Here is a 72,089-nt window from a genome sequence, read left to right as displayed (position 1 = left end):
ATACTCTTGAGAGCTCACACAGTTCCATTGGAGGTTTTCAGCTACTGCAGAGGAGGAGACCAGACTCTTTCCACTGCAGGCTAATCCTCAAGTCCTCAAAGAGAGTGAGAGTGCTTACCTTGGCTCCCTTCTTGTTAGGCTGAGACAAAGCTGACCTGCCCTAGGGCACTAAACCCATGTGACCCTGCTCCCTCTCAGCTCCTGGGAAGGACTGCATCAAGAGAAGAGCTCCTGTCTTACCTGCACCTGTGGCTTGGGCCCTTCATGCTTCATAACAGAGCCCATGGGGACCCTGAAGGGGAAGATGAAGGCCTTTCATCTCATAGCCTCAGGCAGAGCAGCACAAATTGGCAGTCCAGACTTCCTCACCATCCCCAGCACCTGCACAATGGAGTCCCCAACTCCTAAGTGTGTGTACCTTGCTTTCACCTCGTCTCAGGTCCCTCTCACCATGGATCCTGTGGCCCCTGCTTTTTCACATCCTGCAAATCAGTGCATCTACCATCTCTTCCAGCCCAACAGCCAACACATCTTCAGGCTTCATTCCTCAGTCAGTATCATCCCCCATGGAATCTGCACTGTCTTAACAGTCTCTATTTTTGGGGCTTCCTCCTCTTCTGCCCAGGGCCTTCAGATGCCTGCCAGAGTCAGCATAGTGTCAGCAAAGACATCTTCAGCAAGCCTGTGACTTCCTGTAGGTCCAGACACTTCTCTGTCCCTGTTTGAGGCTCCAGTAGGCAGCAGCATGAACTCCCACCTTTTACAGCTCATTCCTGTTTGGGGATCTGGCAGCTCCAACTTTAGCCCTGACTTCAAATTCTGCTCCAGGGCAGCCAGGCATGCACAGCAAATCACACTCAGCTTGGGGACTCCTTACACACAAATTCCACCTTGGGTACCACCCATGCCAGCACTCAGCCACCCTTCACTGCCACACCAACTGTGTCCCCCTGGTACCTCTGCTGCCGCTGGCATTACAGCTCCCGCATACACTACGATCCAAGCTCTGACCAATATTTGGACATATTAGCCCAGTCCTCCTGAGGTTCCATAGCACCCCTGAGTTTCCAGTTTGTTTCATCAGGACTCAGGGGCTTCATGTAGAGAGAGGCTGACCCTGATCTAGCTTTACCTTTGGATCCCTGAGCATCACAGCAGACAGGAGAGCAGCCCTGGACACCATACAATGCTCTGAGGGAATCTTAGGCCTCAACCCTTGGAGGCCCCATAGCCTGAGATCTTCCATGGTGCCCAGGGGACCCAACACTCTGAATAACCCTGTTTTCAGCTATGATTGCTTCTACTTTTACCCCATCTCTGGGGTCAAAACAGGCAGAAAACCCAAATTTCAGCACCCAGTTTCACTGCAGCAAGGGTGCCTCCAGGGCACATCTGCTGAATCAATAGGAGATTCCATGGGATGAGTGAGCTGGTCTATTTCATATTTACTTGCACAGGAGTATTACATATGTTCTTTGTGCCACTCTGAGTACAAGACAAGAAGGAGGAAAAATACAGCAGTTCCTCCCTTTACCACAGCTTTGCTTTCATTGGCTTCAGTTACCTGTGATCAGCAGATATCCAAAGATATTACTTATCTTGCTCTCAGAGACAAAGACTATATTCATATGAATTTTATTACAGTGCATTGTGATAACTCTTTAATTTCACTATTAGGTATTGTTGTTAATTTCTTCCTGTGCCTGATTTAGAAATTGAGCTTTATCATAAGTGTGCATTGTGTAGGATAAAGCCATGTATCTAGGACCCAGTACTATTCATGATTTCAGTTGTCCACTGGGGGGTCTGTGAACATGTTCATGCAGAGAAGGGAGTCTTCTGCATGAACACTTGGGGCCCATATATTCTGTATTTGAAATGTTGCTGTGCATGTTTTATCTTGGAGTGGAGTTGATGGGGAAAACAAAACAAAATAAAATAAAAACAGAACCAAGCTGTCCAAAACGTAGTGGCACCTCTTCCTCCACAGGAAATCTTATTTAAGCTTCTTCAGAAATCTTCACCATAATTGATTTTAGGATTATCAGCAAAAGAATCTCTACAATAAGGTTCAATGTAGTTAAATTTCCTATTTCCTGTTGCTCTGTCTTACTCAGCCACTGGCCTGAAAGAGATCAGCACTCCAAGTGTGGAATGCCCCTTTACCAGTTTTTCACGAACATTTATCCCGGATAGTACTTTCTAGAAGTGTATTTGCAAATGCAAAGTGTGATTAAAAAAAAAAAAGATCCTTTAACAAGGCCTCTGGCCTTGAGCCAGAGCTTCACAGAGATGTTTACATTTCAAAGAGAAGAGAAGATGTTACTAATGGGACTCCAAGGTAATAGCAGGCAGAAGAAAGGGGAGGAGAAGTTCTCCCCTTCTCAGGAGCTCTCCTTGAAGGGTTAATTTGCCTAGTGAAAGAAAAAGCTGCAAATCAAAACCACCCTAAGATACCATCTCACTCCAGTAAGATTGGGAGCCATTATGAAATCAAACAACAACAAGTGCTGGCGAGGATGTGGGGAAAAGGGTACTCTTGTACATTGCTGGTGGGACTGCAAACTGGTGCAGCCAATTTGGAAAGCAGTATGGAGATTCCTGGGAAAGCTGGGAATGGAACCACCATTTGACCCAGAAAGCTGGGAATGGAACCACCATTTGACCCAGCTATTGCCCTTCTCGGACTATTCCCTGAAGACCTTAAAAGAGCGTACTACAGGGATACTGCCACATCCATGTTCAGAGCAGCACAATTCACAATTGCTAGACTGTGGAACCAACCCAGATGCCCTTCAATAGATGAATGGATAAAAAAATGTGGCATTTGTACACCATGGAGTATTACGCAGCACTAAAAAATGACAAAATCATGGAATTTGCAGGGAAATGGATGGCACTAGAGCAGATTATGCTTAGTGAAGCTAGCCAATCCCTAAAAATCAAATACCAAATGTCTTCGTTGATATAATGAGAGCAACTAAGAACAGAGCAGGGAGGAAGAGCAGGAAGAAAAGATTAACATTAAACAGATACATGAGGTGGGAGGGAAAGGGAGAGAAAACGGAAATTGCATGGTAATGGAGGGAGACCCTCATTGTTATACAAAATTACATATAAGAGGTTGTGAGGGGAATGGGAAAATAAACAAGGAGAGAAATGAATTACAGTAGATGGGGTAGAGAGAGAAGATGGGAGGGGAGGGGAGGGAGGATAGTAGAGGATAGGAAAGGTAGCAGAATACAACAGTTACTAATAGGGCATTATGTAAAAATGTGGATGTGTAACCGATGTGATTCTGCAATCTGTATTTGGGGTAAAATTGGGAGTTCATAACCAACTTGAATCTAATCTATGAAATATGATATGTCAAGAGCTTTGTAATGTTTTGAACAACCAATAAAAAAAATTTTTAGACAAAAAAAAAAAAAGAAAAAGCTGCTTTTGTGTGAACTTCTGCAAGCTCTGAACTTCTGAGCCCCTCCCCTTACATGCTGGGTATAAAGTTCTGCAACTGTCTGAACTCGGGGTTCAGGGGGATTAATTGATTATAGTGAAAGCTGTGTCCTTTGAACCTGTCTGCAGCCAAATAAAACTGTTTCCTGCTGTCTTCAGTGTCCTGCCTCATCTGTCCCCTACAACAAAAATAGCATCCCTCAGCCTCAAGTGGATTTTGTCACCGGCAGTGAGGCTTATCTGTACTTTGAGTTTAAAATACATATTGGATGTAGAAGACATAGTTAGAAAAAAATATCTCATTAATAGCCTGAAAATTGGTGTGCATGTTAAGATTCTCTGGATATTAGGATTAATTTGCTTTGTTTATTTTACATTCTTCATTGTGGCTAATATAATATATATGTACATATGTGAGTCATTTTTCTTTTAATATAGAAAAAAGCTGGTGAATGCTCAGGGACTCCTTGGCTCCACAGTGGGTCCAACCTGACTGTGACACAGATTCAGAGCAGCAGCTGCCAGGTGGAGTGAATCAGCAATGTTCCACAGTTGCTCAGGTTGGGACCTGACGGAGAGGAGAGAGACCACCATTTTTCCATCTGGCTATTGAGAATGTCCTGTTCACAGCTCCTAGAGAAGGGGACCCAGTGTCCCTCTGTGCACATGCTCTGCCTGATAGGAAGGTGGCCCCAGACACCACTTGCTGTTTTCATCAGTTCTATTCAATACAATTCAATTCCTGAGGCCAGACTCTCTCCTAATTTCTAGAAAACACAAGAGCAAGACACAAATAATGTAAACTTGGAAACACATCCGCAAGAGTCTTGTCTTACCTCCACCTGATTCTGAAGTTGGTCAGATGTGGAGTGAGATCTTCCTACAGGATTTCTTTTTTTTTTTTTTTTGCATAGAAGTTCTTTCTTCTTCCCTCATTCACATCCTGCCCCTTCACTTTCATTCATTTTGTGATAGATTTATTACTGGAATAAAGGAGCTGTTTAGTGTTTCTGAAAATATATAAAAGTACATCATGCAAAGAAAAGCAATCTATCCTGAAGGTGTGTATTTTCTTTAAATTCAGACAACACTCCTTCCTCTGAATTAACTCCTAAGTATTATGTCTGTGTATGATAAAACTTGGAATTTGAAGATTTTAAATTTTAAAGCAAATCATTAGATTTCTATTTCTATTCTTTCATTTTTAATAGATTCAATCCTCAGCACTACATAAAATTAAATAAATACCTTTATTTAATTTTATGTGGTGCTGAGGGTTGAATCCAGAGCCTCACATATTCTAGGCAAGAGCACTACCACTGAGGTATAACCCCAGCCTTCTCTTGTTATTCTTTTTTTTAAATATTTTTTTTAGTTGTCAATGGACCTTTAATTAATTAATTAATTAATATGCAGTGCTGAGGATCGAACCCAGGGCCTCACACACGCCAGGCAAGTGCTCTACCACTGATCCACAGCCCCAGACCCCCTTTTATTATTCTTGATGAAAACTGTTAAACCATGATGCAAAGAAAAGACCACCAACTCCAACTGAAATCAAATTAGACGGCCGGGGCTGTCTCTTCCGAAAACTACAGGAATAGAAGATAGCCCCGCAGTGCTCTAGAAGCACAGCTTTATAGCACCGAAGTTACAAAAAGAGGGGGTGTCTTGATGACAGATAACAGAATTTTGACAAGTATAACACAAAAGCAGATAGTAAGTTAATGGCCCAGCACTTAGGGAGTAAATAAGATCTCAACATGGAATTTATGAGGTGCCACTAGAGTTTCAAAGTGGGTCATTATCTGGCCAGGGAAAGCCAGAATTTATGAGGTGCCACTAACATTTCAGAGAGGGTTGTTATCTGGTCAGGTAAAGCCAGGCACGAGTTTGTTATACCAGATTCGTGGGACCCCAACAGAATCTTGTGTGACTGCATCGGATTCGTGGGAGCCGAATCCGATGCAATCACACAAGAGTCTTTATTGCAAGCTCCAGCCTGGACTCATAACCGATCCCGAGGCAGTGGTCCTAGGGAGTGAGTCCTGGTCCTTTGTTCAGTGAGAGTTTATAGGTTTTGGGGGGATACTCTATGCATCACAACATCACACAGCAAATCATTCCATACCGAGGGAAAGTCAAACAACAACTCTTAACATCGATTAGCACATTCAATGGTGGGAACAAGTTGGGTAGGGGTGATTGGTTAGTACAAGAGGGGGATTCCTTTGAATTGATTGGTTTAGGCCATGAGGGGTCTAAACTACATGGTTTCCCAACATGTTGTCAACCACCATAAACTACTTGGGGGTCATCTGGCATTCCAGGTATTTTCCCTGTCTCAGTAGCTAGGGGGGTTGCTATAGGTCCTCACCTAGCCTAACTGAGTCAGAGACACCTGGCACCATAGACCTCTCCTGCTATTTGCAGACAAACAACTCAGTAGGGTGGGTATGTGCTTAGGAGTGCTCTGTGGGTTTTTCCCAGGACAAGGGTCACGCCCCCTTCCTTAGGACAGGCCTTGAGGTAGAAGCTGCTGTTATTTATTTATTTTTAAAGATGGAGTCACATCAGTTTCTCAAGTTCAAGGCACAGGAAGGCATTCCAAGCAACTTTAGAAATCGAAGTAATTTATAGTAAAGCCATAATTAACTTTTCATGCCTTTGTGGCGAGATGGCTCCCAATCTTAAGAGGTAATTAGGCTGGGTTTATCAAAAACAATGAAGTTATTTTTCAAAAAATGTTTTGCCCCTAGCCCCAGGTGAAACCACCTTGAATTTGAGTCAAGGAAGTTAATTAATCCTTATCAGATCCTTCATGAATTTACAGTCTCCAGAGCACAATGATTGTTTTGAAAGTTCTTTTTCTCTGTCATTGGGAAGATCTTGGTTGAAAAGTTTGGAAAACAAATCTGAAATATATTCCAACAATCAGCAATTCAAAGTCATGTGTTTATTTGTTTTTTTTTTCCTTTGTTAGTCACCATGGCCAAAGGAATAGATATTTTTACAATGTTATTATTCCTTTTATTAAACAACTTACATAAAATTAGATCCACTTTTTAAAAGTCTTGAAACTAGTTTACTCATTTCTATACAGAACTCACAGGTGATCAGAATTTGAAGATTTTTTTTTAAAGAAATTCCTTTATTTTTTTTTAAATGGGCCTCTATTTTGTTCATTTATTTATATGTGGCACTGAGAATCAAACCCAGTGCCTCACACATGCCAGGCAAGTGCTCTACCACAGAGCCACAACCCCAGCTCCGCAGAATTTGAAGATTGAAAGTGAAAAATTTATCAGGAGCTGGGCTTGTCTGGGCAGGATTGGATTAGATATTTAAGTTATTAGATATTTGAGTTTTCCTTTGCAAGTCTTTTCCAGTGACATTGGTCATTTCAAATCAAAGCAAAGACACAACCCCAGTTCTCAAATCCTGCTATCTCTTTAGACAAACCCAAAAGTACACACATCCACCTGAACATGGTGAAAAAATACTGGGTTAGCAGTCCTTTCACATTGAGTTTACCTGGAGTTTTAGACCCATGCCCCCAGGGGATTGGGAGACAGTCTGAAGGACAGATCAGGGTATTTCTGCAGGAATATGGATCTCACTGGGTGTGGTGTGAACCCCACCTTCTTCCAGATTTCACTGAAATAGCTCAGTAGTCATTTATTGAAGTCACCATTCTCATAACTGATTTAATCACATGTGGATATCACCTCTCTGAGCACTCATCTATCCCTTTCCAGAGAAGAGGAAGAAGGCAAAATTGAAAGTTCTGTTTCATTTCTTGGAAGGCTAAAATCCCAAGGCTCTAACTAAAAACATCTTCAATCTTCTCATGTGTCAATGTGAAGAAGACAATATCATTAAACTACTGAGAAGCCACAACATTTAGGGGTTGAAATATGATTTGTGTTCTTCCTTATCTTTTACTGACACAATCAGAAATGCGTAGGAGTACCAAAACTTGAGCCTCCACACTTATTCCTCTTTATAGAGTATTCTGGACCACTGTGTCTCAATAGAAACTGATGTTTCAAGAGAATGAGTTAATTCATTAATGAATTATTATTTTTTTCCTATATCATGTGCCTCATTTTGTTCTTTCAATGCAAAAATGTCCAGTGTCAGAAGTCACACTCTGGGGTGGGTGTCTTGGGCACATCAGGATGATGGGAGGGTCCTGTGTTTCTGACAGAAGAGCAGGTGTGGACAAATGCCCACCCAGAGTTGTTCTGCCAAAATGCATGAGGAGGAAAGCTCCAGGGTTCTGACTCAGTTGAGGCTGCAGAGCTGAGCAGGGAGGGAATTTGAGGGCCCCTGTCTCAGGTAATTGGGTCTGTCAACCAGCAGATGGCACTAGACATCCAGGACCTCCTGGGTTTGGAGTATTTGGGATTGAACACCCATGCTCCTGCTTCTGGACTCTGTCCACATTATCAATGAAGACACTTTCCAGGTTGAGAAACTTGAGAAACTCCCACTCTCAGCACATCCTAGCATTAGTTCTAATCCACTTCTATGGACCAGTGTCTCCCAAGTTCAGGAAGTAGGGTTTTCTGTCAAAAAATCAGCCTTAGACGCCCACAGATTCTCCTGTAAACATATGCACTGTACTTGCCTCCCTCCCACCTGCACACAAGCACATACTTCATAACTTGGTATTTATTAAGGTGTAACTGACAAATAAACATTGCATATATCTAATTGTGTACACTTGATGTTTTATATATGGATACGTTGTGAAATGATTGCCAGAAATGTAGTTATCATGTCCAGCACCTCATAAAATTTTCTAGAGGGTCAGAATTAAGACACTTAAGATCTTTGCTCTGTGCACATTTTAAGAATATAATGCAGACATGTTGCCCAGGGTCACTGTGCTGCACACTAGATATCTAGAACTTATTCAACTTGTAGAACTGAAACTCCACACCCATTGAAAATTATACCTCGATTTGCCCCTGGTGAACACCATTCTACTATGTTTCTAAGACTTCACTATTTCAAATCCCACACATAAGTGAGATCATGCAGTATTTGTTTTCTCATATGTCTGGCTCATTTCCTCTAATATGTCTTCCAGTCCATCAATATTGTGATGCATATTGCAAATGGCAGGACTGCCTTCCTTTGAAGGTTGGGTCAGAAGACATTGGGTACAGATATTACATTTCTTTATCCATTCCTTTGTGGAGGGATACTCAAGCCATTTCTATAACTGGGTTATGGGAATGCAGATGTTTCCTTTACATATAGATTTTGTTTTCTTTGCACATATAACTAGAAGACAGGTTTTTGAATTATATACTAGTTGTACTTTTAATTTTTTGAGGAACTCCCTTCTGGTTTCCATAATGAGTATATCAAATTACATTCCCACTTGGGACCAATCAGCAATATCTACAGTACTTGAATGGTCATTAATGCAGATGAGCACTCATCTAGGAAAATATGAGCTACACTGAGTATTGTGAGTGAAAATTGTGTGTTGGGGTTTGGATGGCATATGGGCATTTATCTGGTTCTCTGTATGTTCACACACACACACAACACACACACACAGACACACACATACACAATTGCTAGTGGATATAAGCTATTGCACCCCTATTTTTTTTTTAGAAAATCATGTTTCATTTGGTCAACTCCAATTGATTTCATTCATAACTTGCATAACATAAACTGAATGTGAAGAAATAAATAGTAAATTTGCATAATGATCTAAAAATAGGGATATTTCTCCAGCATACAAAAAATATAAAGATTTTAGATGAGTTTGATGGTGACAATAATCAATATGTAGCCCTATTTGTACTCTTGTGAATTTAATTAGGTGAACTGTATTCACAAAGTGTTCCATATTTCTCACCTATGATTTGTACCATTCACAATGTGCCTAGATGTGAGGACCAAGTCATCTTCTGTCCATGTTTCTTTGCTGTGGAGGCTTATCTTGCTTGCCCATGAGGGCTAGAAAACTGGACACACCCAGATTCATTAGGGGACAAATACTCAGGACACCCTGGTTACCATTTGGTGGAATTGAAGGAGCAAAAAAATGAGCACAGTGATCCTTCAGCTAAAACTCCCATGAATGTAAAGGGATGGGATTCATTTTCCACATGGAAAAAGGAAATGTTTCCCAGGCCCGTAACCAGGACAATGCTCACATGGCACAGCTTGGGGTCCACAGTGAGGGGTGTCTGTGGCATAGTGCTGGCAGAGAAGCAGCCATCAGCTCTCAAGTTTATGGTCCAGAATCCAAGATCTGTGGTTAGTTGAATCCATCCTCCTTGGTGAACAGATTCCCTGCACTTGCCCAAGTCCCACTCTGTGCTTGTTCCAACAACCACATACCAGTAATGGCGATTGGAGGTGAATCTAGAGGAGCCCAGGACACACAGGGCTAAGGCAAGTCTCTCATGCTGCAGTGGCTGGTGCTGTTTGATTTTCCCACATCCGACACTTCTGTGGTCATCCGAAAAGACCAGGAGGTTGTTGGCCCTGTCAACATCCAAGGTCATATCCATTGTGAAGGGAAAACACAAAGCTCAGCACATGGGCAGGATCGATCTCCATTCTAAACTTCCAGTACAAAGTCCCAAATCAGACCTTTTCATGAAGCAAATTCCTGGTCACACTGGCAAGTTCTAATTATTACAGGTACTGGGAGATTTTCACATTAGGTTCATGGGTATCTAGCACAAAGAAGCTCAGATTCAGTGGCTCTGGTTTGCTTCCTAAGAGTGGTCCCCAAGTCTGCAGTATGCTGGCTGAACTCACCCAGTTTAGGCTCTGCTTCCTACCAACCACTCCAGGCAATCACAGCACACTAAATGTGGAGAACCCTTGCCTAAGCCACTACAAAGACATCGGCATTGATGTTCAAGATCACAAGGTGATTCTACATGTTATTATGACTGAGAAACATCAATGCCACAGTGACATCACAATTTCAGGAGACAGACCTTGCCTAGTCACCATATGCAATGCAGAGCCAACTACACAGGTGAATTTTCCTGGCCGGGTAGTGGGGAGGAAGCAGAGTATGTGATGCATTTAATGTGCAACTTCCACATTCTTGGGTTCACCAGTAGAGCAGTTTGCAGCTGGGGCTCCAGTTCCTTGGTAGTGGAAACCAGCTTTCTCAGCTCCTGATTGGGCTTGATGTCCTTTTTTTTTTCTTTTTTATAGAACATGGAGCATACAAGACACCAGAAAGTCTCCCCTGTCAGGCTCTTTCTCCAGGGAATCCAAGCAGTTGAGGCAGTAGATGCATCCACACTTTGGGCATATGGTTTTTTTCATGATAGGCCAGGCAGAAGGGACATCTGTACGCTCTTGAAAGAGTTTAGCCATGTGCCTGTTCAGGGCCAAATGCACATTGGGGGGAATTTTGATGAGTTCATTAACTCTTAGTTTCAAAAACCAAGGACTTTTATGTGTGTAAAGTTGTATTACAGCTTTTTCATTGCTAGTACAACACCATAATAGTATCTCCCTGTCTTCATAGATTCCAAGTTCTATTTGGAAAGAAAGTCACTGATATGCTTTGAGCAGAGGTGGAAGAAGGGCCTCTGCTCCTGGGTTCCCTCAACCTGTGTTAATAGATGTGCCCCGATATATGAACTGGTGACATCTATGTCAGAAGTGAGGGTTTTTTCATTTCACGTGCCAATGGACCCTTAGCAACTATCGTGGATGCAAGTAAGAGATACATCCTTCTGTATCCATTTAACTGAAAGCACCACTCCCTGCCTGTCACTCCTAGAGTGTGTGATCCAGAGTGACACACATGTAGGAAGCAGCCTGATAGCACTTCTTGTTTTGAGTACTCTCCAAACTTCCTCTCATCCCCCTGGGGCATAACTGCTATCGACATCTGAGAAGTGAAAACCAGATACACAGCAGTGGAGTCACCTGCTGTGATGGGAGCTCCAGTGCCCTTGCTGCTTCCAGGTTAGCTCAGGTGTCTTCCAGAGTAGCTCACGGTGGCTCAGAGTAGCTCAGGTGTTGTGTCTGGAGCACACCAAGGCCTCTTATTTGGGAGATCTTCCTCTTCCTCTGGCCTTGCCCTCCCCTGCCTCTATACTCTAATCAGATTTTGATTGAAATATAGCCAGGAAGGATATTTTTATTTTGATATGTCACAAGTTGACAACACCTTTAATAAAAGTCATAATCCTGTTAGAACATTTTCTCTAATATGAAGATAAAAATGCCATTACCTTATATTAGGTTAGACTTATACACCAACTTTATAAGTTCATTTTAGAGATTTTTCTCATCCTTTCTGAGTAGGGATGGTTCTGATATATATTATACACATAAAGCATTGCTTACTAATCCTAATAGAGATTATTCAAGATGATTGTCAATATTATCAAATGGCATAAATTCATACCTTTCAAGATCAAAGGCAATGGGGCATGCATCGCATGGAGGAAATTGTAGGTAATATTTTAATCTTCACTTGCTTTTCCTGTGCTGAAAATTTTTGAGAATTCAGAATTTAAATTGGGCATTGTAATTGGGTAGATCAACCATTAATGTCCTACCAGGTTCCAGGCCCTTCACAGAGTGTGGGGAAATGAGCTGGGTCTGGGAGCAGAGCTTTGGCTGGGAGTGCACATTCTCAAACTCCTCTGTTCCAGGGAGGGAAATGGCACTCTTTTTTCCTACCAACCCTCAGTCTTTTTCTGTTAATCCCCTTCTGTGTGTTGGGATCTTTACAGCTTTTTCTAAATTTCAAATCATTTGGATCTTACTGTTTTCCTTACCTCATAATTGGTCTCATGTTAAATGAATCTTGTTTAAAAAATATATATATATATAAAAGTTGTAGTTGGACACGGTACCTTTATTTTATTTATTTTTATGTGGTGCTGAAGATTGAACCCAGCACCTTGCATGTGCTAAGTGAGCGCTCTACTGCTGAGCCACAACCCCAGCTGGAATCTCGTTTTTTTGAATACTTTTAAAAAAAGCAACCTAGTTTTGGTTGTGTTCAAATAGGACTCCTCCTGGGATGAGATGATGTAGAGAGACCTTGACTAATGAATCAGCAGATTGATTCAACTAATCACATTAAGTTCTAGTTCCTTCAAGAAATATCATTTTTCTATCAAATTTCAATGAGTGAGCCAGGTGTGGTGGCACATGCTTGTAATCCCAGTGGCTTGGGAGGCTGAGGCAGGAGGATTATGAGTTCAAAACTAGTCTCAGCAATTTAGTGAGGCCCCAAGCAACTCATGTGACACTGCTCCCTCTCAGTTCCTGGGAAGGACTGCATCAAGAGAAGAGCTCCTGTCTTACCTGCACCTGTGGCTTGGGCCCTTCATGCTTCATAACAGAGCCCATGGGGACCCTGAAGGGGAAGATGAAGGCCTTTCATCTCATAGCCTCAGGCAGAGCAGCACAAATTGGCAGTCCAGACTTCCTCACCACCCCCAGCACCTGCACAATGGAGTCCCCAACTCCTAAGTGTGTGTACCTTGCTTTCACCTCGTCTCAGGTCCCTCTCTCTCAGGGCTCGGGATGTGGCTCAGTGGTTAAGGGCCCCTGGGTTCAATTCCCAGTATCAAAACAAACAATCAAAACAAAACCCCCAAAATTTCAGTGAATGCAATGTCATCTTTCTCTTTCCCCCATTTGAAAACAGGTCACATTAATGATATTTATATATATTTATTTTGCACATATTTTTAGGAGGCCTAAATTTGTTCCTATTCAAATGAAATTTGTTTAGTTTAGCCAGGTTAATGGAAAGTTGTTGGATACCTGGTGTTTCATTTCTCAAGTGATCCTTTGGCATATCCTTTTTGCTGGATTCCCTGGTCACTCTATATTCAAATGAAGAGAGTCTCCATGGGACTTTTTTCATTGTTGTTATTGTCTTTTATTTTCTGTTTTGGGGAGCTTTAGCTGTTGTTATTCATGTTGTTCTTGTTCTTTTTTTGGGAGGGGGGAAGGAGACATATTTTTTTTAAATATTGTTTTTTAGATGTTGATGGACCTTTATTTTATTCATTTATTTGTGGTGCTGAGGATTGAACCCAGGGCCTCACACATGCTAGGCAAGTGCTCTACCACTGAGCCACAACCCCAGCCCCTAGATATATTCTTTTTTATTTTTAATTAATTAATTTTATTTTTAATTAATTTTTAAAATGGTACTAGGGGGTTAAATTCACTGGATCTTTCCACTGAGATGCATATCGTTTCTTTCTTTCTTTTTTGAGACAGTATCTTGCAAAATTTCCAGGCCTGGCCTTAAACTTGAAATACTCCTGCTTCTGTCTCCACAGTAGCTGGGGTTACATGCATGTACCAACCTGCTCACCACAATTTTTTACTTTTTCAGAACTGAGAATTGAACCTGGGACACTTTACCAATGATCTATATCCCTGGCCCTTTTAATTAATTATTTGGAGACATGATATTTCTAAATTGTCTGCAGCTGGCCTCACTGGAGGTGTGCCTTTGGGGATTTCATTTTGTCCCTGGCTTCCTTCTTACTCACTCTCTCTTCTCGTACTCTCCTTCCTGTTGTGATCTGAGCAGCATTCCTCTGCCACACATTTCTGCCATGGTATTCTGCCTTATCTCAGGCCCAGAGAAAAGAAGTTGGCTGAGCATGGACTGAACATCTGAAATTGTGTGACTCAAGTAAACGTTTCTCCCTCTAAGATGGTCTTGACAGGTATTTTGGGGAAATCAGGGTCTGGATTCTAGAGGCCATGCTTGGCAATGCCTGAGTGCAGATACTTCTCAGCCTAGGAGGCCCTGTCTACACACATGGACATCATCCTCCTGAGTGTTCTGCCCAGCTACGTGGGGAGTGGGCACAGACCCTTGGCAACCTCCCAGACTGTGTGCATGGTGACCAGCTTCCCCAGCCCTTCCACAAGGATCCTTGAGGTATTTCTCATCATCAGGACGTGTTGTAAACATCCTAATTCCCTAGACATATTCTGAACCTTAAGAGAAACACTTGCTATGGTGCCCCTGAGTATCCCCAGGTACAGGCTGGGCCTTGTGTTGTGAAGAAACTGGTCTCTGGCTTAGGCCCCCAGAACTCTGTGCTGCCCCTCAGAATAGGAGATAACAGATGGCACCTGTCCTCTCAGGCTGGAGCAGACACCCTCCCAGAGAGACATATAGACAAAAGAGGGACTGAGGATGAGGAAGTGCTAGAGGCTCATAAGGCACCACCTCAGGACCTAGGAGGAGTCAGGACACCGGGAAGGTTTGGTCCTCCTCTAGCTTTGTCCTCCTGTCTCCTTCCTGCTCCAGCCAGTCTGTGTTTGTGTGTAATTTCTCTCGGTCTCCTTTCTCCCCCTTCTCTCCATCCTTTCTTCATTCTTTACTTTCTCTGTCTTTCCGTCTCCTGCTCCTTTCCTCACACTCGTGCATTCACTTTCCTCTCACTCTGTTTGTCTCCCTGTCTCCCTCCTGTCCTCCCTTAATTTTTCACTCATGCACTGATATACTCTCCCATCTCTACTTCCCACGCTTTTTGTTCCCAACCACTATCCCCATCACACAGAGTGCAACATGACCAACATAACCCCACACAGCTCTCAGCATACACATCCTTCACCCAATAGTCCTGCCAGAGATGGACCAGTACCAATAAAATCCCAAGTCCTCATCTTTGAGAGTGTGTAGACGGTGGGCCAGAGTGAGTTAGGGATCCACCTCAGGTCCTCTGGACCACACCACATGCATGGCTGTCCCCTTGCCTCAAGGAGAATCCTCTCTTCCTCCTTGACACTCCCGTAAGCCCCATGATCTACACAGATGAAGCAGGTTTGGAACAGTTCTTCCCAAGCTCAATGTGGTTTGACTCTGTTTTAGTCAGCTTTTTTTTGCTGCTTCCATGTCCACCTCCTTCAGTTATCACTTAATTAATCCCATTAGGGACTAATTCACTGATTGGATTAAGGCTCTCGCAGCCCAATCATTTCTTCTCTGAACTTTCTTGCATTATCTTACAGGTGAGCTTTTGGGGGACACCTCATTTCCAAACCCTAACAGGCTCCAACTCAGAGCTTGAAGTCTTGATCCAGAGAACCTAGGTTATACCCTTCTTCAGTAACCCAGTAATGCTAACTTGGATCAAAGACTTTATCCAATGTGTGCCTCAGTCCCCCCATCTGCTAAACAGGAGTCATAACAGGACCTGCTTCCCACAATTAATGTAAGGACAAAACTTAGGTTGGTAATCTTTCAAGGCTCAGAATACAATCAGCCCTGAAAACATGTTACTTAATCATTCTTATCATTATATGAAAGAAAGGGTAGGACCCAGGAGATTCCTCCAAAGAGCCCAGTCCCTTTTCTTCAGCCCGAGACAGCCAGAGGTACATCTGTGGTTGGACAAGCTGTGCTCATTGCTCATTCTACCCAAGAAGAATGAGCACCTTGGTGATCATGGGGGGTCTCTATGAGAGTGGGTGTGGAAGAAGCTGCTCTGCACTTGGTCCATAGTCTCGTGATTTGGGTGTTAGTCTGAGGAAGCTCCAGGTTGCATGTTGTTTGAAGCCAGGAAATTTCTCTGAATGTTCACCTTCATTCCCTAAGGTTTGGGGGACACAGGGAAGAGCAAATATAGGGCAACAGTTGGTAAAGAAGGAGCCTTCACCTGTGTCCACCACAGATGTTTGCACTTAGCAGACTGGAGGGAAACTGAATTCTTAAAGCATCAGGGTCTAAGAGTGAGTCTTCATTACTTCAGGATACATCACAAAACACTATGGACTTGGTACCTCATAGAACAGGAATTATTTCTGGCTTTCTTGAATACTGCAAAGGCCAAGGTCAAGATTCCCCCAGATTTAGGTTCTCCTGCTGAGGCCTTCTCTTGACAGGGAGACTGCCACCTTCTTTCTGTGTTCTCATGTAGAGGAGGAAAACCTTTGTGTCCCTTCTTCTGAAGGCAAGAATGCCAACGTTGGTGTTACACTCACATGACCTCATCCACATCCAATCACCTCTCAAAGACTCCCCTCCCCAAATGCCACCTTGTTAGTAATTAGGGCTTAGTGGTGGTAACTGTCATTCAGTTTGTGACACCAAGCTTATCCAATGCTGATGTTCTCTGATGTTGTTCATGCTACTTCAGGATAGCCACATGACCAATTTTTGTTTCTCATTTTGGTACTTTTTGATATAACTCTAGGCCATGTTCAAGTTAGATATGCCAAACAATTCCCCAGCCCTGACCAATCTTTGATCATCAGTCCCATTCCTGAATGATAGCCATGACTTCTCTTTCTCAGGCTTCTTCATTCACACATATTCAACCATCAACCATTTAGTCAGCACCTCTTGGAGCCTGGCCCTGCCGGAGCACACTGAGGAGACAGGTGCAATAAGGCAAATGTGCCCCCATGTGTGTCCCTGCCTAGAAAGGAAGGGGGATAGTAATTCTGTTAACCAACAGAATTATTAAGGTATGTGCTGCTGTCTAGAAGCCAATGAAGATCCCTAAAGAGGGAACAGCCACAAGGAGTGGGAAAGGTATTTCCCAGGGAGCAGGAGGCAGAGTGCAGCCCAGACATACCCAACTGAAGAGGGATGATTTGGAGATGGAGCTCCAGAGCTAGGATGAACTAGTACTCTAGGACAAGTCAACCATGTAGAGATGAAACAGGGTAAGCATGTGATCATTTTCAGGACAAACCACACCATGCAAATTTAGTCCTTAAAATATGATCCAGGGTATATTTTTTGTATGGTCATTCATACATCTATAATAAATTTAAATAGCCATTGAATGAAGGGCATGTCCAATTAAAAATATATTATCCATGTGAGTATTTGGGCTAGAAGGACAGAGGAGGTTGGAAAATCACTGTTAAAGTATTAAAAGGAGGAACCAGGATGCAACCTGCAGCACAGTGTCCTGAAGGGATGGAGGAAAACAAAACCAGTGCCCAGGCTGGTAAGGAAACTAGGACCAAGTGAACTGCAGACCCCACACAGAGACATCACAGAGGTGAATGGAAATGATCAGGCGATTTTGAGATATTGAAATGGGAAGTTTGTCTTCAGGAATAAAAGAGCAACTAAAATGGTAATTTTCTGAGCAAAGGTGATAGCCATATTTTCAGGATTTTATATACATCACTGGGAAAAGGCAGCCATGGATGCAAATAGATGAGGGAAAGGGAATTCCTGTAACTAGCACAATATACCCTAGCCAGGTCCAAAACCAAGAAAAATGGCCCAGAGCTTTGATCAGCCAGTGTAGCAGCCAAGCCAGGGGGCGTCCCCCTGAGTGTCCACAAAGTTCTCCTTTGTGCTCCACACTGGTTTGCCTTAGGTCCATCTTGGTTGAAAGTGGGCTCCAGACTTGGACCTGGAGCCTGGGGTGGGTATGCCAAACCCAAAGTTCCCTCCACTCCTAGGAGCCCCAAGTACCAAGAATGCCACTTGACCAGGAGTGGTGTGAGCAAAGTGCTGCCCCTGGTGCTTTTCATCCTGCTGGTAAGTCCCAATCAGACCTGTGGTTACACCTGTGTGTAGCACTGGGGATCTTGGGAAAGACTGGCAGGTTGTGGAGTGGTGTGCAAAATGGGGTTCGTGTTCATGTGATACCTACAGTCCTGGCTGCTTTGTGTTGCCACTTAGTGGTTCAGCTGTGGAAGAGCTTAAGCCCATAGCAGGGGCTGGGCTTCCCGGGTTGCCCCAAAAGAAAAAGAGTTGTACAGTCAGTCACTGCCCACCAGCAGCCCTACATGTGGGATGATGGTTCCGGCACTACTAGGATGCTGGAGAGTAGAGCTGGGTCCCTGCACCAGCTGTACACACCAACTTGTGGGTAAAGGGTGGGAGTCAATATTGCCACTGGGTGGGAAGTTCCCATAACAAGGGAGCATCAACAAGAGAGTATTGGATGGATTTATTCTGGGAAACAGGAGGGGACTGGAAGATGAAAGCCTTGGACAGAGGGGTGGTATCCATAGCATCATCCATGGCAGGCTGAAGGATGATAGCATAGAGTCTCTGCCATCTAAGAAAGAGGCCACCACATGATCCATAAATGGGAAAACCACGAGCAGAGGGGTGTTATGGAGAGAAGCTCTCCCTGTTGCCCATGAACATTCCAGATATGGTCTGAGGAGTGGTGTGTGGAACAAAGGGATGGTTCCTTAGGAGTTGGGGCAGGAGACCCTAAAAGTAGGTGGGCTGGTAGAGACTGGTTCCTTTCCCACCTACTTGTGATACCTAGGGTTGTGCACCTGGGGGAATAGGGGTAGGAGCTGCTATTGAAATCTCCGGCAGATCAGAAAATCACCACCACAGAAGGGGAAGAACTGTCCATGGCAGTGACCTCAGCTTGACAGCTGGCTGCTGGGCCAGGTGCACAGATGCATTGTCTCTAGTGGTGGGAGAGACCCTTGCCAGAGTTATGGGCTAACTGATGTTAACCAGGTTGCTGGTGGGCTTAAATTAAAGCCAGGACAAGAGGAGGAAAATCCACTTGAGGTTTGAGGATTCCATTTTGCAGGAGGCAGGTTGAAGGGGAAAGGCTCTAGGATATGTGGTGTGGGAAAGTGGGAAATGGGAGGTGCAGCAGCTCTTGCCAAGTGAGTAGGGTGTTGATACTAACAATAATACCCATATTGGGACTGGGCCTCAAGGGAGGAGGAGGGTTAGCAGGAAGAGGTAGAAGAAGACAATTAGGGATTCCATACTCATCACTAATTGGTATGGGGAAAGTTAGAGGGACAGACAGCATCAGGGGCAAGCAGCCTGTTTTGCCAAGGTGGGTGGTAGCAAGAACAGCTGGGATCTGGGAGGTTTCAGTGGGTGGTCGTGGGTAAACAGTCCCTGCAGGGGCTGTAGGTGGGAAGAAAGAAGAGGCAGGCAGAGTGGTGGTGCAGGCTGCTGCATTATCTGTTTTACCCTCCAAGGCCTCCATGTCATCCTCCATGATATGCTTCTTTTTCCAGCAGAACCTCCTGCAGGGTTCCTAAGTCTTCCTTCATAGAAACAAGAGGACCCTTAGGAGGTGTGGCAGCTCACTTCAACGCCACTGGCAGTGTCAATGATAGGTGCAGGGCCAGTGGCATGTGTCTTTCTGTTGCGGGGCCTCTGGCTAGCAGCTATGAGTGGAAGATAACTCTCTGATGAGTTAGTTGAAGACTTTTCCTCCTGCATCCACTCTCCTGACTCCTGGGACCCTAGAGAACTGGGCAGAAAGTCTTCATCCAATGCTTTATCTACTTGCCTGGCAGCATGAAGCAGTCTGGTGCTGCTCAGGGAGCCCTGTTGCCTCTGCATCAGGCTGCATCAAAGTCAGTATATAGGGCTGTGCCACCTGGGGCAGCATGGATGTCGGAGGAGAAGTTCACTGGAGACGCTTGGATCCCTCTCTTGCATGGTGTCTCCCTCTTGAAGCTCAGGAGTGAGGTCACAACAGTGAGGTCTTCCTGTGTCTCCAGAGGCTTGGAGGGTGCTACTATTGGTGGGGGAACTCATTTCCGGATTGTCCTGCATATCTGTCTGTTTGCTCTCCTCCTCCTCCTCCTCCTCCATTTCCTCCCCCTCCCTGTCCTGTGCCACCAAAGCCAGGGCCACTGCTGCTGCCATCAGTTCATGTGGTTGCTTTTGGGGCCTCACATCTGTTTCCTTTTCTAAGGAAAAGGGAGGAATGTGGACAGATGTCTTGGGCTCCTCAGCCTGGTGGACCTGCTTAGGTGGTGAAGGTTGGAGGATCAGTCTGAGCTGGGGAGGATGGATCTGGAGGTTCTGGAGGGTTGGAACCTCCTGCGTTGGCAGCCCTTGCTTTCTCCAGAACCAACATGCTCCCCTCCCCGGTCCCAGGAGGCGGGAGGTAGGATCCCCAGAGAGGAGTGCAACACCTTCAGGAAAGGGCCTATGTAGCAGCCAGTTGAGCAAGGTACACGAAGAAGGGGAACATGTGAATGTGTCTGCAGGCAAGGCTGATGGCAGATGCTGTGGCCGCAGGGTGATCCAGCCCGGAGCTGGAGGCTGGCAGCTCAGGCTAATCAACAGGAGATAGGCAGACAGCCCAGAGGGTCCGAAGCCGCGCTTGCTGAGGAGACTGCCCATTCAGAGCACGGGGTGGGTCCATTCCCGAGAGGAGAGAAGAAACCAAGGCAGCTGGGCTTGGACACCGCCAACTGCCGTTGGCCAACCGCACCCTGTGGAGTCGGTTCTCGTCCTGTACGACTGGAACAGTGCACGGAGAAAGGGTGCGCAGGGAGCTCGCGGGACCGACGGTTGGTCAAGAGAAGGCGCCCCCGGCAAAGGGCGGGGCCCACCGTCCGCTTCTGGGCAGCACTGTGGCTCCTGGGGAAACCCTGCTTTCCTAGAAGGTGTGTGGCGCCATAGGGGCCCCTATGGGTGGAGTTGGGACTGTGGCCAGATCCCACATTGCTCCTGGGTCCTGGGTAGCGGTTCCCAAATCTCCCAGCCCAGGGCGCTAGCTTGGGCACCCACTTATTTGAGTGTCACTGGCCCTCTCCTTGAGACCATCAAGAGGGGCGGAGGGTGGGGTGCCGGGGATGCTGGGACATGGAAGTTTGGTGCTGGTGGCGCTGAAAGCACAGCCCCAGGGCAACTCATCATTTCAGGCCTCTCCTCCCACATCTCCAGTGCCCAGTCTCCGCCTTGCCTTCAGACGAGTCTCTCAAGGTCAGTGCCTCACCTTCTGTGCCTGGGCTCCTGAGGAGAAGGAGCGATACCCTGAGTTTAAGGGCATGCTTCCAAGGGCCCCATTCCTTCTCCCTAAGCAGATTCCATTCACTTCCCTCAAAACGCTTGGTAAGAGCATACTGAAGCCCCATACCCTTCCTGAAGTCAGGCCTCTAAGCTAGACTGTCACTGCAGAGCTCATGTTCTGTTCTATGGTGTCTCTGTAGAATGTATATGCAACATGCAGTACTGTTTTCTTCTTCTTCTTCTTCTTCTTCTTCTTCTTCTTCTTCTTCTTCTTCTTCTTCTTCTTCTTCTTCTTCTTCTCCTCCTCCTCCTCCTCCTCCTCCTCCTCCTCCTCCTTCTTCTTCTTCGTCTTCGGGTCTTGAGCATCATTTGCAATCTATAAGGAGCACATGCACTACTCATGAGAAGATCACCTCAGGAGGTAGCCAAGGCCTACTCTGGGCTCCGGGCTCCTCAGAAGATGTAGGATGCCAGTTGTCAACAGAGCATCATCCCTCCCATCTCTTTTTCAACTGAGTGCTGCAGCCCATATTTCTTCTTGGTTGAACATGTAAAGGTTGTATTCAACATCCATATGGGTTCATGCTGAGGAAACTCAGCAGTGTTTTATTGCACAAATATAAGAAGCCTGTTGTTGAGACCTTCCTGGAATAAGTCTGGGATGCAACATATCACTGACTCTCAAGTTGATAGGGAAGCAATGTGTTGGATTCAAGTGAGATCCACAAAATGTGGTCTTTTTGAGCATGCCTGCTGGGCCTACTCTTCCCTCTGAATTATTGCCTCCTTAATGTCAGTTTCAGTGTCCAAGAAAGGAAACAGATTATTTTTCAAGGAGCTGGGAGCTTCAACTTGATGAGAAAGATTTGGAAAAACATTTGACTTAATGGAGGCTGATCTTGTTTCTCTGGTTTCCTTCATCACAGTCCTTTTCTTTCTTGTGTTGCTGACTTATATCAGACTTGTATGAGAACATGGCATGCAGAACTTTCAGAACTAGGAATCATAGAGATCAGTAAAAATATTTCTAATATTTTAGTTTTAGTTTGAAAACTTTTTAAACAATAATACTGCATATTCTATCAATTGCAACATTTGTTTGTACTCTCAGCTCATAAGATCCCTTAAGTACTATGCCAGTGCGAGTTTGGACTTCTGTCCCCTATGAACTTTGAGATTGGGAGGATGCAAGAGATTTTGTGCAGAACCAAACACTGTTAGAAAAGAGTAGACTCATTATAATCTCTTTGTAACCTCTCTAGGAACAAAAATGATCTACATTTATGACCTTAACCATAGTTCCTTGATATCATTTAAAGAAATTTCAATAAGGAACTAGGTTTTATTTGTTTCTTTGAATGGACATAAGCTGGTAGAAATTGAGGACCAACATTTCCTAAAGGATTCTGCAAAATAATATTGCATGTCCTATTTTTTGAAAATAATACATTACAGTCATGTTGTTTCCATTATTACTGTTACTGTTGCTAACACTACTTCTACGACCACTACTATTACTATTTTTACTAAAGAATAAAACCAATTGACTACTTGATGAATGTTGGGACCTCAGGACTCTATAGGCATACTTGGACCAGAGTGTCTCTGAGAAATCAATGTGGAATTTTCATGTCAAACAGGAAAATATGAACACAATGCTTTTTTTGATCTGTAATATTCTCCTACTTCTCCTTTCAAGGCCAAGTAATGTTCAGTTAGTAATAGGTGATTCTTCTCAGACAATTTGGCTTTGTAAAAGTAATCATGCTGAGGTCAAATTTGTCAAGGCAAAATATTTCCAAAACACACTTTACTAATTGAGAAAAATATCTTATTAATGGAAATTTATACTTGCCAGGCAAGCTGTGGGCTGGGATGCTAGAGAGCTTCTCTTGGTCCCTGCACTCACTGTGCCTACCACATGCAAGTCAAAGGGGAGAAGTTAATGGTGCCACCGGATGGGGGATTCCCAGACCCATGAAGCCCTCCACAGCCTGTAGAGGCAGGAGGAGACTGGAAGATGATAGCCTTGTAAAGTGGGATGACATTGACAGTCATCAGTGGCAGGCTTGGAAGATGACAGTGCAGTCTCTTCCTGCTGGGAGGGATGCCAGTGCATTATCCATGAAAATGAGCAGGGAGGGATTGCAGAGATAGGCTCTCCCTTGATGCTGCTGTGCTACCAGATATGGGCTGAGGAGTGGTTTGTGGGACAAAGGTAGTGGTGTGAGACCTGAGGTTTAGGGATAGTGTAGACTAGTCCTTTTTCATTCTGTTGGTGCTGCCTAGGGTCCTGGATTGGAAGAATGAGCAGGATCTGTTGTTGAATCCCCACTGGAGATCCACAAATCACATCCTTAAAAGAGGGAGTAGTGTCTGTGGCAGTGATATCAGTTGGACAGTTAGTTTCCTGATCAAGTTTGCAGATGCATTGGCTCTATGGTGTGAGACAACCTTGTCAGAGTTACGGAGTGACTGGTGCTAATGGGATTGCTGGTGGAAGGGATTGGTGGAGGGGTGAGGCAAGAAAGAGGAGGAAGAAGAGGAAGATATACTCACTTGGTCCTTCCTCAGCCTCCTGATCTGGGATTACAGGCGTGTGCCATCACACCTGGATATCTGTGTGCTTTTCAATTAAAAAATAATAATGCTGTGGAATAACAAATTTTATCACAGTAGTGTATTCTAGCATTGGAAGGGCTATAGAAAAGACTTTTTGATGTTTTTGTGTTTGTTCAAACTAAAAATCTCTTGGGCAATTTAGCAACGAGTTACATTCCCAGTCATTTGTATTTTGAGACAGAGTCTCCTTTATTTGCTGAGTGTTTTGATAGTTGCCCAGACTGGCCTCAAACTATGATTCTCATGCTTCAGTCTCCGAGTCTGTGAGATTATAGGAATGTACCTCTGAGACCCGCAAGACACTGCTTTGGAATGTCCATTAAAACTGGCAATATTTATGTTATTTGATTCTCAGTCACAAAAGGGGAAAAAAAGAAAGATAAGTAACTTACAATCCTGTTCCTTTAGAGCTTTGACGTAGGCAATGCATTGAACTGAATAAGTGTTGGATATGGTTGAATGTAGCATATGGGCAAAAAGTGATATATTGTATATCTTTACACACCAAGTCCTGCAATCTTCAAATTGAGAAATGGTGCCAGGAGGTGACCCAGGTCCTGGAGGGATTTGCAGCAGCTGAGGATCTGCAGGACCTAGATGTGTCCCAGCTGGTCACTGAAGTTATAGTGCCCCTGCTTGAGGCCAGGACTGCTTGCCCACAGGGCTGCAAATGTCGGTGGAGTGGGTGGTCCTGCCTGCATGAGGAGTCTGGGAGATTCTCAATGTCAGGTTTTTTCCCAGTCCTTCCACACCTAGTGATTCACTGACAATAGCCCTGATGAGTTGGGGAATGAACAGGCAGAGTGGGTGTCTGTCCCTGTAAAGTAAGAGATTGAACCTCTCCAGTGGCATCTCCATCAGGGACACAGTGGGCAGCCCCCTCTGAGTCACACACCCTGGTGCCAGCAGCACCTGCAGCCTCTGCTTCTGGATAAAGCAGCTGAAGGAGGCTCAGCCTGGCAGCAGGAGGAGCAGCTGTGGAGTGGTGATGGATTCCCTGTGGGTGTGTTCTTGGGGCCTCCTTCACTATAGTGCATGGATTTTTGTACCATCCTCTTGTCTCCACTTGTGTGCTCATACAACAGCAGCCTCTGCAGAGCTGCCCTCAGTGTGTCTGGTGTCTACCTATGTCACAAAAAAGTGAGCCAGGCACTGGAGAACGTGGGCACCTATTTGTCTTACTCTGCTTACACTCCTCCTATGCTCACATTTCCCCTCTCTGCTTAGTATGGGAGGAATTGTGCTCATATAGACAGAAGGTGTGTCCATTAACATAATCACCTGCCTGCTGGTCCACAGTTTGCACTATCATACTTGTCTGCATAGGCTTGCTGGGCTCACCTGTCCTGACTGTCATGAATGGGAGAGGCGCTCTTCAAAGAAAGGAGTGGGAACATCAGAAGTACTTCCAGTCTGGGTGTGGACATGTGGAGTACTTGTGGCCTAGCAAATCTCCTCAGAGCCCATGACTGTTGCAGAGTTAAGCAGAGTCCTCTGGGAAACCAAGACACCTGCAGGGACTGAATCATGGTCTAGTAGAAGCAGCAGTTGGCAGTGTGGTGGACATGGTTTACAAAACTATCTTGGATCCAACAGTCTTAAACTTGGGGCCAAGTGTCCTGCGGGGATGTAGGAATGGCAGCAGCAGCTACAACTCAGCCATACCAGAGCTCCAGAGGATTGACAACAGATGGCTTGGCTACCTTGTGCAACAGGGTAGTTTGTGACTGTCAATCTAACATGTGGACCACTGTAGTTGACAGTTGAACAGCATATTGTGGTAATGACCAACACAGGCATCTATCCCTTTCTTTCCTATCTTTCCAGAGGAACTGTGGTTTATTCTGTGTATCACAGGTGTTATGGCCCCAACTCCCATCCTTAGCCTTCCTGCTTCCTTTCATGCTCTTGAGGGTGGTAGCATTTATGTCACTGCAGTGCAGGGTCCAGTAGAAGTCATAGGTGGGTGGTGATGGCAGTGATGCAATAGGCAGTAGAGACACCAGACCACCATGCACTATGTGGCCCTTAGGAGAGCATGCCCTGTCACTGTTCCACAATGGAAGCAGCCAATATGAGTGTCAAGGTCAGAACTGTGTTTTTTCCAGTTTTTCTTAGTTGCCAACACATGGAGTCTGGACTCTTTTTGGGTTTGGATATGGAGTGAACAGGGAATCCAGCAAAAAGCAAATACCAAACCAACAGTTGCAAAATGAAACACAGTTTATCCAAACACTTTCTATTAGCCTGGCCTCCTGTAGCTCCACTCCAGAGACCATTCTCCTTGTTCTCAGAGCAAGTTTCATGGAGTCTTCTCAGGATAAATTATATTTGAACAGGACCAACATCAGGTGTTACAGTTTCAATATAAAGTATCCTCCAGAAGCTCATGAGTGAGGCAATGCAAGAAGTTTTGAAGTGTAATGATTGGGTTATAAGAACCTTAACCTAATCAATTCTTTAATACACTGATAAGGATTAACTGGATGACAAGCATAGGCAGGTAGGGGTTGGCTAGAAGAAATAGGCCAAGGTGAGAATGCCTTGGGGATTTATGCTTTGTGCATTATAAGCTTGCTCTCTCTCGGCTTCCTGTGGTCATGTTTGTCCTGAGTTGCTTTTTGCTACCACACTTTTCTGCCATGATATTTTGCCTTATTTTGGGCCCAGACCAGCTGACTATGGACTGCCTCTGAAACTGTGAGCCAAATAAACTTTTCCTCCTCTAATTTTTCTTGTCTTCTCTTTAGGACATAGAGACAAAAAAGCTATCTAGAACAGAAACCGGCCCCAAGAGGTAAGTTCCTTGCTGCTACTAATCTGATCATTTGGTTGAGGAACTTCTGAATGTTTTTGCTGTTTGGGGTAGAAATTTTGAAAAGTTCAGAGATGTAGAGCTGGAAAGCTTTGAATATATAAGTGAAGCTTTCTGTGTGATTCTGGAGGAGGCTCAGAAGACCAAAATGCTAACAGGACTGTCAATAGAAAAGACTGTGCTCATGAAATTGCCGAGGAGAAGGAGGACTCTATTGGAAATGGGACTAGAGGACATTCTGGCAAAGATATTATCTACATTATGCACATGTCCTGTCACTGTGTGGCTGAATTTGGAGGTGATGTACTAATTAATCAGTTGGAGGAAATTTTAAGGCAGCACAGTATTCAGGAAGTGATATGAATAGTGCTTGCAGTTTTTATCCAGCTTTATTGTGATAATGAAGAGGAGAAGGAAGAGTGTAAACTTAAACTTGCATTTTGGTCAGAAAAGTTGGAGTAAAACTGGGACTCAGGAAGTCGCATTACACTAAAGATATGATAAAGAAATTACACAGACACAGTAGGAGAGATGGCTTAAGGTCGTTTCAGGAATTGGCAAAATCATACATAACTCATGTTCATTGTATATAAAAGCACAAATTCTATTGAGAAGAAAAACTCCTAGGAAGTTTTTTCTCCATGCTCAATCAGCCACTCAAAGGCTGCAGCAGACATGATCCCCAGAGTCTTGGCTACTGCTTGAGATGGTGGCAGACGTTTGCTTCAACCACATGGTGCTGGTTCTGCAGGAATGCAGGATGCTGTAGTGAGGTGGTCATGCCCACTGTGAACAACATGTGCCCCAGATGCTGAGCATGGGGATAGATGACTGTTGGCCTAGCTGGGTTTTAATCTTGATTTGGTTCCATTTCTTTTTTGTATGTGCCTGTTTCTCCCTTTTGAAATGGAAATATTTACTCTGTGCCACTATGTATTGGATGTATATAACTTTATTTTGATTCTTACAAGGGCTGACAACAGAGTTTGATTTGAGTCTTGGAGGAAACTTTGAACTTTGAGTTTTGGTCAATGCTGGAACTGTTAAGATTTGGGAATCCCTGGAGATGCAATATATATATATATATATATATATATATATATATATATATATATATATATATATATAATCCCCCATATAAATAAATAAATATATATACAGCCCATATATATAAATATATATGTGTATATATTTATATTTTAATATAATTGGTATTTAATAGAACTTTTATATATTCATAAAGTAAAAGTGAGAAACTGTTTCTCTTTTTCTGGCATAATAAGTTTGAAGTATTTTCAACCAACTGGAACAACTGTCTAGTTGTTTGAGATGATTGAACTAAATATATTTTTTTATGGTGAAATGTTCATAGCCTTTGGGGACTAAGAGTGAGATGTGATGTTTCAGAGATTAGGTGAACCTCAAAAGCTGAAGTGAGATAATACAGCAATGTTCAGAGGTGAAATCATTAGATTATGAGAGTGGCACCCTAATCTATAAATAAATCCATTAGGTGGATTAAAAAATCCAAAGAACTACTGTACTGGGTGGTTAATGGGGAAGGAGTGGCATGACTGGAAGAAGTAGATCATTGGGGGCATGTCCTTGGTGATTATATTTTGTCACTTGCTCCTTCTTTCTCTTTGCTTCATGACAGCCATGAGTTGAGAAGCTTCCTGCAAAATGCCCTTCTTCCATGATGTTCTGCCTCATCTCAAGCCTACAGCAATGGAACTGGCTGCTCATGGCCTTAGACCTCTGAAACAGCAGGTATTCTCCATCACCTTTGACCAGGAGCAGTGCAGTCAGCCTTACATGGACTGAGACATGTGAGAAATGTGGTCCTAGGCAACAACAAGAATATTGGGCAGCCTCAATATGGTTGAGATAGAAGAATCTATATATATTTGGTTAGAATAAAAGGGACTTCATGTCAATCAAAATGTACATATTTTACCTGAAGCTAATATCGGAGAGTCAGGCACCATTACTGGCTCCAGATTTTTGCTGGACTATTCCACGGACCATTCTAACAGTTCTCTAAAATTGTAGTATGGTGGAAGTTATTGAGGAAAACATGAGCAGAGCTGTTCTGGGGTAATTGATGGCAGTTTTTATTGGATAATTTATGAGTCCAGATGACTACAGTCATGTCAAGCAGAATCCATACAGGTATTATTTGGAGTCATCTAGTATGAATGTCTAAACAACCAACAGGAAAGCAGCCCCAGGATAACTCTCTGAAGAGGTGAGAATTATTTGGTGGTACATGTGGGAAAAGAAGAACCTGTACAGTCCCTAGGACCTCTAAGCTCAGATCAGTAGAGGACATTGGGCCTTGCTCCTTACCCTAGGGGCCTGCCTTTGATAAACCTGGCTTGGCCCCAGGCCCTTTATCTGCATTCCAGCCAGACCTCTCAAGGCCTGAACTCAATAATTCATCTTTGGTCTCCAGAACAGCTGATGTCCCAGCCAGGCTCCTTTGGTCTTGTCACTAGTGTCCAGTTGGACTGTACCAGGTGATCTGAATGGTCAGTTTTCTCAGCAAGTGTGGTCATGTGTGGTGCTGACTGGCCCTTTGGGACCATCAGGCACCTATCTGCCTGACCCACAATGCTCCTGCTCCTCAGCCGGAATACCCTGTTGCTCCATCAGCTATTCTCAGCCCTGCCCGCAGGCACTATGGCCATAATCTCTGTCCTTGCATGCTTAGATCATCTGGCTGTACAGAGGCCTCTCCTGCAGATGGTATCCTCCTCTTTAGGGTTTGTGTCCTGGGGTGCCTCCCTGAAAAAGCTGGTGCTGTTGTCCACCAACTTGTGGACGTTTGGAACATCCCGAATCATAAGAATCCCTCCTCCTCCACACAGATCAGTCTTCTTGCCTTCAATACTTGAGCAGGTCCATCAGGCTGTGGAGCCCATGACACCTGCTGATCTCCCTGTTCCTCATTCAGAGGAAACAGAGCTGACAGTCCAGGAAGAATCAGTGGTCCACCAGGAGGAGGGGAAGGAGGGTCCCCCAGGGACAGACAGGCAAAGGATCTGGAAACAGATGTCCTGAACATAGAGGAATCAACATCAGTAAAGTCTCTAGAGACCCAGGAACATATGCCTTGCCTTGGGAGGGAAACACATTTCAAGAGAAGGCCCAGGAGTTTCCCAAGATCTTCTCTTGTCATCTGCAGCCCCCACAGACCTGCTGCAGGAGGGGCTGCCCATGGCTAAAGCTGATGCGGAGGCATCAGTGCTGCCAGAGCCAGACCCCAGCTGCTCCTCACTGCCAGACAAGTGGGCCAAAGAAAGGCTGGAGAAACACCATCTGCCCAGCTCTCCAGACTCCCAGGGCTCTAGCAAGGGGGTGCATGGGCAAAAGCATTCCTGTGGTCCATCAGAGAGCTGTCCTCCACCAAGAGCTTCTACCTGGAGGTCCAAAAAAGAGAAAGAAGCCAATGCCTATGGCCCTGCCACTGTAGCTGCCCTGCCATTAAGGTGGGCTGCCCCTACCTGCTAAGAGGCCTCTTCTTGTATGGAGGAAGAAGACACAGGCACCCTGCTGAGGGAGGTTCCAGGTGCAAAGAAGTTGCAAGATGATAGGGAGGCCTTGGATGGGAGAAGAGAAGCTGTGGACGCCAGCATCACCACTCTGCCTGTCTATCCTTCCTCCCCACCTGGGGCCACTACTGGGATTACAGACTCACTGACCCCACCCATGGACACTTCCCATATCTCTGCTATGCCTTGCAGCAACCAGAGGGAATTCCAGCCTGCTGAACCCCTAAACCTGTTTTCTTCTACCTTCCCCCTCACCAAATATTGATGAGGGAGAAATTTCTAGTTCTCTTCCTCTGCCTCCTCCCACTAACCCTCTGTGTCTCTTGAGGCCCACTCCTACTGTCAGAGTTACCTCTACTTTGTTTTACTATCCTATTCACCTGACAAGTCCTGGGGAGCCTCCCATTCCCATACCTCATATCCAGGTCCCTTTCCCCTCTAATCCTTCTCCTTGCAGAAGGAAATTCCCAACTCTCATGTGCACTGATTCTCCTCCTCTTCTTCCTCCTTACCCGCCTGTTTCTCCTCTTTCTCCTCGTTGTCCTTCTCCTCCTCTAATTCCTCCTAATGTTCCTTCTCCTTTTGTTCCTGCTCCTCTTCCTCCTCTTCCTGTTCCTCCTCTTGCTCCTCCTCCTCATTCAATTCCAAGCTCCACTCTAGTCCCTTCTAACTGCAAACCCAATAGTTGTGGCCAGAACTTAACCACTGAAAGTGGCTCTCCCAGCAGCAGTGCCGGGTCCTCTGCTCACCTGACTCAGCATCCCACTGTGCAGATTGAGGACACGGCCATGGATCTACTTTCCCTTGTATGGAAGTGATATTTTCACCTTCCACTACCACTGACAGCTCCTGCCCATGCCCCCAGGTCCACGACCCTAGGTAGCACAGGCACCCAACAAAGGGACCAGTCTCTCCTCGCTTCCCAACACCTCAGGTCTCCCACCCCCAACCCCAATTTGAACCATTCTTATATCCCACCATCCACTCCTATTAGTCTACATCTGGGAGTGCTCCTAGGGAACAATGAAGAATTCCTCTTCACAGTGCCACTCTGCTCACAGTGATCCCAGTTATGGGCCATGCCCTGGCCTCCCTCCTGGCAAGCAGAGCCTCTGCACCATCAAACTCAAAGCCTGCAGCAGATGAGCCCATGTATACCACCCCTCCTTCCAAGGCTGTCCTCTTAACGTCTCCTCCTTCCTCCCAGAGCAACTTTGGACCATAGTATGGTGTGCTTCTTTGTTCTGGGAACCTCCATCAGAGTGGCAGCATTGCCTTGGATCCAGTCTCAACCCATTGGGGTATACAACAGGCTCAGGGACCAAGTGTAAGTCTCCACTTTCCCAGCAGTACTGTAGCAACCTCTCAGCCACCATCTAGAGGCCCTGGTGGGCAGCGACAGCACAACACATTCTTTTTGGGTAAACTAGGAAGCCCAGCCCAGGCTGTGGATTTAAGCTCTACAACACCTCAACCACAGAGTAGCTACACAGGGCCCCCAGGACTTGGGGGTATGACATCACTCCAGATCCCTTGGGCACACCACTCAACAGCTGGCCAGGCTTTTCCAAGGTGCAGTACAGAGGGTCATAGCCCCCAGGACTGGCTTGGAGTTGCCCTCATGTGGGTTGGATCTGGGAAAATGCTTCACGATTTGCCAGCTCCACTCCCAGGTCTATGGTGTTCTTGGGACCTGCAACTTCTAGGAGCACAGGGAAGGCTGGTTTGGAAGTGCCCATTCCAGACACAGGGTCCAAGCCTAAAGTGAAGCATTAATGATCCCAGATCTGAGGTACCCCACTGTGGAGCACAGAGATCTTCATGGATGCCAGGCTTGGCACCCCTACAAAGCCCACAACCTGGCTTGACAGTAACCTGATTGATCTGAGCTCTGGGCCTTTTTCCCTGGCCTTAGACCTGGCTAGGATGATCATTGCTAGCTGGAGGGGCTTCCTATTCCCTCACCTATTTGCCTCAATGGTCTCACTCTTTCCTCCCAAATGTACATTAATTCTTAGTTTTTCTATTTCTTCTGTCCCTGTTCATGCATCTTCCTTGCTCTCTGATTAGATGTCAGAGAAAGAAGTGGCATGTGTTCGTGGGGGTGTGTGAGCCTGACGTTATGCAAATATTTTGGATCTCAGGGAAAATGACCCAGTGAAATTTAGATGAATAAGCCTCCTTTATGTGAGCATGCAGGGGAAGCTTCACAGCACACGGACTCACCCACCAGCCCTCTTTTTCGAGTGGTATGATTTTGTCAGAACACATTATGTGCCTGACTTGTTAAATGTATGTGTGTGAATAAAACTGACATACCATGAGCTACCCAAATCAAAGAATACGATTTCACACATTTTTTTCAGCTTCGTATTCCCATAAATTTATTGAACCAGTTAAGAAAAGGGACCTTTTAGGTAAGTTTCCTCATGCCTCTTCATGTGTCCTGCCTTCCACTTTTATCCATCTAGCCCTGCACATCCGCTGCCAGGATCAAATGTTTTTTTCCATCACTATTGTTATTTTCTTAATTTTTAGAAACATGCATAACAAGTTCAATCAACATGGCCTCTTTGCCCCCTTTAGTGAAGCATAGTGATTTCGAGAGGAAGCTATCATTTTCTGCATTTCAACTGCCTGTTTCTTTACTTTGATGAGTAGTATTTAATTATATGAGCATAGTACTGTGAGTGTGTTCATCCAGCCATTGGTGGATGTCTGTTACAAGTTTCAGTTTTCATTTATTATTCTCATGAAAGACTTTGGAAGGATGTACAAAGGAAGAGGAAGGCTGTGTCCCATGCTAGGTATAGATTTGGCTTTTTAGCGTGTAGACTCCTTGCTTTCTGTAGGGATGGGACTACTGATAGTGCAAAAGAGTTCAATTCTTACATTTCCTGTCCAAGGAGAGATTGGAAAGACAGGCTCAGACAGATGTTTTTACAAAATTTTTCTTGATGTCCATTAGACACAGTGGAAGAACAATGATATATTTATTATGCCCACAATGTGGATCAAAGAAATTGTTTACTTAAATATGTAACTTTTGTTGCTTGATTTTAAAACTTATATATAAAATGTCTTCCCAGTGCACAAAACAAAACATCCAGGTGTTCCTAGGTCCTCCATGACACTGGAAGGAGGAATGAAGGAATCAATTTGGTTGATGATAATATTGTGAAGTGACAAGTGTCAGAAAACATATGTGAGGCTTCATCCAGAAATTTCATAAACAATGTTATTTTCATCAAGCAAATGAAAAATAGAGTCTGTTCTTCTAAATAGTCCATCAAAGTCACTTTCTCATGTAAACAATCATCCCTCTACACAAATATGGAAAAATCTGTATAATACATTTATGAAGTTAGTGTGCTAAGTGTACCTAGAACAATGGAAGGCAACTAATCATGTCTTCATATTAAAGAAAAATGACCTCTGAGATTTAGGATTTTACAAAGATTTCTGTCAACTGCAGGGGGATCACCAGTAGGAAACTCTTTCTCTGCTATAATTATATCAAACCTCATTAAGTTATGGAGGCAGGGGCGGGCATGCTCAGAGAAGTAGGGGTGATTTCCCAAAGAGAAAGTGCTGGTGTGTCCCTGACACTTGACCTGAGCTACCCTGAAGGAGGTATGTGAAATTTCAGCAGAACAGGTGAGGCTACTGTTGTGTATTTCTTTTTCCCTTGCCAGATGTCTCTCAATGATAGTAAGGACAGAGGAGGTGGGAGGAAATTGGTAAGTACTCAGTCCTAGAATAGCTTTCAGGGTGCTCATCAAGTGTTTGTCAACCTGGATCCCTCACTCTAGTAGTGGTAGGAAGTGAGTGGTGGATTCAGTTCAGGGCATGCTGACAGGGTGTATTTGCATGCATGTCAGCTGCTAGGGGTGCCTAGGTCATGGTGAGATGACCACACCTTCACTGCTTCTGATATAGATAATGCTTGATTACCTGTCAAGACACATCTACTAAAACAGGAGCAGACCCTTCCTCTTCCTTAATTCAAAGTACTGTGTCCATCTGTGTCCTTCTTTTTCACATAGAACTTCAAATCTCTGAATAGTATGGTCTTGATTTAGCAATTTAAAAAAGTTGCCAAACAATTACTGTGCATATCAAAGTTATCACATGTCTCAACTAATAAATTAATGGGCATTTACTTCCACTTACTGTCAGCACAGAGACATGGCTAAACTCTTACTAGAAGTATACAGATATCTCATTGGCCTCGCCTATCTTGGAAAACCCATGTATCTGAAATGTGGATGCATCTACTGCCTCAAGTGCTTGGATTCCTTTCAGGAGAAGCCTGGTGGGGAGGCTTTGTGGTGCCCCTTCATGTCTCAGAAGGACATCAGGCCAAATCGAAAGCTGGGAAAACTATTTTCCAAGATCAAGGAACTGGAGCCCCAGCTGCGAGCTGCTCTATGGTGAACCCAAGAATGTGGAAGTTCCAAGGTAAGGCATCTGCACCCCCTCCTTTCCTCCCTCCCACCACAGGGCCAAGAAAAAATCACCTCTGAAGTTGGCTCTGCATTCCTCATGGGGATTAGATGAGATCCAGCTTCTGAAATTGTGTCTTTGCTTTGGCACTAATGGTTCTCAGCCCTGCTAACCTGCAGAATCACCTGGTGATTGTGAATACAAATACTCATGTCTTTTAGTGGCTTAGATAAGGTATTCTCCATAGTTGGTGTTCTGTAATGACTCTTGAGGTTGGTAGGGAGCAGTTTCTGGATTAGGAGAGTTCAGTCAAGATACCTGAGGCTTGGGGACCACACTTAGACAAGCAAGCACTTAGAGCCACTGAATCTGATCTTCTCTGTGATTGATGCCCAGAAATGTAAGGTGAAAAATCCCCTAAATTTTCAACCTTTGAAAATAACCCTTTTGGGTTCTATCTATCCCTTCAGCTACTAGCATGGCATGAACGTGTGGTTGAGAGCCTGTAGCTACTCAGGAGCCCTGCCTCTTAGCTTGACCCTTCCCATTAAGTGTCCTAGGATGGAGTCAGAGGAGCCCTGACCTTCCCAACCCCCAGCCTTAGTAGCACTACTCAGCCACTGGAATCCACTAGCAAATTGCTTTTCAATCTATTTCCTCTTCTGTGGCCCCAGAATTCCAGGTTGATAGACAGGTCTCTATCCAAATGTGACAGATGAATCTCTGCCCTTCAAGGAAGGTTTTCTTTCTAGAACATCAAGGTGCTTTAGAGATAAAATACAGGGATGACTGTCATCCCCTTTCAGCCTCTTAGCACAAAGCTGTCCCCTTCAGCACATAGAGGATTCATCCACCCTGGCCATGCTTGTCTTCACAGCTTCATTGGTCCTCTGGGCTCCTACAATAGAATGTGTGAGGGAAAGTTGATTCTGGTACCAGGGGGTCAGTCCAGAGGCGAAAACAGACAGCCTTATAATTATTTTCTTCAGTCACAGGATAACTGTAACAATGAGAGAGGTCCTGGATGTGTGGGAGAAAGAATGCTCTGAAGCCATGGCTGCCTCTCCCTGAAATCTGAGAAGTGGGTAGGCAGAGCATCTCCATGCCCGGATATATAAATGTTGGACCTGGGCTGCTCCCCTGTTTAAGGGCTTTCTAGCTCCTTAGGGAGCCCAAAGCCTGAGATTCAGGGTCACAACCCAGCAGCATGGACCATCATCCATGGGTCTCTCGGTCAGGACAAGACAATGGCTGACACAGGAGGTTAGCTGTACTAAGGTCCTGGAACAAGGACTGTTGGTCCCACTGCACAGGCCTCCATCCCCTGAACCAGCAAGACTGCCAATGTATCACCTAGATTTGAGGGCCCTGCTGCCGCTTCTAGCCATATCAGCCTCTGATTCCCCAGCCAGGCCCAATTGTGCCCATGCCAACTAAACCAACCTCATATACCCAGTGCCCACCAGGATCCTACCAGGCAAGAGTTCCACTCTTGTTCCCTTCAGTTCAACAGGGATCCACAATTTAGAGCCAGTTACTGGAGGGCACTACAGTCAAGGGGCCTCCCGGCCCTCCAGTTCTGACTACCATGTCCTGTGGGGAACACCCAGCTCTCTGCTGTCTAAGATCTCCCCAGAAGTTCCCAAACAGCTTGGTTGCCTCAGCCACAGGCCCTATCCAAAGATCTATTGCCCTCTTGCTTTCAGTTTTGTCTAGAGAACATGAACAGGTTAAACCATCCCGATGATTACTGGATTTGCCTGGGTTAACGAATGACTGGGAAGGACAGAGAGCAGCCTCCAGGCAGCCTGGGTAGAGTGGAAGGGAGGAGGAGAGAAAAAGCAGAGAGGCAGGGGAGGAGAGAGGGAAGGAAAACAGACCCTGCATTTGTCCGACCTATGATCTTGAAAATCAAGTTGCCCACTAGGTGCCAGCAGAGGACAGAGTTCCTGGGACCTCAAGTAATGACAGCAGAGTCTCTGCCTCCTGTGATCCTAAGTCAGGGCCCAGGTCAGCATGAGGGCCACCAGGCAGGGAAGAGGACATCAAGGGAAGGATAGTATGGAATTGGACATGAATGGGTCATAAGAGAGCCAGGATCAGGCTTGCATTTGGGAGGTGGCAGTGGGACAGCAGAGCAGAGTGCTCACATGCACTAGCCACCTGCAGGTTACACATACACCAGTCCTCCCAAAGAAGCATTTATTTCTCAGTCTATAAGAGGGGCATCTTACTGGCACCCACATAGACACTGGAGTTCACAGAGATCAGAGATCATCCTTCAAATTACCCAATTTTAAGTTCTTCAGCACCTGCTCCTTCCAGTGTTGTGCTCACCCCACAGGGTGCTGAGCATTTATGGACAATGCATGCCAAGAACTGCCCACTGGTGCAGCCCAAGAGGTGCTGCCTCTTGGAGGTGCTGCATTGGGCTTGCCAATCACTGACCATGTGCCTCAATTTACCCCACCATGGCACAAGATAAAATCCCTCCCTGCATGCCTGGGGGCCATGTAAGCCCAAGACCCACTGTAATGTGGCTGAAGCACATGCAAGTAGGCAAACAGAAGCTACTGTCCTGACACTCTTGCTTAGGACAGACATCCATCAGGCCATAGTCAGGCCAGCCTGCTGTGGAAGGTCAAGTCCCTGGATTGGAGAACCTGTTCCCAGTTCACATCATCAAACCCTGAGATCCTCAATGCCCTGGGGAATCTGGGGTGGAATGAAAGTAGACCAGCCCTCCATTATCAGACCCTCTGGGGTTATCCCAAGAAACAAGGATCAAATTCAGACTCATTTCTAAAGCTAACTGTTCCCTAGAATTTGGGCTTTGGATGTGATGATGTCCTGTGGTCATGATCTCCAAGCAACTGGTTTTGTATACTGAAAGTCTGTGTATCTGGAGTGTGGGAAGTGTTGTTAGGTAGCAGGTTAAAATAGCCTTTGAAGAAGGGGATCCTCACAGGATCCTGGGCTGAATGATAGTTTCCCCATCCAACTCCTAATCTGTAGACATTCTGCAATTTTTGTTTTTAATTTTTTGGTCCCAGGTATTGACCCATAGGCACTTAACCACTGATCCATACCCCCAGACTGTTCTTATTTTTTATTTCTTGAAAAGTTTGCTTCTGGCTTCTCTAAGGTGCCTCTTAGAGAAGCCATCTTTCTGATGGCCTCTCTAAGGTGTTGAGGCTGGCTTTGAACTTGATTCTCCTGCCTCAATCTTCCAACTCATTGAAATTTTGCAGGTGTGCTTCCTGCAAAGTTTTTAACAAAGTTGGAATAGCTGGTGAGAGCAGTTGGAAACTGACTCTGGGAAGATTAATGAGAATGTATCAGGATTATTTGCACTCATCCTGGAAAGAAACCTGCCATTTTTGATTCTGTTGGGCAGGATGGAGGAGGGAACTGTGAGCCTGGAAAGGGAGCTAGCAACTTGCAGCCCTTCAAGTCTAGAGAATCTAGCAAACAGAGGAGGTTCAGCTCAAAACTCATTCCCGTGCAGATCATTCAGGCCTATTGGGTTGCCTGCCCTCCACCACAGTAGCTTCCTCCATGTAGCTGCAAGGTAGGGCATGGGAGTGCAAGTCCAGGAGATGTCTGTCACCAGGGGTTAGGCTTCACATGTGCAGGTAATCACTAGACCAATCCTCTCTCTGTTCTGTCACCAGAAGCCAGGCAGTGCACAATGTGAGGGGAAATGTGAGTCTTCCCCTGGGCTGGCCCATGGGCTCTCCTTCTTAGATGTCTGATTAGGCTTTGGCCACTAGCTGGGGTCACCAGCTTCATGACCTGGGACATCTGCTCCCTTACTCTAGATGAGATCTGTTTGCACTCCCTTGGAAGAGAGACTACTTAGGTCAGCAAACATGCCAGAGGGTGGGGACAGTGTTGGAGTTGGAGGGTGTCACCTGGTCCTGCAGGCCACCAGGGCACAGGGGATGGTGCTCTGCAATTGGGTCATATTACATTTTCTAAGTCCAACCTATGGCTTTGGCTAAAGGTGGCCACGAACTGGGCCCCTGGAGACGGGGGCCAGAAATAAAAGAAGCTTTTTTGTCTGCTCAGGCCCCCAGAATCAATAAGGGGAATGGTAGAAACTCAGCCCATCACACCCTTTGGGACACCTTTAGTTCCAGGACATGCACCAACCGCCACTAGCCCTGGCCGTTGTGTCGGACGCCGGGGCGGGGGCAGGTGTGGGGCGGGGTTAAGGGATAGAATCCAGGTGCTAACCCAGCTGGTGCCCCTTCCCCAGTGGCCATTCCCAGTCTTGATGCCCCTGCCTGCCATGGACAGGCCCCTTTCCAGTGCTGATTGGATCCTTCTCTATCTGTAGCTCTCAGCAGCAAGCTCTTATCGGTGCCTGAGGAGGGGTGGTGGGCTCCCAGGAGATGCAAGCCACGAAGTCCACTGCCAAGCTGAGCGGCAGGGATCACGCCAGTTGGCCTGGGTGGGGTCTGCAGCATCCTCAGGTGGCATGCGCTGGCTTCTGCCCTTCAGGATCCTTGGGTTACCAAAGTAAGGAGGGCAACCCTGCGGTCTGGGGAGGAGGGCGGCAGATTGTCACCTGGGTGAGCAGGTCCGCCACTGGGCGGAATAGACTGCTGTGAGCACGCTCCTATACTCTGACCTCTCCAACCAATAGCTGCCACCGCAGCTGTCCAACCAACCTTCCAGGAGAGTCCAAAGTTTGAGTCCTTCCTTGGTAGCCTGTATGTCCCTGAGGCAATGGTGAGCTGGGACATCATGAGAGCGGGATCCTAACTACTAGAGTGGCGTGGCCACCAGAGGGCGCCCTATGGGCGTGTGATTGAGCAGGGGAAGGTCCCCATAGCAAACCTGGGACCTACCCAGAGGGTTGTTCTGTGCCTGGCCCACGTGTCCAATCTGTATGTCTTAAAAAGGTAGAAATAGGTTATAAACATAAACCACACCCTCATAATTAAAGATTTATAAACTCTTAGTTTTATCCCATAATATTTAAAGGAAAAACCCTTAGATAAGTTAAATTTAGTAGTATTTATCTGAGCAAGGGGAAAAACATAAATCAAAAAACAATACTAGGATGAATGGCTTACCTGGCAGCCCTCAGAATCAGAATATGTCCAAGGAACTAATTTGGGCAGTACCATGTGACAATATTCATGAACTGAAGTGAGGCACAGAAAAACTTCACTGGTTACAGAGACAGCTTAGTTCATTACAACTCTGCAATGGACAAGCTCAGCTATTGTAATTGCCTGAGTCTTAGCTATTCCTTTCAAGAAACTAGGCTGTCAGTTTAACTACTAAATTGTATTTTAGTTTGTTACCAAGGACTCAAGTATGAAGGCATCCTCAGGCCAAATCTAATTTAGTGTCGTCAGTACAATTTGGAATAAATGGCACATTTGATTTCCACAAATTAATTAGAAAACATATAGATTGTTAATACTTCATAAGATTTTAAAACATTTAGAATCAAAGTAAAATGAAGTTGGCAATAACTGAAATATTATTAACTCTGAATATAATAAACAAATATTAAAGTTGTAAGTCTTGTGAGAAGTGTGAAAAGAGAATGTCACAATGTTAAATACATCTTGGTCCTATCTTCAGAAAGTCCTACATCATAAAGAATGATACATACACAACAGAAGTGTAGTATATTTGAAGCTTAATATCTATATGTAACATATTTAGAAATGCAAGATATTTTAGTTCTATTTGACCATAAAAGACACTTAATTTGTATGTCAAAATACAGAGTATCTTATGCTACTAATATAAATAAATATGTAAGACATGGGAATCCAGCAAAAACTAAAACCAAAACAACAATTGCAAAATGAAACACAGTTTATCCAAACATTTTTCATTAGTCTAGCCTCCAAAGTTCCACTCCAGAGACCATTATCATTGCTCTCAGCCTGGGTTCCACGGGATCTTTGTGTCATATTTGAACAGGACACTATAAAATGTTAGTTTTAAATAGGAGGTGTCCCCCAGAGGCTGGTGTGTGAGACAATGCAAGAAAGTTTTGAGGTGAAATGATAGGGTTATAGGAGCCTTACATGAAGCAGTTCCTTAATGCACTCATGATTAAATGTGAGATAAGTTTAGGCAGGAATGGGTTGGCTAGAAGAAGTGGGTCTGTGAGAACATGCCTTTGGGATTTATTTATATTTTGTGCCTGGTGAGTTGTTCCCTCTCTGCTTCCCAATGGCCATGCCTGAGCTGCTTTCTTCCACCACACTCTTCTGACATGATGTTTTGCTTCATCTTGGCCCTGGAGTTATGAACATAGCTGACTATGGACTACCACTGAAACTATGGGAAATAAACTTTTCCTCCTCTAATTATTCTTGTCATCTCTTTTCTCATAGAGACAAGAAAGCTGAGTAGAACAGAAATAGGTACCAACAGGCGAGTTGCTTGCAGTGTCTCTGTGGTTCAGGAACTTGTGGAGACTTTGATATTTGGGGTAGATATTTTGAATAGTTTAGAGATGTAAGCTGGATAAGTTTTGAACATTGTAAAGGAAGATTATCATGTGATTCTGGTGGAAGCTCTGAAGACCAAAATGTTGATAGGAAAGTCTGTGTTCATGAGGCTGCAGAGAAAAAGGAAGACTCTATTAGAAATGTGACTAGAGGACATTTATGTTATATTCTATCAAAGATATTATCTACATTGTACACATTTCCTGTCACATTTGTGTGGCTAAATTTAGAGGTGTTGTACTAAATAATCTAGTGGAGGAAATGTCAAGGCAGCCCGGTATTCAGGCAGTGGTATGGATATTGCTAGCAACTTTTATTCAGGTTTACTGTGATAATGTGGAACAGAAGGAAGAGTGTAAACTTGCATTTTGGTCAGAAAAGTTGGAGTAAAACCAAGCCTCAGGAACTTGTGGTTGTTAACTCATTACCATCACTATATAGTTGGTTAATAAATTACACAGACACAGTAGGAAAGATGGCTTGAGGGCATGTCAGGAATTGGCAAAATCATACGCAACTCATGTTCATAGTATATAAAAGTAAAAATCCCATTGAGAAGGGAAACTACCAAGAAGTTTTTTCTCCATGCTCAACCAGCCACTCAAAGGCTCCAGCAGCCATGGTCCCCAAAGTCTTGGCTACTACTTGAGATGGTGGCAGACATTGGCTTCAACCCCATGATACCAGTTCTGCAGAAATGGAGTATGCTGGAGTTAGGTGGTCATGGAGGCTTCCAACCCAACAAGATTTCAAAGGGAGGTCTGGCAGGTCAAAGTATAATGAAGTGAGAATTCATGTAGGTAGTTCCTGAGAGGGTTATGTGTGTAGCTGTGAGAAGGAAGCTAAAACTGCAGTAGAGACCCCTGGGATTAAGAAATGCTGGGAATGTGGAATATATGTCAGGGGATGTTGCTGGCTGAGGATAGAGCCAGTCTAATGAGAGGCCAAGGGACAAGGCTGCACAAGTCCTTTGGAGCCCATTGTGCAAAATATGTGCTCCAAATGCTGAGCCAAGGAGATAGAGGACTTGTTGGCCCAGATGGATTTCAGTCTTGGTTCATAGCCATCTCTTATTTCTCCCTTTTGTCATGGAAATATTTATTCTGTGCCACTGTATATTATTAGATATACATGAGTTGATTTTGATTCCTACAAGGGTTGACAACCAAGAGTTTAATTTGAGTCCCAGAAGAGATGTTAGACTTTGAGTTTTGGACAGTGCCGAAACTGTTCAGATTTAGGTATATCCTGGAGATGCGCTGAATGTATTTTTCATGGTGCGATGTTCATAGGCTTTTTGGGGGTCATGGATGGCACGTGAAATTTTGGAGATAGGTGTACCTTAGTGTACCTTAAAAGCTGACTGTGGACTGTTCCACAGTGAGGTAATGTAGGAATGTTCAGAGGTGAAATTATTAGATTATGAGATTGGTCTCCTAATCTATGAATAATCCATTGGGTGGATCAATAATTTGAAAGTACTACTATATTGGGTGTTAAATGGGGAAGGTGGGTTAAGCCTGGAAATAGTAGGTCACTGGGAGCACCTCCTTGCAGATTATATTTTGTCACTTGGTCCTTCTTTTTCTCTGTTTCATAGCAGTCATGAGTTGAGAAGCTTCCTGCAAAATGTCCTTCTTCCATGATGTTCTGCTTCACCTCACGCCTAGAGCAAGGGCGTTGGCTGCCCAAAGACTGAGACCTGTGAAACATGAGGTATTCTGCATCACCTTGGGCCCAGAGCATTGCAGCCAGCCTAACATGGATTGAGACCTCTGTCCTAGGCAACCGCAAGAATACTGGATCCCATCAATGTGGTTCAGAAAGACAGATATGTATATACATATTGGTTAGAATAAAAGGGACTTCAAAATGTACATATTTTTGAAGCTATACAGACCATTCTAATGGTTCTATAAAATTATGGCATGCTGGAAATTATTGAGGAATACCTGAGTAGAGCTGTTCTGGGGTAATTGATGGTAGTTTTGATGGGTAATTTATGAGTCCAGATGACTTCAGTCATGTCAAGCAGAATCCATACAGGTATTATTTGGAGTCATGTGGTATGGATGTCTAAATAACCAATAGGAAAGCAGCCCCAGATGACACTCTGAAGAGATGAGAATCATTTGGTGGGAAAAGAAGCATCACAGAGTCCCGAGGAGCTCTAAACTCAGACTAGCGGTGGACATTGGGCCTTGCTCCTTATCCTGGGGGCTTTCCTCTGACGAACTTGGCATGGTCACATACCCATGCTCCATCATGCGTTCCAGGCAGATGTCACAAGAGGTGAACTCCACAGTGCACCTTTGGTCACAAGAGGAGCTGGTGTCCCAGCCCAGCTCCTTTGTTCTTGTCACTGGTGACCAGTCAGACCTCACCAGGTGATATGAATGGTCAATTTTCTGAGCAAGCGTGGCTGTGGGCTGAACCACCTGGCCCTTTTGGCCCATCGGGCTCCCATCCACCTGACCCGCAATGCTCCCGCTTCTCAGCGGGATCACCCTGCTGCTCCAGTAGCTGTCATCAGCCCTGCTCCAGGCACTTCTGCCGGGATCGCCGTCCTCATATGTCTGGATCAGCTGTCTGCTTCAGAGGCCCTCTACAGCAGGTGCTGCCCTCCTCTCAGGGGATCCTGCCAGCAATCTCCTGGGTGCCACCCTGATAAAGCCAGTACTGTCCTACACCAACTGGTGTATATTTGGACCATCCAGAACAGTAAGGATCCCTCCTCCTTATTGCAGACCAGTACTACTGCCTTCACCAGTTGAGCAAGTCCATTGGGCTGTGCAGATCATGACACCTGCTCAACAGAGATGACAGTCCAAGAGCAGCCTGAAGAATCAGTGGTCCACCAGGAGGAGGAGGAGGGGCCCCAAGGGATAGACAAGCAGGAGGATCTGGGACTGGGTGCCCTAAGAATAGAGAAATCAACATCAGTAAAGCTTCTGGAGACCAGGTAGACCTCAATTATATGGAACCCAATCCTGTGTCTGGGGAAGAAATCACCTTTCAAAAGAAGGCCCAGAACCTTCCCAAGATCTTCCCTTGTAGGGGACCTGTCATTGGCAGCCCCCATAGACCTTCTGCTGGGGGGCTGCCCATGGCTCAGGCTGATGCAGAAGCAGCAGTGCTGCCAGAGCCAGACCCTGGCTGCTCCTCACTTCCAGACAAGTGGGCCAAAGAAAGGCTGGAGAAACACCATCTGCCCAGCTCTCCAGGCTCCCAGGGCTCAAGCAAGGGGGTGAGTGGGAAAAAGCATTCCTGTGGTCCATCAGAGAGCTGTCCTCCACCAAGAGCTTCTACCTGGAGGCCCCAAAAGAGAAAGAAGCTAGTGCCTATGGCCCTGCCACTGTGGCTGCCATGCTATCAAGATGGTCTGCCGCCACCTGCTAACAAGCCTTTTCTGTGTCTGGAGGAAGACATAGGCACCCTGCTAAGGGAGGTTCCAGGTGCAAAGAAGAAGAATTTGAAGGATAGGGCCTTGGAGGAGAGAAGAGAAGCTGAGGAGGCCAGCAAAACTACTTTGCCTGTCCATTCTTGCTCTCTACCTGGGGCCCATAGTGAGACTACAGACACACTGATCCCACTCCCAGACTCTTCCCACTCCCCAGATATACCTGCTAGCAATTAGTGGGAATTCCCTAAACCTATCTGTCCATCTGCCTTCCCCATTGCCAAGTAATGGTGAGTAGGGAATCCCTTGTTCTCTTCCTCTGCTTCACCCCATTAATCCTGTTTTTCCATGAGGCCCAGTCCCAATGTGGGAGTTACCCCTACTTTGTTTCACTGGGAAGAGCTGTGGCACTTCCCATTTTTCACCTCCCACACCTCATATCCAGTTCCCTTTCCCCTCCTAGCCTACCCCCTGCAGAAAGAAATCCCCAACCCCCATGTGCTTTGATTCTCCTCCTTCTCTTCATTCGTTTCCAAGGCCCACTCTAGTCCCTTCCAACTGCAACCCCAATAGCCATGGCCAGAACTTAACTACTGCAAGTATCTCTCCCACCAACACAGCCAAGTCCTCTGCTCACCTGACTCACCATCCCATTGTGCAGCCTGAGGACATGGCCATTGACACTACTCCCCCTTTTATGACAGTGACATTTCCATCTCCACCTGCCTCCAAGGACAGCTCCAGTCCATGCCCCCAGGTCCATGGCCCTGGTCAGCACAGGCAGCCAGCAAAGGCATCATTCTCCATTGGCCCCCAAAACCTCAGGTCTCCCACCACAACCCCCATTTGAACCAGGCTTTTGTCCCATTAATCACTCCTCAGCCCTCATCTGGGAGCTCTCCTGGGGAGCAATAGAGAACTTGCCTTCGGAATGCTGCCCTGCTTATAGTGATCCCAGTTATGGACCATGCACTGGCCTCCCTCCTGGCACACAGCATCTCCGCCATCATTGTCAAAGCCTGCAGCACCAGAAGAACCTATGGATACCACACCACCTCCTTGAACTATTCTCTCACAGTCCCCTCCTGCCTCCCAGAAAAACTTTAGACCATAGTAAGGGTTGCTTCCTGATTCTGGGAACCTCCATCAGAGTGGCAGCATTGCCTGGACTAGTCTCCACCACTTAGGGTACATAGCAGGAACAGGGACCCAGTGCAAGTCTAGAGATTCCCAGCAGTTCTAGAGACACCTCTCAGTCCATGTGTAGGGGTCCTGGTGGGAAGCTACAGCCCAACACATTCATATTGGGTAACCTACCCTGGAAGCTAAGCCCAAACTATGGGATTAAACTCACCAACACCTCAATGCTCAGTGGCAGCAATGGGCTGCCTGGTCTTGTGGGTATGATGTCACCCCTCATCCCCTTGGGCACATCACTCAACAACTGGCCAGGCTTTCCTATGATGCAGTACAGAGTTTCACAGCCTCCAGGACTGGCTTGAACTTGCTTATGGGTGGGCTGGATATGAGACAATGTTTCACAATTTGCCAGCTCCCTTCTCAAGCCTGCACTGCTAGAACTGGAGGGAAAGCTGTTTTGGAATGCCCATTCCAGACATGGGGTCCAAGCCTGCAACTGTGGATCAGAAGCACCTACTGTGTAGCACAGAGGATATCTTCATGGATGCCTGGCTTGACATCCCTACAAAACCCACTCTCTGTCTTGATGGTTACCTCATTGATCTGAGCCCTGGGAAGTTTTCTGGACTTCAACCTGGCTAGGATGTTCATTGCTAGCTGGAAGGGCTTCCTATTCCCTCACACATTTGCCTTCATGGTCTTTCCCTTGCTCCTCGAATATACATAAATTAATACTTATTGTTTCCAGTTCTTCTGTCTCTGTCATTTTTCTTGCTTTCTGATTAGATGTCAGAGAAAGAAGTAGCGTGTGTTTATTGTTATGTGTGGCGACGGACCTTTATGCAAAGGTCAGGAATATTAACTTTTTTGTGTGTGTGTGCAGAAGATTGATCCAAAGGTGCTCTTCCACTAAGCTGCACAGAAGTATTTTTAGTTTTCATTTTCAGACAGGGTCTCACTATTTTGGGAATGCTGCCCTAGAACTCACCAACTACCCGACTCAGCCCCTGAATTGCTGGGATTACAAGAATGCACCACCACACTTGGATTGACTAATAATTTCTAAGCCCATTTCTCTTATCCCCAAAATTTGAACCCATGCTTTTAGTTGAAGGCCTCATCTTCACCATGGTATGGAATGTATTCTCCCATCAAACAGCACGGGCCAATACTGCCTGAGAATCTGAGCTATGCATTGTGTGTCTTGGGCTAACTATGTCACTTCTGGTCATCATTACTGGGTGGTGGATATGGGAACATGTATATATTGGGACCTGGAAAATAACATAGCATTCAGTCTCTATTTAAGACATGTGAGTGGCCAATGAGCCCAGGAGGCCCTTGTGACCCTCAAGATCCTACCTCTATGGTTAGGGCATTTATCATCCTTAGTGCTCTGTCTATCCCTTCAGCTGCCAGCATAGCATCAGCATGTGGAGGAGACCCTGTTGCTACCCAGGAGCCCTGCCTCTCACCTTGAACCCGCCCATCAAGTACCCCAGGACAGTGTTCAGACAAGCTATTGACATCACCTAGCCCACCTAGTGCTTGTCAATCTCTTTCCTCCTCTGTCTGGAACTCCAGGTTGATAGGAAGGTCTCTATCCAAATGTGAGCTGAATCCTGGCCCTTCAAGGCAGATATTCTTTCTAGAAAATCAAGGTGGTTTAGAGAGAAAATGTAAGGATGCCTCCCATCCCTCTGTGGCCTCTCAGAACAAAGCTGCCCCTTCTGCATATAGGGGATCCACTCACCCTGGCCATACCCTGTCTTTGCAGCTTCCTTGGTCCCTTGGGCTACAGCAATGAAATGTGTGAGAGGAAGGTGATTCTGGTAACAGGAGGTCAGCCCATATGAGAAGACAGAGAGCCTTATAATGACTTGTCTTCAGACACCAGGAAATGATAACTGCAACAGTGGGAGAGGTCTTGGGTGTGTGGGAGAAAGAATGCTATGAAAACCATGGCTGCCTCTCCCTGAAATCTGAGAAGTTGGGTCAGCAGAGCATCTCCATGTCCACATATATAAATGTTGGCCCTGGGCTACCTTCCTGTTTAAAAGCTTCCCAGATCCTATGGGGCCTAAGTCTGGATCTCAGGGACACACAACCAATGGCATGGACCATAAAACCCTAGGACACCCTTCCAGTGCCAAAAATGACTGGCACAGGAGGCTAGATTTGCTTCAGTCCTGGGATAAGTGTCAGTGGTCCCCTACACACATTGCCATCCCCAAACCCAGGAGGGCTGCCAATGTATTAGCTAGATTTGAGGCCCCTGCTGCCCCATCTAGCCAAACTAGATTCTTATATCCATGTCAGACCCAATGGTCCCCATTCCCACTAACCAGCCCTATGTACCCAGTGCCCACCCGGATACTGCCAGCCAAGTGGACCCACCCTGGTTCCTTCTGCTGCAACAGGCGTCTGCATCCCTCAGGGATCCACAGTTTAGAAGCAGTTCCTATGGTTCCTGTAGTCAAAGGGTCACTTAGCCCTCTACTTCAGACTACCATGTCCTGTGGGTCTTAATAGACTCAGCCCTAGGCCCTTTCCTAAGACCTATTGCCCTCTTGCTATCAGATTGGTCTTGGCAACACCATCAGGTCTAGCCATCCCCATGATGACTGGCTTTTCCTGGTTACAGACAGATAGGGAGTGAGACAGTCCAGCCCCCAGGCCAGCCACATCTGGTAGATGGCAGCCTGGGTGGAGTGGAAGGGAGGAGGAGAGAATAAGCAGAGAGGTAGGGGAGGGGAGCAGGAAGGAAAAGAGACCCTGCATTTGTCTGACCCAAGACCTTGGAACTCAAGTTGCCCACTAGGTGCCAGCAGAGGACAGGGTTCCTGGGACCTCAAGTAATGACAGTCAGCAGTCTCTACCTCCTGTGATCCCATGCTAGGTCCCAGGTGAGCTTGAGGGCCACCAGGCAGTGGAGTCAGGGAAGAGGACATCAAGGGAAGGAGAGTATGAGACTGGACATACCTGGACATACTGAGAGCCAGGATTAGGCTTGCATTTGGGACATGGTAGTGGGCAGAAGAGCAAAATCCTCTCGTGCAACAGCCACAGGCTACACAATGTAGGTTTCACAATGCAGGTTACACGATGTGCTCACACACTGCTCCCCCAAAGATGGATTTATTTCTTGGTCTACAAAAGGGGGATTCTACTGACACCCACACAGATACTGGAGCTCACAGAGGTCAGAGAATGCCCCTCACATTACCTATTTTTATATCTGCCAATACCTTCTACTTCCAATGTTGTGCTCACCCAACAGGATGCTGAGCTTTCCTGAGCAATGCATGCCAAGAACTGCCCACTGCTGAAGCCCAAGAGGTGCTACCTCTTGGAGGTGCTGCATTGGGCTTAGTGTCTCTCTGTCTTTGCTGTTCAATGATCATGTGGCACAAGATAAAATCCCACCCTGCATGCCTGGGGGCCATGTAAGTCAGGTACCCACTGTAATGTGGCTGAAGCCCATGCAAGTAGGGCAAAAGGCTCCTGTCCTGACTCTCTTGCCCAGAGAAGACATCCATCAGCCATAGTCAGGCCACTGCTGTGGAAGGCCAAGTCCTTGAACTGGAGAACCTTGTTCCAAGTTCACATCATCATACTTGAGGTCCTCAATGCCCTGGGGAATCTGAGGTGGAATGGAAGTAGACCAACCATTCATTATCAAATCCTTGGGGTTTATTCCAAATAACAGGGATGAAATTCAGGCTCATTTCTAAATGTGGCTACTTCCTGGAATTTTGGCTTTGTAATGAAATGCGCTCCTCAGGTTTGATCTCCAAACACCTGGTTTTGGCCATTGAAGCTTTGTGAATCTGGCTTGTGGGAGGTGCTGTTAGGTAGTGGGTTAACATAGCCTATGAAGAAGAGGAACCCCACCTGAACCTGAAGCCAAATAAAAGTCTCCCACCTAACACCTTACTGTAGAAATTGTGCAAAGGGTTTTTGTTCATCTGTTTGTTTTTGTATCAGGTATTGCCGCAATTGGCCCTTCACCACTGAGTCACATCCCCCAGACTGTGTTTTATTTTTTACTTTGTGACAAGTTCTCTCTATGTTGCTTATGGCATCTCTAAGGTGCTGAGGCTGGCTTTGCCACTGGGATTGCAGGAGTGCTTCCTGAAAAGTTCTTAACAATGTAAGCGGATTTTGGTCCCCAGGCCGCGGAGAAGGGGGCGTTGAGGCTGGAAATGCTGCCGTGGCGGTGAAGCCAAGCGTGTGGGCGCGGCTGGGCGACTGGGCCCGCGCGCTGCTCTGGGACTACGCAGAGGCTTGCCGGGACGCGGTGGCTGCGGCGCGGGCTCGGCCGGGGCGCGCAGCAGTGTACTTGGGGCTGCTGGGCAGCGCCACAGCCTGCTGCGCTCTGGCGCCGAGAGAGGAGGCCTTCGAGGAGGCGCTCCTCGATGCGTCTGGGACTCTCCTGCTGCTAGCGCCAGCCACTCGCAACCGCGATTCCGAAAGCTTCCTGCAGCGGCTCCTTTGGCTGCGGGGTCGCGGTCGTCTGCGCCACGTGAATCTGGGGTTCTGCTCGCTCGTGTACGAGGCGCCCTTCGACTCCCAGGCCAGCCTCTACCAGGCCCGCTGCCGCTACCTGCAGCCCCGCTGGGTCGACTTCCCCGGCCGAATCCTGGATGTGGGCTTCGTGGGCCACTGGTGGATACTGAGCACCCGGATGCGTGACTGCGACATCAACGATCACAAGTTCCTGCACCTGCCGGCACATTTGCGCGTGGCCGGATCCCACCAGCTGCACTCCGAGGCCAATGAGCGGCTCTTCGATGAGAAGTACAAGCCTGTTGTGCTCACCGACGATCAGGTGGACCAGGCGCTGTGGGAGGAGCAGGTGTTGCAAAAGGAGAAAAAGGACAGGCTTGTCCTGAGCCAGGCCTACTGGCTAGTGCAGTCGCAGGTCGCAAGATGAAACCCAGTAAGAGCTTGAGGCCTGACTGGGGTCTGAGCCCTGGCAGACTGTGGAATGATGAGAGTGAGACGTAAATTATATGCACTGTTCTCTAACTGCTGTTGTTGAAAACAAGTTTGGAGAGCCATACTCCCTATCTCTTTGTTCCTTATTAGTGAAGATAGTTCACAGTCTTTTTGGTCTAGGAATTGGGTAGAGCAGAGTTGACTAATGTTTATCACTGCCAGAGCTAGTAATGAGCCTTTTACATAAGTCTTTTTAGGCTGGGAATGTAGTAGCTCAAGTGGTAAAGCACTTGTCCCTGGCATCCCTAAAGCCCTAGGTTTGATCCCCACTACCACAAAAACAAAAGAAAAATAACTTCATCCTTTTTCACTGTGTGACACAAGTCCCTTGACAGAGGTACTACATTGGTCAGGTGACTCCCAAACTCTCTTCCAAGAGCATGCATATTTTGCTTTATTTCTTTGTGTGTTTTCCTCCTCTTGTTCTTTTTCTTTGGGGGGGGGGTACTGGGGACTGAACTCAGGGGCACTTGGCCACTGAGCCACATCCCCAGCCCTATTTTGTATTTTATTTAGAGACAGGGTCTTACAGAGTTGCATAGTGAATTGTCATTGCTGAGGCTAGCTTTGAACTCACGATTCTCCTGTCTCAGCCTCCCAAGCTGCTGGGATTAAAGGGGTGTGCCACCATGCCCAGCTCCTCTTGTTCTTTTATGAGTAACATGTTTGTTTAGATTTTTAAAATTCGTTGAGCCAGCTGTGGTGGTACACACCTGTAATATGAGCTACTCTAGAGGCTAAAGCAGGAAGATTGCAAGTTTGAAACCAGCCTGGGCAGCTTAATAACACCATATTCAAATAAAAAGGGCTGGAGATGTTGCTCAGTGGTAGAGCACTGGCAGTGTGAGTGAGGCCTTGGATTCAAACTCCATTACCAAAAATAAAGTAAAACACTAATTATAGTCTCACAAGAAATTGGCAAAATAATACATTTTGAATATTCTTTACCCAGTTTCCCTTAAATGGTATTGTTTTACATAACTAATACTAAATGAGGATATTGATATTAGTATGACTGTTTGGTTTTGGAAGGGACGTGTTTTTGTAAAAACAATTTGGTTTTATCATATGTGTATTGACAGTGATTAGAAGTGGCTTGGAAGGAAAAATAGGTCCTAATCTCAAAATCTATATCTAATTGTAAATCCTGTTGATGTCATACTTCAGGTACCCTGAAAACAGAATTCTTTGGAAAAGAATAAGTTAAATTATGTAGTTGGTACTTAGCTAGGTTATGATAATCACACCTCTTAAGCTAAAATATTGGGGAATGTGACTACCTCTGTCACCTTGGTGCTTGTAGCTAGTTAATAAAACCAGGAGATGAAACAGTGAAAAAAAAAAAAAAAACAATGTAAGCAATGCTCGTGATGGCAGTTGGAACATTATTGAGGGCTAACTAGGATTATCCAGACTAATCCTGGAGAGAAACCTGCCATTATTGATTCTCTTGGGCAGGTGAAGATAGTGAGGTTGAAGGAGGGCACCCTGAGCCTGGGTAGGAGACAACCTGCAGCCCTTGAAGTACAGACAAGACCAGCAAAGAGAGGTGGTACAGCTCAGAGCTCATTCCCTTGTAGATCTTTCAGTTTTTTTGGTAGCCTGAGCTCTACCACCTCAGCCTCCTATGTGTAACTGCAAGGTAGGGAATGGGAGTGGGGGTCTGGGAAATGTCTGCTCCCAGGGGCAAGGCTCCCACATGTGTATATGCTCACAAGGACACCCCTTTTTTCACTGCCACCAGTAGCTAGGCAGTGCATGATGGGAGGGGAATTGTGATTCTTTCCATGTGCTGGCCCCATTGGTTCTCCTCCTTGTCCCTCCACTTCTGGCCAGGTTTTGGCCACTAGATGGGGTTGCCAGTTCCATGATTCTGGGCCATCTGTCCCCTTATTCCAGAAAAGATCAGCTTGCACCTCCCTGGAGGACAGACTAGTTAGGTCAGTGAACAGACCAGGGGGTAAGGACAGTATTGGGGTTGGAAGGTGTTACCTGGTCATGCAGGCCACTAGTGGACAGGGATGGGGCTCTGCAACAGAATCATATTCTATCGTCTAATTCCAGTTTACAGCTTTTGCCAAAGTTGGCCATAACCTCAATCCCTGGAGATGGGGGTCAGAAAGTGTTTCTCTGTGCCTGTGGAGGGGAGAGGGCTCCTAGGCTTTGGGAGCCACTGCCAGGCTGGGTGGTAGGTTTCAGGCCAGTAGTCCTGGGCACGGTCAGCAGCATCCTCAGGAGGTGTGCTCTGGCTTCTATCCTCCTGGATCCTGAAAAAACAAAGTGAGATCTGGGGAGGAGGAGGCCAGCTAGTTTCCTGGGTGAGCAGGTATGCCACTGGCTGAAAACGATCACTGTGGCCAGGCCTCTGTACTCTGACCAACAGAGGCCACGGCAGCCGTCCAACCCTCCAGGAGAGTCTAAAGTATAGACCCTTCCTTGGCCAGTATGTCCTTGCCCTACAGCAATGATGAGCTGAAATATTATGCGAGAGCGGAATCCTAACTACTGGAGTGGCATGGGATTGAGTGGGGGAATTTTATCTTAGCAAACCAGAGACTCACCCAGAGGGTGGTTTTGTGCTTGGCCCACAGCTGAGTGCAGGGCTGTTTAAGCAGTGCCAACTCTGGTCAGCTCCCCAGTCTATATATCTTAGAGATGTAAATAAAACATTCATACATTGCTGGTGGGACTGCCAATTGGTGCAACCACTATGAAAAGCAGTATGGATATTCCTCAAAAAACTTGGAATGGAACCACCATTTGACCCAGCTATCACACTTCTTGGTTTATACACAAAGGACTTAAAATCAGCATACTATTGTGACGCAGCCACATCAATGTTTATAGCAGCTCAATTCACAATAGCTAGACTATGGAACCAACCTAGGTGTCCCTCAATAGATGAATGGATAAAGAAAATGTGGTATATATACTCAATGGAATATTACTCAGCTTTAAAGAAGAGTAAAATTATGGAATTTACCAGTAAATGGTTGGAGTTGGAGAATATCATGCTAAGCGAAATAAGCCAATCCCACAAAACTAAAGGCCAAATGTTTTCTCAGATGCTAATTCACAATAAGAGGGGGCACTATGGAAGAATAGCATTACCTTAGATTAGGTAGAGGGAAGTGATGGGAGAGAAGGGGAGGGGGTGTGGGGTTAGGAAAGATAGTAGAATGAAACAGACATTATTACTGTATATTTACATGTGACTGCATGACCAATGTGATTCTGCAACATGTACACTCAGAAAAATGAGAAATTATATCTATATATGACATATCAAAGTGCATAAATGCATTCTACTGTCATGTATAACTAGTTAAATAAAAAATTTTAAAAAGATGTAAATAAATAAACATAAATCAAGCTCTCATAATTATTTTAAGATAAATCAATTCTTAGTTTTTATCCTATATCTAATGGAAAAAAAACTTTAGATAAGTTAAATCCAGTAGAATTTATCTGAGCAAGTGGAAAAACAAAAATCAAAAAACAATAACTGGAATGATTGAATTCCCTGGCAGCCCTCACAATCAAAAACATGTCCAAGGAACTAGTGTGTGCAGGGCCATCAGGCAGTATTTATGAACTGAAGTGAAACACAAAAACACATCATTGATTATAAAGACAAATTAGTGCATTACAACTTTGCAATGGACAAACTCAGCTGCTGTAGTTGCCTGAGTCTTAGCAATTCCTTCCCAGAAACTAGGTGGTCAGTGAGTAAAACTACTAAATTATATTGTAATTTGTCATCAAGGATTCAAATGTGAAGGCATCTTCATGAAAAATCTAATGTAATGTTGTTAGTACAATTTGCAAGAAATGAATAAGTAGCACATCTGATTTTTACAAATTAATTTAGAAGTTATCATAGTTTGTTAATACTAGTTTGTTAATCATAGATTGTTAGTACTATATAAGATTTAAAAATATCTAGAATCAAAGTAAAATGAAGTTGACAATAACTAAAATATTATCAACTCTGCTTTGAATATAAGAAGCAAATAACAAATTTACATGTAAACGTCTTTTGAGAAATGTGAAAAGGGAATTTCACTATGATAAATAGTTCTTGGATCTCTGTTTTAGCACACCCTACATCAAAAGATGTACACACAAAATGGAAGTGTAGTATATTTGAAAGTCAATATCTATATGAACATACTTAGAATTACAAGGTATTTTTAGTGCAACCTTATCATAAAAGACACTTATTTTGCATAGCAAACACAGAATATCTTATGCTCCTAATATAACTAAATGTTTAAGACACAAAAAAGATATTATGAGCATCCTTAAAAAAATTCTCCAGCCATGAACCTCTTTGATATTGTTGTACCTGTTGATCTTAAAAACTGATTTTTGTCATACTGATGATAAGAGATGAATTGAACATGACCATTTGCCCATCTCACTCGCAGGACATTGCTGTGGGCAATAGTTTAGGAGTTAATACTGAGAAGTGATTATTTTGATTGTCTAAGTGGAAAGAAAATGTTCTAGATTTGATGTTAGCATCATAGAAAAATAATGATCAATATTACAAAAAGTCATGAAAAGGCCAGATTTTTCACTATACTAAGATTGGGGAATTAAGTATTATTCACATTCACAATAAAGTTACTAGGAAAGTAGTAACAATATAGATTTTCATTTTAAATATAAAGTAATATCAATTTGAACTTAAAAAAAATCTCTTCACTCTTTCTTTCAACTTGGAAACAGTATTTAGCTGCTTAGAGTTTAGGCACAAAGTTTTGAGAATCAGCCATTTCATTTGAAAATGCTTGAAGTATTCATACTGGAAATATAAACTGTTCTATTGGGGATGTATATTATCAATTGAATCTTGAAACATATGTGTTGAAGGCTTGGTCCCTAGCTGATGTTGTCATTGGGAAGTGGGGCTTCCTAAATTGAGGATATGAGGTTATTGGAGGTATGCCCTTGAAGGGTATATATTTTTTTTAAATTTTTTTATTGGTTGTTCAAAACATTATAAAGCTCTTGACATATCATATTTCATACATTAGGTTCAAGTTGGTTATGAACTCCCAATTTTACCCCAAATACAAATTGCAGAATCACATCGGTTACACATCCACATTTTTACATAATGCCCTATTAGTAACTGTTGTATTCTGCTACCTTTCCTATCCTCTACCATCCCCCCTCCCTCCCCTCCCATCTTCTCTCTCTACCCCATCCACTGTAATTCATATCTCTCCTTGCTTATTTTCCCATTCCCCTCACAACCTCTTATATGTAATTTTGTATAACAATGAGGGTCTCCCTCCATTACCATGCAATTTCCCTTTTCTCTCCCTTTCCATCCCACCTCATGTATCTGTTTAATGTTAATCTTTTCTTCCTGCTCTTCCTCCCTGCTCTGTTCTTAGTTGCTCTCATTATATCAAAGAAGACATTTGGTATTTGTTTTTTAGGGATTGGCTAGCTTCACTAAGCATAATCTGCTCTAGTGCCATCCATTTCCCTGCAAATTCTATGATTTTGTCATTTTTTAGTGCTGCGTAATACTCCATGGTGTATAAATGCCACATTTTTTTATCCATTCATCTATTGAAGGGCATCTGGGTTGGTTCCACAGTCTAGCAATTGTGAATTGTGCTGCTATGAACATCGATGTAGCAGTATCCCTGTAGTACGCTCTTTTAAGGTCTTCAGAGAAAAGTCCAAGAAGGGCAATAGCTGGGTCAAATGGTGGTTCCATTCCCAGCTTTCCCAGGAATCTCCATACTGCTTTCCAGATTGGCCGCACCAGTTTGCAGTCCCACCAGCAATGTACAAGAGTACCCTTTTCCCCACATCCTCTCCAGCACTTGTTGTTGTTTGACTTCATAATGGCTGCCAATCTTACTGGAGTGAGATGGTATCTTAGGGTGGTTTTGATTTGCATTTCTCTGACTGCTAGAGATGGTGAGCATTTTTTCATGTACTTGTTGATTGATTGTATGTCCTCCTCTGAGAAGTGTCTGTTCAGGTCTTGACAGGGATGCCCTCTATCACCACTTCTATTCAATATAGTTCTCGAAACACTGGCCAGAGCAATTAGACAAAAGAAATTAAAGGCATAAAAATAGGAAAGGAAGAACTTAAATTATCACTATTTGCAGATGACATGATTCTATACCTAGAAGACCCAAAAGGGTCTACAAAAAAACTACTAGAACTAATAAATGAATTCAGCAAAGTGGCAGGATATAAAATCAACACGCATAAATCAAAGGCATTTCTGTATATCAGCGACAAAACTTCTGAAACGGAAATGAGGAAAAACACTCCATTCACAATATCCTCAAAAAAAAAAAAATAAAATACTTGGGAATCAACCTAACAAAAGAGGTGAAAGATTTATATAATGAAAACTACAAAACCCTAAAAAGAGAAGTAGAAGAAGATCTTAGAAGATGGAAAAATATACCCGGTTCATGGATAGGCAGAACTAACATCATCAAAATGGCGATATTACCAAAAGTTCTCTATAGGTTTAATGCAATGCCAATCAAAATCCCAACGGCATTTCTTGTAGAAATGGATAAAGCAATCATGAAATTCATATGGAAAAATAAAAGACCCAGAATAGCAAAAGCAATTCTAAGCAGGAAGTGCGAATCAGGCAGTATAGCGATACCAGACTTAAAACTATATTACAGAGCAATAGTAACAAAAACAGCATGATACTGGTACCAAAACAGGCGGGTGGACCAATGGTACAGAATAGAGGACACAGAGACTAATCCACAAAGCTACAACTATCTTATATTTGATAAAGGAGCTAAAAGCATGCAATGGAGGGAGGATAGCATCTTCAACAAATGGTGCTGGGAAAACTGGAAATCCATATGCAACAAAATGAAACTGAATCCCCTCCTCTCGCCATGCACAAAAGTTAACTCAAAGTGGATCAAGGAGCTAGATATCAAATCAGAGACTCTGCGTCTGATAGAAGAAAAAGTTGGCTCCGATCTACATATTGTAGGGTCGGGCTCCAAATTCCTTAATAGGACACCCATAGCACAAAAGTTGATAACAAAAATCAACAAATGGGACTTACTTAAAATGAAAAGTTTTCTCTCAGCAAGAGAAACAATAAAAGAGGTAAATAGGGAGCCTACATCATGGGAACAAATTTTTAGTCCTCACACTTCAGATAGAGCCCTAATATCCAGAGTATACAAAGAACTCAAAAAATTAAACAATAAGAAAACAAATAACCTTGAAGGGTATATTAGGACCCCAGCCCCATTCCCTTCGTCTTTCTTTTTATTTCCTTCCAGCCACCACTATGTGAGCCATTTTGCTCTCACTTGTTGTCCCCACCAGCTACAGGCCATAGAGATGGAGCCACATGACCATATACTAACAACAGATAAGACTTACTCTATTGATAAGGTTTGATTTTTGTGTATATGCTCTTGTATTGGGATTCATTCTTTCATGATAAGAACTATCTTTCGGTTATTGATGAAAGACCTCCTTAAGCATCTTTCATAAGGCATATCTGTTGGTCATGAATGTGAGACAGCTACAATTAAACATTTAGTTATACTAGTAGCATATGATATTCAGTACTTTGCTATACAAAATAAGTGTCTTCTGTGATCAAATTGCCCTCAAATACCTTGTATTTCTAATAGATATTGAGTTCCAAATATACTACAGTTGTCTTTTGTATGCTTCATTCTTTATAATGTAGGGCTACCTGAAATAGAAATCCAAAACTATTTATCATTATGAAATCCCTTTTTGCATGTCTTATCATTTCTTTCCTCTCCAACCATACCACACTCATTTTACAGATTTGACCAGCCTAGGCTTTATTTTGGAAAAGACATATGAATTTGTTCTAAACTGAGAGCATGGGCAAGAGAGGTTACCCCAGGTAGGAGATTTTCCCCAGCAGTGGGCCGAGGGCTAGGGCTGGGCCTCAGGTGGGTCTCTTATTCCCTATGCATCCCTGGAGAGCTGCCACCACAGCTGACCAACCCTCCAGGAGAGTGCAAAGTCTACACTCTTCCTTGGAAGCCTGTAGGTCCTGCCCTGCTTCAGTGTTGAGCTGGGACACTAGGAGAACTGAATCCTAGGAGAGTAGGAGAACTGAATCTTAACTACTAGAGAGGTGTGGCCACCAGAAGGTGGCCAATGGGCAAGAAATTGAGCTCAAGTGTTGAGAGCCACAGCCAAAGGGGCCCCAGCAAACTTCCAGCTGCCAGCAAACTTCCAGCTGCTGGCTGATGATTGGCTCACAGCAGCCCCAGCAACATCTAGCTGATTGGCTCCTCGGCCCCAGCAACATCTAGCTGATTGGCTCCTCTGCGGTGATGCTCATTGGGCTGTTTCCCTGCCCTTTCAGACCACGGAGCTGCTCATTGGGGGACTTTTTTGGCTCCGCCCACGTGACCCAGCCAACCGGCCTCAAGAGCAGGAGGATTGTGGGAGGTGGAGAGAAGCTGGTGTGGGAGAGAGAGGCTTGGGGAAAGCCGGTGGTGGCAGTTGAGGCTCTGAGGGTTTTTCCTGAGAGACTATTTTGTTTGTCGTGTGTGGTTCTAAAAATAAAGTTAGTTTCTTTTGACAAGTGGCTCCTGATTGTGCCCAGCCAGACTGCGGCATTTGGTGGCTCGCACGGGGAGCGACTGAGGGTAAGTGAAACTGCTCGCCCCTGAGGGCAGGGCGAGAGGATGGGTAGCCATTTTAAGATTCCTCTTTTATTTTGCTTCACTTTTGTTTTAAGTTGCCTGTCCCTGGAGATGAGTGAGACGGAAGAAAAACCGCTCACATCTGAGGAAAAACTATTTACATCTGAGGAACAGATAGGGAGAAAGGACGGATGCCCATGTCAGGAGGATAGAAAGGCTATAATGACTTTTTGTTGTTCCCTTTTTATTTCATTCTGTCTCGGTTTTGTTTGGCGTTATCTTGTTGGGTTGTATTATAGTAGAAATACGGGATCAGAAATTAGTAAAAAACAAACTGAAAGAGTGTTAAGTAAATTGTTAGAGGAAGGAGGCATCTCAGTAAAATCAAGAACAATCAGGGCATACGTTGATACAATACAAAAATGTAGCCCATGGCTTTTTAAGGAGGAGTTGTTAAATATATCACAATGGAACCATCATGGTGAAGATTTAAAAAGAGTAGAAAAGAAAAGCCCAGGGACTCTGCCATTTGGCACATTGCCATTGTGGACATTCGTATCTTGTTTGCTTAGTCCAAAGCCTTCAGTTCAGACAATGGTAGAGGAAGGAGAAGACATAATGATTCAAGTAAAAGAGAAGGTCTCTCAAGTTAGTCAGACAGAGGAAAAGATTCAAGTAAAAGAGAAGGCCTCTCAAGCTAGTCAGACAGAGAAAGAAAGTGTAAAACAGAAAAAGCCATCAGGGGGAAAGTTACAACAGGAGACTGCTACTAACACCTTTCTATCACCAGAGGGTGTAAGTGTCCAACCAACAGCACCACCTCTACAGGAGACTGCTACTAACACCTTTCTATCACCAGAGGGCGTAAGTGTCCAACCAACAGCGCCACCTCCATATGCTGGGAGGCCCCCAACCCCCGCAGTTGATAGTTGGGATCCTGAGACAAGGTCTCAAATATTAACATGCCCTGTATTTGAGGCAGGAGGGCAGCGATTTTACCAAGTTTTAAATTTCAAAACAGTGAAGCAGCTAAAAGAGGCTGTAACAACCTATGGTCCTCAAGCACCCTTCACTGTAAGCTTGGTCGAATCCATTAACAACTTGAACATGACGCCAGCAGATTGGGCTAATATGTGTAAAGCTGTGCTAAATGGAGGACAATACCTGTTATGGAAGGTTGCCAATGAGGAATTTTGCAAGGAGACGGCTAGGCGAAATGCAGCAGCTGGTTATCCTCAGAGAAATCTAGATATGTTGTTAGGAAAGGGACCTTATGAGGATCAGCAGCAACAAATTGCATATGATCCTGGCGTATACGCACAAATTGCTGCAGATGCAATTAAGGCATGGAAGACTTTACAAGGACATGGAGGTTTACAAGGTCAATTATCTAAGGTAATACAAGGAGCTAATGAACCTTATGCTGAATTTGTAGATAGGCTTATTCAAACAGCTACCAGAGTTTTTGGGAATACAGAACAAGCAATGCCATTACTAAAACACCTGGCTTATGAGCAAGCGAATCGTTGGTGCAGAGATATCATTAGACCATGGAAACATGAAGATTTAAACACATATATTAAATTATGTAGAGACATTAATGAACAAGAGCAAGTCGTGGCAGCTGCAGTAAAACAGGCTTTAGAAGCCAGAGACATTAATGAACAAGGGCAAATTGTGGCAGCTGCAGTAAAACAGGCTTTAGATGCCAGGCCAAGAACATGCTACAATTGTGAACAAACAGGACATTTTAAAAGGAATTGCCCCATTGGAGGAGGGTTTAACAAAACTAGGTATCAAAGGAGTAGAATACCAGGTATTTGCCCACGATGCCGAAGAGGGAGACATTGGGCTAATGAATGCCGTTCTCAAACCACCATAGAGGGTACTCCATTATCAAAAAACGAACAAGGACCAGGTGTTTATCCACGATATCGTGGAGAAAGGCATCGGGCTCCATTGCCAAAAAACGGACAGGGGGGCCCAATGCTCCGGGGCCCAAAACCACAAATATACGGAGCACTGGAGGAACCCAGCAACCCCATCAGGGTAGTGCCCAGGACACATTGTCCATCAGATCCCTCATCAGACAAACCAGAGGGAGCGCAGGGTTGGACATCTGCGCCTCCGCCAGAGCAGTACTAACTCCAGAGATGGGAGTTCAAATCATTCCCACAGGGGTGAAAGGACCTCTTCCCAAAGGAACAGTAGGCTTATTATTGGGACGCAGCTCTTCTACTCTAAAAGGACTTATGATAAGTCCTGGGGTAATTGATCCCGATTATGAAGGTGAAATAAAAATTATAGCCAGTTCTCCAAAGGGTATATCAGTAATTTCACCAGGAGATAGAATAGCACAGTTACTAATAATACCCAGCCTACATGATAAATTTTCCAGTCGTACTGTAGAAAGAGGTTCCAAGGGATTAGGCTCCACAGGTGTAGATTGGGCTATGCTTTCTTTAAATTTAGATTCTCGCCCCATGCTAAAACTAAATATTCAAGGACATGAATTTAATGGGCTACTGGATACAGGTGCAGACCTTAGCATCATCTCTCGTCAAGAATGGCCAAAACATTGGCCATTACAACAAGCCACTCAAACGCTTCGAGGCCTAGGAGTGGCAACTAATCCCCATAGAAGTGCAATGGTATTAGATTGGAAGGATCCTGAAGGATGTGAAGGAACTATACAGCCATATGTATTGGATCATCTTCCCGTAAATTTATGGGGACGAGATGTCCTAGATCAATTAGGTTTGACATTAACAAATAACATCAACCAAAATGCACCCACTATTATGACTAGACAAGGTTTTAGGAAAGGAAAAAGATTAGAAAAACAAGAACAAGGTATAGCAGCACCAATACAAATAGATCAAGGAACAGACAGACATGGGTTGGATTTTCAGAAAGGGCCACTGAGACAATAAAAATTACTTGGAAATCAGAAAGACCAGTATGGGTTCCTCAGTGGCCCCTGACTAAAGAAAAGATACAAGCAGCCCATGACCTGGTCAAACAACAATTAGCAGAAGGACATATACAACCTTCTGTATCTCCCCATAATACTCCCATTTTTGTCATCAAAAAGAAATCTGGTAAATGGAGATTATTGCAAGATTTAAGAGCCATTAATAATGAGATGGTTATTATGGGACCTGCTCAATCAGGGATTCCTCAGTTGTCTGCTTTGCCAAAAACCTGGTATGTTTTAGTTATAGATATTAAAGATTGTTTTTTTTCAATTCCAATTCATCCTGAGGATAGTCCACGTTTTGCATTTACTATCCCTGCACTGAATCATGAAAGTCCTGATCAGAGATATGAATGGAAAGTACTCCCTCAAGGGATGGCTAACAGCCCAACTATGTGTCAAATTTATGTTAACAAAGTAATCCAGCCACTTAGAAATCAAAATCCTGAACTACAAATATTTCACTATATGGATGATGTATTATTAGCACACAAAGATAAAAACACATTGCTAGAATGTTATGCCACACTTACAAACTTATTAAAAAATTATAATCTAGAGATAGCAATAGATAAAGTACAATTAAATTTTCCAATTAATTATTTAGGAGTTCTATTATCCTCAACCATGGTCCGTCCACCAAAAATTCAAATACGAGTAGATCAACTCAAATCACTTAATGACTTTCAAAAGTTATTAGGAGACATAAATTGGATAAGGCCTTATTTAGGTATACCAACAGGAGAGTTGGGACCTTTATTTGATATCCTAAAAGGTCCATCAGATCCAAATTCACCCCGAATGTTAACGCCTGAAGCAAGAAAGGCATTAAAAATCATTGAAACATATATGGAAAATATGCATTTGGATAGAATTGATATAAGTTTGCCTTTATTATTTATTGTACTACCAACAAAAAATATTCCTATAGGAGTATTTTGGCAAGAAGGTCCATTATTATGGATACATTTATCTTATTCTCCTAACACTATTCTTACTAGGTATCCTGAGGCTGTAGGACAGTTAATACTCAAAGGAATAAAAGCAGCAAAGGGAGTGTTTGGAATTTCTCCCAATAAAATTATTACTCCATATACTATGAATCAAATTGATGAGTTAGCTAATGAGTTAAATACTTGGGCAATAATCATGTGCAAATCTAATGTTTCATTTGATAACCACTTACCATCTAATCCTTTATTGTCTTTTTGGTCATTGCATCCTGTAATTTTTCCAAAAATGACAAGAAAAACACCTATCATGAATGCTCCAAATATATTCACTGATGGGTCAAATAATGGTACAGCAGCAGTAGTTACCCCTGATCAAACTTTTACATTTTTAGTACCCAAACAATCAGCTCAAAAGGTAGAGCTTAATGCAGTTTTACAAGCTTTTGTGATGTTTAAAGATTCTGTATTTAATTTATTTTCTGATAGTCAGTATGTAGTTAATGCTATAGTATCTCTTGAAGATGCTGGTAGGATTTCCCCTTCTTCTACTGTTTTCTCTTTGCTTTCCACTATACAAAGTCTAATCTGGGACAGAAAAGATCCATTCTTTATAGGACATATCAGGGCACATACAGGATTGCCTGGAGCCCTTAGTTTGGGCAATGATTTAGCAGATAAAACTACACATGACATACATATTTTCTCTACACTAGAAGAAGCTATAAATTTTCATAAAAAGTTCCATGTCAATGCTAATACTTTACAAAAGCGTTTTAAAATAACTAAGGAACAAGCTAGACAAATAATAAAACAATGTCAAAATTGTGTGACCTTTTTACCACAAGTTAATCTTGGAGTCAATCCTAGAGGATTGATACCTAACCATATTTGGCAGATGGACGTCACACACTTGCCAGAATTTGGAAAATTAAAATATTTGCATGTTACAGTTGATACTTCTTCTGGATTTTTGATGGGCTCCCTTCATGCCGGAGAAAAAACTAAAGATGTTATAGCTCATTGCTTACAAAATTTTGCCACTGTGGGTGTTCCAAAACAGTTAAAAACAGATAATGCCCCTGGTTATACTTCTACCTCTTTTAAACAATTTTGCTCAACATTTGGCATTACTCATATAACAGGAATCCCATACAATCCACAGGGACAAGGCATAGTTGAAAGAGCTCATCAAACTATTAAAATGTACTTATTAAAGCAAAAAGAAGGAATTGGGAAGGGGTATATATTCCCCAAAGATAAACTTAAAATAACCCTTTTTACTCTAAACTTTTTAAATTTGGATTCATCAGGACTTAGTGCTGCGGAAAGGCATATGTGTCCAAAAAATGTACATAAGCCCAAGGTACTTTGGAAGGATATTCTAACAGGACAATGGAAAGGTCCTGACCCAGTAATTGTCTGGAGTCGAAGGTCTGTTTGTGTGTTTCCACAGGGAGAACAGCAGCCGATTTGGATTCCAGAGAGATTAACCAAGGTCCTGACCCAGTAATTGTCTGGAGTCGGGGGTCTGTTTATGTTTCCACAGGGAGAACAGCAGCCGATTTGGATTCCAGAAAGATTAACTAAAGTGGCTCCTGATTGTGCCCAGCCAGACTGCGGCACTCAAGAAGGTCTCCATAGAAAACTAGGGACCTACTCAGTGAGTGGTTCTGTGCCTAACCCACATCTGAGTGGAGGGCTGTTTGAGCAGTGCCCACTCTGGTCAGTTCATCTACATCCCAAGTCTGTATGTCTTAAAAGATGGAAATAGATTATAATTTTTAATATTTAAAGGAAAACAGGTATCAGAACCAGACTCCCACAGGAAATTGATTTGGACAATGCAGGAGAACTGAATCCTAATGACCAGAAGATGGCTGATGGGCAAGGGATTGAGCTGGGGATGGTAGCAACATAGCAATTTAAAAATGATGCTGATGAACACATTAATGGCTGTAAGACTGAGTAGATAGCAGGCAAGATCAGGTGGGCAATGTAAGGTGAGGAATGCAACCTCTGAGAAAGAATCCAGAGCATAAATGAAATAGACTGGGACATAAATGAAGAATGCCTTCAAAGGAGTCACCAGTGGGCTGCCACAGACAGACAAGAGGAGAATTAAGGAGCTTGACAATATCAATAATTATAAATATTAATAAAAATTAATAAAAATAATAAATGGAGAAAATCAAGTTTGGACTATGGTTAAAAGCCAATATTGTCCAATGTGAATGTTCAGTGCAGGAGCCATCAGTATTCGAAAGCTCACAAATTTCTTAGTAAATTGCTAAGGAATTCGGAAAGCGGAATACAGGTATTCCACCATCCTCTGATCCCCAATGCCATTTTCACAGCCAAGCCCCTCTGGGCCTCCACAGGGGAGACCTGAAAGACCTTCATTCCCAACACTGGACTCTATCAACTAGCAGTGTTGCTGCAGAATCATGGATATTCAGCCATAATCCTGCATATTCTGACCCAATTCTATGAAGTCTCTGCCTCCCCTGCCGTGATTGCAGATTTTTTCTCCCAAGGCCAAGCTACTTCCTGACCAGATCCTCTCCTAGCATCACCTGCATCTGGTGGATTCCAGGCAGGCCCCGAGTGCTGCCAGATCTACCCCTTCATTGCTGCAAAGTTTCAGGCCCTTGTTCCTGATGTGTATCACACACCCTGCCTGTCATAGTGCATTGCCAGGCCCCTCTGGTATTTTCTTCTTTAGACATTAAAGACATACACTTGTAAAATAATTTATATTCTCCAAATAAAATTTCCCCACTATAACACAGAATAATATGAATAGAAAGACATAAAGTAACCACCCATGAGACCTGGATGAAAATTCAATAAAATTCAATGAAACTAGAAAACCAATGGCTGAGCAAAGCTGAGACATCCTGGTATGAATATCAAGATGTGAATAGAAAGTGAGCAGGCAGAGAACCACTCAGGCTCAATGTTTGGCCTGACTGAGGAATACATCACACAAAGTCTAGAGTATTCTGAGTATCTGTCCTTTTAATTTGCATCATACACAAAAATGCAAGTATTCTGATGGTTAGTTTGGCACCCAATCAACCATTCTAAATTTCTTATATATTGATAGGATTTTGGCATGGAAATAGATTTAAAGACATAACTAAATATTGTATAATTTCATGCAAGGTCAATTGGTAGAAATGATGAGCACTTTTTCAGGACTGGCACTCTTCCACAGGTGCCCTTGGCCTCTCTCAGGAGCATCTTCAGCAATGATTGAGGATATGGGCAAGAGAGGGTACCCCAGGCTTTTCTCCATGCTCAGCTCTAGGCCAAGGAACTAGAAGTTAGCTTGGAGCTGCACCAGGTCGTGGAAGGCCTTGACTGAGTGGTATATGGCTGATATGTGCCAAAGCATTTTGAGACCATGGCTGTAGATGCTGTCAACTCTGGGGCCTTTCAATCATGGGAGCTCTCCAAGCACCTTTCCCCATCTCTTCCTTGTCCTTGTCCTCCTTCTTCCAGGGCTGGGAGCATGACCCAGCTGGTGCCAACAACTGCAGGATGCCACAGCTCTACATGCAGTAGGTGGCTGGACCCAGGCCAGCTCCTTGATGCTCAGCCCCTATGCCACACATCCCTTCACAGCTGTGCATGGACCTTCATCACCTGGGATCCCTGTCCCAGGGATGCCTTGTCGAGTTGGAGGACCTATTGCTCTTCACTCACTTAGACCAGGCTGCCATGGCCAGCAAGATGCTGTGGTCCAGCTGCAGCATCAAGCTGAGCCTCTTTCCATCTGAGTAGCAGAGGAGATATACCAGTCCCAAGCTGCCCTCTCCAGATAGACTCACAGTTCATGATGTCGTGCCCACCTCCTGGCTGCTTTGTATATTCTGCAGCCACAGCAATGGCACCCGTGATGGCAGGCAGTTCCTCAACCCCACGGTGGTGTGTGGTAGGACCTTGGCTGGCCCCAGACCTCAGCCTACAGACCCCCATACAGAAGCAGAAAAAGCGGACCAGCTGTGGGGCTGCAGACCCTGGTTTCCCAGCTTGACACTATGCATGCCTTGGTGATCGTGCTACCCCTATTTTCCCAGCCCTCCCACAGCCAAAGGCGCAGCATGGGAATCTGAGGGCTCCATTGTGGCAGACAGCAGGGGTGTGGGCAGCCAGTAGCCCCAGTACAGCTTGCTGTGGGCATCGCGGCTACTGAACAGGGCATACCAACATCACCATTACTACCACCACCCAACTCCTTACTTGCCCTATACAGGTGCGTCACTGACATCTGCCTGGCCAGCTGGACCCTTGGTGACTCTGATGCTACACAGCCTGCACAGCCAAGCCTGAGGCCTGCTCGCAGTGCCTCTGGGCCCCCACCACAAATCTACTGGAGGACCTTCCAGAGAGCACCAAGCGCATGAAATGAGGCTCATCCAGACATCCCTGTGGAGGCAGGAGGGTACTGGCCACTACCTGTGCAAAGCATGCAACCTGTAAGATCAATAACCTTAGCCTGCCCCTCATCAAGCCTTTGATTCATGTTAGAACAACTAGCCTTGGAGCCCTCCCAAGGCCTAAATGCAAGAGACAGCAATGAAACAGTCAGGTGTTTCATGAAAGTTAATTTTTCCAAGACTTAACCAGTCAAAAATGATCTGGTTGGAAGGTGGCACAGCATCATCAAATGGCCAATCAGGGGCATGGATGCATTCTTTCTCCACAAGAGGAGTGTCCTCAGTGGCTTCACATACTCTTACTCTTGGGCAACTCCATGCTTCTTAAATTTTTCTATAAATTGGCCTAAGTTTGCACTGGCTGGATTGTGTATAGTAAGTAATCTTACTTCATACACATGACATTTACTGGAGAAAGCTTCTTTAGCAAATGGTGCTGGGAAAAAAACTAGAAATCCATATACAGCAAAATGAAATTACACCCTTGTCTCGAATCCTGCACAAAACTCAAAGATTTAGGCATTAGAACAGAGACCCTGCTCTAAACCCACCAGACTTGAAAAAAACAGTAAGAGGAAAGTGCATTCACTGTACCAAAGCTTTTCAGCATCACAGCTTAGCAGCACAGCCCAGCACAGACTACAAGCTCTTGCCCTTGTGATTCAGGTGCTGCCTGGAGCTTGGCTCACTGCTGCTGCCCAGAATTGCAGGACTGTGAGGACCCACATAGGGACTAGCCTAAGAAAAGACCAGTTCATCATTCAAAGGATGAAGTTTCCACTGCATGCTTAGGACTTTGGCACTACAGTAAAGTCAAGGAATCTTATGTCAAAACATTGCAAGACAGAGACCATCTGTATTTGTATTAGGTCTCATATCTTCATCAATTAGGAATTCACAAAATCCATTGGATTGCATCCAAATGATCACCTTATAACCCCATTACACAGTAAAATGATCTCGTATAAAATAAAAAGGAAAATACTTGGCATTTGATCTGAAAGCTTAGAACATATTTATTGCAACAGAAGTATAAACACAAGACCTAAAAAGAGTGGACAATACTTAAAGTTAGAAGTGTAATTTTTCTGACTTTATCAATGGCATTTATGTTCATGATTTGCTGTGGTTTGGATATGATTTTTTCCCTAGAAACTTGTGTTTTTCCATGGCTTCAGAAATTTCTCCATTCACTTGTATGCATCAGCTTGATTATAATATACTTATGTGTACATTTTGTTTTTAGTATTTATCCTGCTTGATATTCTCTGAGATTTCAGGATCTATAGTTTGTTGCCTATCACTATGTTGTATAATTGTTAGTGCTTATTACTGGAAATATATTTAGACCTTTTTCTCTTTTCCTCTAAGTTTCCTGTTGCAAATATTTATTTTGTTTAATTGTCCCAAGCACTTGGATATGCTCTTTGCTTTACCATTTTATTTCCTTTTAAATTTTAATATGACAATTTTCTATTGACATTGTCAAGCTCCTTTATTCTTCCCTTGTCTGTGGGCAGCCCACTGGTGACTCCTTTGAAGGCATTCTTCATTTATGTTCAAATCTACTTCATTCCTGGCATCTGCTCTGGATTCTTTCTTAGAGGTTGCATCCCTCAGCTTACGTTTCCCATCTGATCTTGCCTACTATCTATTCAGTCCTCACATCCTTTAATGTATCTGTCGGCATCATTTTTAAATTGCTATGTGAAAGTTTCAAAGTCAATTCCTGTGGGAGTCTAATTCTGATACCCGCTTTCCCCCTTTGTCTTTTTCTTGTCTTTCACCTTCTACTGAGCATACGCAAGTGTCCTTTTCCAGCTCCTGGGTGTCACCCAATGTATTCATCTGCATTGACTCTGTTTCTCCTCCTCCTCCTCCTCCTCCTCCTCTTCCTCCTCCTCCTCCTCCTCCTCCTCCTTTCTTCTTCTTTGTAATATGTACCATTATTTGGTTTTGATTTGGGTAATGCTGACCTGACAAATGAGTTGGAAAAGGTCCCCTCCTCTCCAATTTCTTTAATGTTTCCTACTATGCAACTGTCATGTATACCTACATTGTCTTGCCACTTCAAACTCTTCATGTGCAAAATATATATTGTTCCTTACTTTTCTATTGTTTAATTATCATTATTTTAGAACGATCGTCACTCAATTTATGTACATAAGTATACTGTTAATTTTCTGTAATATCTTTGTCCCATCTGAAATTCTGTTGTATAGTTAACATTGTGTGTGTGTGTGTGTGTGTGTGTGTGTGTGTTGCTGGGGATTGTGACTCAGGTTTCACAGAGGCTAAGCAAGCATTCTACCCCATTAGCTATATCGCCAGCTCCAATGCTGGTTTTTCATAATGCAGTTCTGCATTATCTATATTTATCTTGGCAAATCTTGCTAGAGATTCCTTAATTTTATTGATCTTTGAAAGAATGGGAAAAGTAGTAGGTATCCATAGCAGTAAGGAGGCAGAAGGGCTGAGCAGATCAGCTGTGACCAGGAGCATGGCTAACCTAAACTGAAGACTAAATTTTACATTCATAGGCACAGAAAACCACTGGTCCAAGAAAATGTTCTACTTGGTTATGATGGTGAAGACCCATCTTCTCTAAGCATATTATACAAGAATTAACCACTTCTCAACTGGATGCAAAGCACATAGATTTTTATCACTCATTCTCCAAGACCCCTTAACGGGGCTATCTCCTGTTAAACTCACCAGACTTGAAAAAGTAATAAGGGAAAGTGCATTCACTGTACCAAAGCTTTTCAACTCATAGCTTAGGAGCACAGTACAGACTATAAGCTCTTGCCCTTGTGATTCAGGTGCTGGCTGGGAGCTTGGATCACTGCTGCTGCCCAGCATTTCAGGACTGTGAGGAAACACATAGGGCTACCATGGGAAAAAACTAATTCATAATTTAAAGGATGAAGTTTGCACTGCATGCTTAGGGCTTTGGCACCACAGTAAAGTCAAGGAATCTTACATCAAAGCATTGCAAGTTGGAGACAATTTGATTTATATTAGGTCTTGTATTTTCATCAACCAAATCTTCTACCACTGTCGCTAGCTTTGCTGACAGCAAGCCTGGCTCTGCTAAGAAGTTAGTGATCAAGAACTTTAAAGATTAACCTAAATTACCAGAAAACTACACAGATGAAACATGGCAGAAGCTGAAAGAAGCAGTAGAAGCTATTCAGAATAGTACTTCAATTAAGTAAAATTTAGAAGAACTCTACCAGGCTATAGAAAATCCCTGTTCTTACAAGATTTCTGAAAACTTGTACAGACAGCTGTGACAGATTTGTGAAGATCACATCAAAGCACAGATTCATCAATTCAGAGAGGATTCATTGGATAGTGTTCTTTTTCTAAAGAAGATTGACAGATGCTGGCAGAATCATTGTAGGCAAATGATCATTATCAGGAGCATTTTTTTTGTGTTTCTGGATAGATAGAACTTATGTTCTTCAGAATTTAATTCTACCCTCTATTTGGGACATGAGACTGGAATTATTTAGGGCTCATATTATAAGTGATCAGAAAGTCCAAAGTAAGAAAATTGATGGCATTCTTCTCTTGATGGAGAGAGAAAGAAATGGTGAAGCAATTGAAAGAAGTTTACTCCAAAGCCTTTTAAGTATGTTCTCTGATTTGGAAATTTATCAACATTCTATGAACAAGAATCTTGAAAGAAACTAATTGGCTCACGTAGCTGAAGGCCAAAAATTGATGCAAGAAAGAGAGGTTCCTGATTATCTTCATCATGTTAACAAACATCTAGAACAAGGAGCAGACAGACTTATTACTTACTTAGAGCAGACTACCCAGAAGTCATTAATTGCTACTGTAGAAAAACAACTTCTAGGTGAACACTTAACAGCAATTCTTCAAACAGGTTTAAATAATCTTGATAAAACCCAAATTCAAGATTTATCTCTCCTGTATCAATTCTTCAGCAGAGTTCGAGGTGAAGTTCAGGTGCTCCTGCTATAGTGGATTGAATATATCAAGGCATTTGGGAGCACTGTTGTTATTAATTCCAAAAAAAGATAAAACCATGGTTCAAGAATTGCTAGATTTAAAGATAAGGTTGAACATATAATTGACATCTGCTTTCTGAAGAATGAAAAATTTATCAATGTGATGAAAGAAGCTTTTGAAACATTCATTAACAAAAGACTAAACCTGATTGGACAAAGTCTGGACCAATAGCATTGGTACATTTTTCAAACCCTAATTAGCATAACTTTGAGCCAATCACAGTGACCCAAGGGCTATATAAGCCCTCTTGCCAGCCACACTTCGCAGAAGATAACTGAAGACGGCGGAGCAGAAGAAGCCGGCGGAGCAGAAGCCGAAGCCGGCGGAGCAGAAGCCGGAGCCGCCGCCCGAGCAGAAGCCGCCCGAGCAGAAGCC

At 44.2% G+C, this 72,089-nt stretch overlaps 2 protein-coding genes and 1 pseudogene across 2 annotated transcripts; 2 read left to right on the top strand and 1 right to left on the bottom strand.

Moving 5' to 3' along the window:
• Positions 1 to 9,385: 9,385 nt before the first annotated feature.
• On the bottom strand, positions 9,386 to 10,830 carry LOC124075600 (ret finger protein-like 3). Its single transcript, XM_046419111.1, is given in 4 exon segments — positions 9,386 to 9,535; positions 9,537 to 10,007; positions 10,542 to 10,700; positions 10,702 to 10,830. Coding segments are annotated over 4 exon segments (909 nt in total).
• Positions 10,831 to 43,913: 33,083 nt separating this feature from the next.
• LOC124075599 (mitochondrial import inner membrane translocase subunit Tim29-like) lies at positions 43,914 to 52,299 on the top strand. The gene is made up of 4 exons (XM_046419110.2): positions 43,914 to 44,056; positions 44,152 to 44,341; positions 45,156 to 45,264; positions 49,777 to 52,299. The coding sequence occupies exons 1-4, from the start codon at positions 43,914 to 43,916 to the stop codon at positions 50,568 to 50,570; spliced, it is 1,236 nt and encodes a 411-aa protein (XP_046275066.1). The 3' UTR covers positions 50,571 to 52,299.
• Positions 52,300 to 67,072: 14,773 nt separating this feature from the next.
• Positions 67,073 to 72,046, top strand: LOC124075601 (cullin-4B-like; annotated as a pseudogene).
• Positions 72,047 to 72,089: the final 43 nt, after the last annotated feature.

This window comes from Marmota monax, unplaced genomic scaffold, assembly GCF_021218885.2.
Source record: "Marmota monax isolate L192 unplaced genomic scaffold, Marmota_monax_Labrador192_F-V1.1 WCK01_AAM20220418_F8-fsc00609, whole genome shotgun sequence".
NCBI lineage: Eukaryota > Metazoa > Chordata > Mammalia > Rodentia > Sciuridae > Marmota > Marmota monax.
This window is presented reverse-complemented; position numbering and strand designations above follow the sequence as displayed.

What these genes read in the sequence shown, in the direction of transcription:
- LOC124075599 (XM_046419110.2), top strand. Translation starts at nt 43,914, where the DNA reads ATGACAGTCCAAGAGCAGCCTGAAGAATCAGTGGTCCACCAGGAGGAG. An exon ending in GTAAAGCTTCTGGAGACCAG is followed by an intron (nt 44,057 to 44,151) that starts GTAGACCTCAAT and finishes CTTCCCTTGTAG; the next exon opens with GGGACCTGTCATTGGCAGCC. An exon ending in CCCCCAGGTCCATGGCCCTG is followed by an intron (nt 45,265 to 49,776) that starts GTCAGCACAGGC and finishes CTTCCTGAAAAG; the next exon opens with TTCTTAACAATGTAAGCGGA.